Genomic DNA, 72,089 nt, shown 5'->3' with positions numbered 1-72,089 from the left:
AGGTCAAACTTCAGCATTTCCATCACGGGAACAATCTTCTCCAGTCAGTTCTGCTCTTCATCAGTTTTATCACCAACCCAAAATCAGATAAGGGACCGATGGTTAAGAATGTCAGGTAAGAAAGAGTAAAAAAAACCACAGAGATATGTTTTGATAGCAAATGATCAAAGAGGGATTTAAAAATAGTTCAAAGGTCAAAACTCTGGATCCAAAGTGAGACACATTAGTGGTATAGAAGCTGGTTAAAACTACTCTTCTGGAAGTGGCTTCAGAATGACAGGTGAGGCCCATCAGTGCCCTTCCTCTGTCATAACAATAATATTACAGTGGTACCTCAGTTTTCAAACATAATCCGTTCCAGAAGACTATTTGAGTTCCGAAACTTTCAAAAACCGAAAACTCAGTATGGAAGCCACGTGGCATGTTTGACTACTTCTGAGGCGAGTTCGAAAACCGAAGCATTTACTTCCAGGTTTACGGTGTTCAAAAACCAAAAAGTTAATCAATGGTGACGTTCAAAAACCAAGGTACCACTGTATAAACACAATTGTATTTGGGACCCATGTGGGAATAGAGGTCGAAGAGTGTTTGTTTTAGGGCACTAGGGTGCTGACTGAAACCCCAGTTTCAGGCTGGTGTGGTGCGGCAGCTGCTTAGCAGCAATTGCACTTGTACAACCAAGAGTTTCAACTCCATCCTGCTGGAATGAAACGGTGCTCAGGACCTCTGGGCAGTGTGACTGATTTGGAAACTCCCCTTCTGGCGCTTTGGTGAAGCTAAGCAGGTACATATGTGGTCCTGGCCACTTCCTAGGCGAGAGATTTCTAAGAGCCCAATGGAGGATAGCTTTTGGCGGAGGCTATAATTTAGTGGTAGAATACACGTTTGGCATGCATAAGAGTCACTGAAAATGACCTCAAGTTACAGGGCCAGGAAAAAGAGTAGAGAAGAGATATGGTCTGTCTCCTCCCCACTGGTCTCCTCAAATGTAACAGCACAGATGGTTGCTTGAGGGATTTTGAGGGACAAAGGACTATATGGTAACAGTCCACTTTTAAAGAGTTCTAAATCAGGTGAGTCTTGACTAAGGGCGAACATTGCCCAGCCAGTCGCAAGGCAGTCATATAGTCAAGAGAATGCCCAGGGGCTAGGCAGACTATGGAAATCTTTGGTAATATGGCACCCCGAGTGAGCCCAGAATTTGTTGCCCACAAATGGATCTTCTCAGTTGTGGGTCTTCTCAATTTTGCACCCCCTCAGTCTTGGCACCCTGTGCAGGGGAACTGCCTGCATTGCCCTAAATTTGGTGCTGGGCTCAAACAGTCAATGTGCCAACAGGTTAGAGATGGGACATCCAGGTGGAAATAAGGCTGGAGATGGGCAACCAAGGTGCAGAATAGCAGCCTTTCCTCAGCTCTTGGACAAGACTCCTCCTTGTACAGATTATTAAGTATTAGAAAGAGAGAGCCTGAGAAATCTTAAGGGGCAGCTTGTGGAGAGGAGAACTGTGTCACAGTATAATGGAGGAGCTACCAGGAGGTTTCAGCTTTCTAGTTAATGTGAAAATATCCTAATTGTTTTAGGGTATACTTATACACACATGTGGAACAGGGGCAGAGGAAGCCCTTCCAGCACCCGGGGGCGGGACGGGGCGTCGCCATGCAGTGCGCATGTGCGACGTCACCACGCACGATGCATGCACGGTACACACATGTGAGCTGCGCAGCGCTGGCAAACCGCTCTAGTGCCTTGCGAGGACTGCGCAGGAGCCTCTGGTCACGGCTGCAGCTGCAAGCACAGGACCTTGGCACCATCCCCACATGGCGCTGGAGCAGTTTGCCAGCATGTGAGGGTGGTGGTGGAGGAGGAGACCATTGTTGAACCTTTTCAAACTCCAGCCCCCATGATGCCTTGCGTGCAGCGCCTGAGCACAGAACCTTGGCACCATCCCAGCATGGCGCTGGAGCGGCTTGCTGCCAGCAAACCGCTCCAGCGCCATGCGGAGACGGCACTGGGAGCCTCCAGTCATGGGGGCAGTCACGGGCACAGGACCTCGGCACCATCCCTGCACGGCACTGGAGTGGCACCGCTCGGCTTGGGAGTTGTGGGGGCTCCGAGTGTCACTCCCCTCCAGGGTGGCACCCGGGGCGGACCACCCCAATCGCCCCCGCTTGCTACGCCACTGGTGTGGAATTTTATGAATATTACTCCTATTACTTGCGAGACAGACGGATGCCAACCAACTTGTTCTATATGCAAGGGCAGGTTATATATTCAAGCTGAATAGAGTATGTTGATGCTAGGGACGGATCAATTTGTATATGTCAGTTTCTCTTAGCGTCTTATTTTTCCATTCTTGCATTCAGCGTGCTCCATTTCCACAGCAGTTTATGGTGTGTTTTTTTTAAAGCTCACATGAAAATGTGTGTGCATATTTGTGAGCATTTCTCCTAAATGCATATTATGCTCAACTTTGCCTAATATTTAGTAAGCTATTCCCCTAATAATATCATTTTCACAAAAATGTAGTATAAACACCTACAACTGGGAAACACTGGCCTGCGAGCGCTCCAGTTGGAGAACAGCCTTTACCAAAGGTGTCATGGGCTTTGAAGACACTCGAACTCAGGACGAAAGGGAGAAATGTGCTAAGAGGGGGGCACGCTTGGCACATCCACACCGTGATCAACTCCCGCCCAAAAACCAATGTCCCCACTGTGGAAGGGCATGTGGATCCAGAATTGGCCTCCACAGTCACTTACGGACTCATTGTTAAAACCATGTTTATGGAAGACAATCTTACTCAGCTACGAGTGATCATCAAAGAAGAAGCAGCAGCTAAATATTAGGAGGCTGCAGTACAGGGCAGGGCAGATTTCAGCAACTGAATGGTATACATTTATGAAATTATCAAGGGTAAGTATATTTCTTTGTCCCTAATAGTATCTTCTCACTGAAGATGTTTTCTTTGTGCTAATCTGCAAGGATAACTTTGCTGAGAATGCCCCAGACTCCCACGCTTCTTAAGAGATTTTATCAAGCCATTGAGAAAATATATTACATTGGGGAGCAAGTAAAGCAACAGGCTGTTTGCATTACCATAGGTCATGTGACTAAACCCTTATTGGGATGAGAGAGTAGCTTTCCTAAAATGTCTAGGGCTATTATTAACCATTGCCCTGACCTGTGGCTGTTTGATCTCAATGGTCTTATCTTTAGATGCAGTGTGCAGCTGCGAGAAAATGTCTCATATATGCATAAGAAATTATTAAAATAGGAAAAGAGCTTACAAAATAAGAACAACTAAAAAGAACTTGGCTTTGCAGAAATTCAGAAACTGTTGCAATATTTGGTTACCTGCTGAAGAATAGTCTATCTGTCTATGAATGTATCTGCCTTTCTGAAATGCATTTGCTCTGATCCAGAGCTCCTTATTGTGGGAATGTTCAGGGAGGCAGGAGAGGATATATTGTTTATTAATATCCTTCCTAACTTGCACTAGCAAGTTCCTTTACTTAGCAGAGTTTCACATTCCCCTTTTAAACACACAGCGGGTAGCTGGTTGCAGGCTTGTGTAAGCCTCTCACTAGTAGGTTCCTGATAAGTTCCCTTATATCCCTCTTAAAAGAATTAACACACCACAATCTTGTGTAAAGTATATAAAAGTAGTTTACTCGCATTCAGTTCACAGTGTGATCCCTGAAGGCAGACTTAGTTACAAAGTATATACATGTGGGGAGAGGGAGGGAGGGAGGGAGGGAGGGAGGGAGGGAGGGAGGGAGGGAGGGAGGGAGGGAGGGAGGGAGGGAGGGAGGGAGAGAGAGAGAGAGAGAGAGAGAGAGAGAGAGAGAGAGAGAGAGAGAGAGAGAGAGAGAGAGAGAGAGAGAGAGAGAGAGAGAGAGAGAGAGAGAGAGAGAGAGAGAGAGAGAGAGCTGCATGCCTTGTCCTTTTTGTTACCTGCACAGCTAAGGTCACGCCCACCTCTAGTCACATGCAAAGGAAGTATGCCCCAGCCAGGAGGAAACAGGAAGTTTTCAACTGGCTGGACCAAACATTCCCCCACATGTCCACTCTAGGAAAACAAGGAATGTTGTACTTGACTGCTCCTTACACTGATCCCACACTTATGTGCTGTGATGTGCTATGCAGCTTCATTTGGATGTTCAGGGTGTGTGTTACTGTTTTGTTTGTTATTGTGTTATGTATTTTGTGTTTTTATGCTGTGAACCGCCCTGTGATCCTTGGATATAGGGCGGTTAAATGGACAGAGACAGACAGATAAACAGTGGCAGCATACAAGAAACCTTTTGAACGTTTGGAGTTTCTAACTCAGGCATCCCCAAACTTCGGCCCTCCAGGTGTTTTGGACTACAGTTCCCATCATCCCTGACCACTGGTCCTGTTAGCTAGGGATCATGGGGGTTGTAGGCCAAAACATCTGGAGGGCCGCAGTTTGGGGATGCCTGTTCTAACTCCAATCAAGTGAATTGGGGAGTTCTTTCAGACAAAATATCGGTCTGTAGGGAATGCCACACCATATAAGATCTGAAAACAGCAAGAAACACTTATTCTAAGTTGTTCATTTCTGAACACAGGAGGTTGTCTTATATTGGATGGTAGCCCCATTGCTCCACGTAGCTGAGCACTGCCTGCTCCAATAAGTAGCAGCTCTTCAAGGTCTCGGGCCAAGGTCTTTCTGAGCCCTTCCTTCAGAGAGCCCTTCAGATGCCGATGCTAGGAACTAAATTTGAAGTTCTGCACATGCAAATCAATTCACTTTCAAAAGCTACAAGGGCACCTGGGAGCACCTAATTCTTTAGGTGAGGAGAAAGTGCAGGGAAGGAGTGTCAGCTGATTAATCACCTGCCGTTTAACTGTTGCGATCAATGAAAGAATTAATTAACATAATGCAAAAAGGAATCAATATTTGTGTCCTTCTGAGATATTGAAGGAGGCGTAAAACAGTTTCTGATTAAATAAGTAGAAGCTAATACTTCGTCGTTAAAAGGAAGACTATCTTTTCATACCCTCTGTAATATTAACAAAATATCCTGTAATATCTAAGGATGTTCCCTTAGGTTGAATATCTAAGGAGCCACATTGCCCCTGCTTATTAGCTAACTAAAACCTGAGTTGTCTAATCTACTAATTAGCCTTTCAGGTCTATTAAGAATGTATGGGATGGATCAGTGCCTGCATGGAAGACCACAAGACCTGGGGGGAATACAATATATATGCAGTGGAACCTCAGTTTATGAACACCTTGGTTTACGAATTTTCGGTTTACGAACGCTGCGGACCCATCTGGAACGGATTAATTCCCTTTCCATTACTTTCAATGGGAAAGTTCGCTTCAGTTTATGAGCGCTTCAGTTTATGAACAGACTTCCGGAACCAATTACACCCATGCTTTGGGTTAAGTACGCTTCAGGTTGAGTACTCCGCAGACCCGTCTGGAACGGATTAATCCACTTTCCAATACTTTCAATGGGAAAGTTCGCTTCAGTTTATGAACGCTTCAGTTTAAGTACTCCGTGGACCATCTGGAACAGATTAATCCACTTTCCATTACTTTCAATGGGAAAGTTCGCTTCAGTTTATGAACGCTTCAGTTTATGAAGAGACTTCCGGAACCAATTGTTTTCATAAACTGAGGTACCACTGTAATAAGTTACTTTCATTATCTCCATATGTAATAAAAATGTAAGAATGTTATTGCAAACTCCATGAACTGCACCTTGGACTTTTGGAATGCCCAATATGTTATTAACTTTGCTCTCCTCCCATGGTAGATGCATCCAAACTGGTCATACCTGGGCCTGAAGAGGTTAGGGCCAGTAAGGATAGAATTGGTGGAAAACCAGCTCACATCTGAAGGGGGATGGAATCAGGGCAGGGCAATGCCCTGTGGCCAGATGCAGTTATTTCTTCTCACTGATTGTCATGCACAGTTAAATAGGCCCATATATGCATGGCAAAAGCACATATATTTTACGCTTAAAAAAAAAGCTCTTAAATCTTACTGCTTTGGGTAATTTAATACATGCATGAGTGTGTGTGTGTGTGTGTGTGTGTGTGTGTGTGTGCCTTTCAGATATTTTCCCCAAAATCTGAAATGGTTTCTCTGCCATTTAGAACCTTTAGAACCAAACTGTTACGTTTTTAACACAGGTACTAATTTAAGACTTCACACTTCATCTCCTTTCAACTCAAGCTTTCAATTAGCCGAAATAGCAGCTCAATCTCCATTTTCTGTTGCCTGGCGTTCCTGCTTATGAAGCTCAATGCACAACAACAGCATACAGCAGCTACCAAAGAGAAACATATGTGATATTGGCAAGTGTTCAAGATGCAGCCTTGAATGACCCCCCTATTATTCTGACAGAGCCGGGCTTCATAGATAGACTGACAGAGCATACATTTTAATTTAACACTACTTTGAATCCCCATTGCTCATTGCAAGGAACGATTTACAAGGCTGGTCTCTTCTCATGCAATGTCTTCGACTTGTTTCAAGTGTTCTACAATAGAGGGGATGTTCGCCGAAAGCTTAATGAAGAGCTCATGTCTGAAAAGCATTGAAGGTTTTGCAAAAAATATAGCTTGATTTCAGAAAGACAAAGGGACTGGGGACTTTCAATCTGCAGTCTGATAAGAGCTGATTATAAAGTAAAGGCTGGAATGGAAATGTTCTAGACAGTGGCGTTGCAAGGGGTGGGGGGCGGTTCACCCCGGGTGCCATGTCTGGGGGGGGGGTGACAAGAAGGCACCCTGCGGGGTGCTCGCCCTGCCGCCCCCAGCCGCAGCGGCGCAAGCAGCCATTGTGCTGCCACAGCCACATGTAGAGGATCCTCTGTTCATGGCTGCAGCTGCAAGCAGAGGATCCTGCCACTGTCCGTACAGTGTTCAAGTGGCACCGGCAGCAAACCATTACATACAACGCATGCGCAGTGCTGTATGCATGTGCTGTACGTAGCGACGTTGCACATGCGCTGTACATAGTGGTGTGCCACCAGCAGCACCCGAGCGCCGTACGGATGGCGGTGGGATCCCTCCGTCGCCACTACAGCTGCAAGCGGAAGATCCCACCACCGCCCGTACAGTGCTCGGGCACCGCCGATGGCAAACCGCCACGTACAATGCGTGCGCGGTGTCGCATGCATGCGCTGTATGTAGCGCCGCCGCACATGCGGCCTACGTAGCGATGCCACACATGCGTCGCATGTAGCGGCACAACGTGTGTGCAGCCAGCGGTTCCCCCCGCCCCGGGTGTTGGTTAGCCTTCGTTCACCCCTGGTTCTAGAGTAACTGTCCAGGGGTCCTTTACCTTTTACTCTCCTACTGTGCAGCTCCCTATGTTCCCTGAAGTTCTATCCAGCAATAATAATAATAAATAATAATAATAATAATAATAATAATAATAATAATAATAATTTTATTATTTATACCCCGCCCACCTGGCCGGGTCTCCCCAGCCACTCTGGGCGGCTTCCAACAGAAGAATAAAACACAATAATCTATTAAACATTAAAAGCCTCCCTGAACAGGGCTGCCTTCAGATGTCTTCTAAAATTCTGGTAGGTGTTTTCCTCTTTGACATCTGTTGGGAGGGCGTTCCACAGGGCAGGCGTCACCACCGAGAAGGCCCTCTGCCTAGTTCCCCGCAACTTGGCTTCTCGCAATGAGGGAACCGCCAGAAGGCCCTCGGTGCTGGACCTCAGTGTCCGGGCAGAATGATGGAGGTGGAGACGCTCCTTCAGGTATACTGGACAGAGGCCATTTAGGGCTTTAAAGGTCAGCACCGACACTTTGAATTGTGCTCGGAAACATGGCTTCTAGTCATTGGTAGAACGTCCCTTCACGAACTTGTCAAATCCCTTTAAAGTAGCATCATTATATCTATGGTATGTTATATCTTCTATAGCTATGGTATGTTCTTTGGAATCGTATGCCGCAAATACATGGGGCTTTTTTTAGAGGTACTGAGTATAAGCAGGATTTCCACAGATGGGATTAATCCTTTTTTAAAACCACCCAAACTGCTGGCAATCTCCCACATTTTGTGGCAGCCTATCCCAGAAGTTAATTACGCATTGTGCAAAGAAGTGTTTCCTTTTGTCAGTCCCGGGCCTATTGCCGCTCAGCTTCTTTGGGTGACCTTGTGTTCTAGGTATTATAAGAGAGGAAGAAAAATTCCCCTTGCTCCTCACACTGCTCATTCTTTCGCAGAAAAGCTGGTAGATTTACATAGCGTTTAATTAATGGTTTGGTATAATCTCCTTCCTTAATGGCTCAGTTCATTTGGCGAAGGAAGAATTCTCTCCTCGAGTGGATAGATGGAAACCTAATGGCATGGCGGTAATAAAAAAAATAAAAGAAGACCCTTGAACCTTTGAACTCCATGGACATTCTGAAAGACTAAACTGCTTTAGAAGAAACCCCCAGTGTTTTATTCAGGAGAATATATATCGCAGGATGACATCATGCTAAATTTGAAACCTCATCCTGAACCTTTTTGCAGGCAGCCACGGAGAGAGGGTGCACAATAGATTTCTTCTCTGTTGGGTGCTCAGGCAGAAAGGCCTTTCACCCTCCACCTCCTCATAAAAGCCTCCCCAGAAAGCAGTTGCTTCATTGCACACCAGTAGCATATAAATGAGTTGAGCTGGTGCATTTCTTATTTGGGGTAATAAAAGTCAGCCCGATCGCCCTTGCGGAGCATTTAAGAATGATAATGTCCAAGAGCAATTGTGATCGAAGTCTGGAATTAAATTTCCTCTTTTATACAGGTCTGAAAACTGCCGAGTTCAAACATCTGCCAATAAATACCAACTTCTCTCTCTTTTTAAAATCTTCCCTCTCACTTCTTGCCATTATTTTTTTATTATGGATGCACATTATGTATTCATATGCATATATATAGCCGAGTGGTTTTCAAAGCATGGTCTGAGGCACTCTGAGGCTCCTGTGGAAACTTTTTTGCTTTCCTCAGTGAAAAGATCAGTAATGGTCTATTGCAATTGCTTCTTTGGGTTCATGTCCATTTCTTGGCCCACTTCAAAATACTGGTTATTACTTTTAAAGGCCTAAACAGTTTAGGACCAGGATACATAGCTGCCAAGTACCCCGTATTTCCCAGGAAACCCCCGTTTTTCCTTACCGTTTCCCGGAGGTCTCCTGTTCCAGCTCCTCTCCCGTTAATTTCCCTTATTTTGGTTCTTGTCGGCAGCCATTTTTCTGGTGCCGCTTTGCCCATCTATGGGCACCAGAAAATGGCCGGCACCGACACCGGAAGTTGCGTTTATGCACTTCCGGACATGTGTAGACGTGACTTACGGCGCCGGCGCCGGCCATTTTCGGTGCCCATAGATGGGCAAAGCGACACCGGAAGTTGCATCTACGCAACTTCCGGTGTTGCGCGGCTGCCGATCCCGGATTTCTCCGTGAGAGACTTGGCAGGTATGCCAGGATATCTAAAGCAGTATTCTTCAGCCGTGAGTTCCCATATATTTCTGGACTACAACTCCCATCATCCCTCACCATTGACTAAGTGGCTGATGGGAGTTGTAGTCCAGCTACATCTGGGGATCCAAGGTTGAAGAACACTGATCTCCTATGTCAGCTTGTCCTTGCATTAGTCTGGAAATTTGTTCTAAGATCTGCTAGATTGGGTCTCCTCCTGTGGCCAACAGGGGTCTGCATGTTTCAATGGCAGCTGCCATGCCTCTTTCCCCTAAGCACCCTAGAGTGACACTGTGTCTGAATCATTTTTGAGATTAGGAATTGTGGTTGGGCCACCAAGGGTGGAGCTGTGCTGCTTGCAAAATCCAGTTAATAAATAGAAACAACCACCACTGGTAAGGCAATATGCTTCCTAGAGAGATCATTCAGGATCCCTCATTAATGGCCTTCCATAAATGAGTAATAACACCATCTTTTTTTCAGGAGGTGGTTTCTGATGGAATTGATGTGGTTTTAGCTGGCAACTTTGGATCTGTTACTGACTGTTTAAAACCTGGTTCTATTATTTCTATGTTTCTAAACTGGTGCCCCACTTTGGATACTGTCTACAGCCGTGATATACTTAACTAAAACGTAGCTTGCACCATCTGAAAGGGAGATTTTTCTGCATGAAAAACTGAAGTAATTCCTGACCTTAAAATTAATTTAAACAGCAAATGTGTTTCAATAAATTTTATTAACAGAACTCTGCAATATGTGCACTGACCTCGTGCCAGCATGATGACTTCTTACCAAAAGGGCTTTTCCTTGCCATGATAATTTTTCTTTTATGCTATGATGTCATCACTTTGGGTAGCTCTGCATGAGAATCTGATGCACATGAAAGCTCATACCAATAACCAACTTAGTTGGTCTCTAAGGTGCTACTGGAAGGATTTTTTTAAATTCTGATTCTCTTTGTTTTGCTAACATAGGAGCCATTCCCTTTCAATGGGTGGGCAAGAGAAGCAAAGGTAAGCATAGTTTGGATGGAGACTGACAATTTGGTGGCTTCCACGGGATTTGCACATTCATGAAATAATTCCCTGTCTCTCTTCTGACTGGGAAGATGCCACATAATGAACCAATTGATATACTGAGGGCTTGAATAGTTTGTCCATATTGTACAGGCGTGATTTGTGGTTCAGGAATAAGAGGCATTGGCAGATGTGTAGGAAAGACCACAATACCTGCCTTGGTCTTGATGGGCTCCTTTTTAGCTTTGGTAAAGGTAAAGGATGGTAAATTCCAGCCAAAGGTGACTATGGGGTTGCAGCGCTCATCTCGCTTTCAGGCCGAGGGAGCTGCCGTTTGTCCACAGACAGCTTTTCAGGTCATGTGGCCAGCATGACTAAACCGCTCCTTTTTTAAAAAAATAATTTTTATTAGTTTTATAACAAAAAGAAAAAAGGCACAAGCAAACAACACAATAGAACAATAAAGCACAATAACGTAACAATAAAAAAGAAACACAAAAATCCAAATACCCAGTCCTTTACTTTTAACATTATTTGAGGGGACTTCCTCAAGTTCCATCCATCTACGATTCATATCTCTTTTATCAATTAGCCATTTCCAATTCATTATTAAAAATTCCATAAAATTTCAAATCTCTTATGCATCTATTTACTTCACATAATTCCTAAATCCACAGTTTCTAAACACTTCTAAATCTAATCTTAATATACAATTTTGGCATATTTTTTAAGATAAATTTTAAAGTCTTTCCACTCTTCCTCAGTCGCTTCTTCTCCCCGGTCGCGGATTCTCCCGGTCATCTCAGCCAGTTCCATATACTCCATCATCTTCATTTGCCAATCATCCACTGTTGGTAATTCATGAGTCTTCCAGTTCTTAGCCAATAATACTCTTGCCGCCGTTGTGGCATACATAAAGAAATTAACATTTTTCTTGGGGATCTCTTTCCCAACTATACCCAATAGAAAGGATTCTGGTTTCTTAGTGAATGTATTTTTCAACACTCTCTTCAATTCATTATAAATCTTCTCCCAGAAATCCCTTACTAGTGGGCAAGTCCACCACATATGATAAAAAGATCCTTCCTCTTTCTTACATTTCCAACATTTGTTATCCCGATTATGATACATCTTAGCTATTTTTACTGGTGTAAGAGCATGACTAAACCGCTCCTGGTGCAATGGGACACCGTGACGTAAACCAGAGCGCATGGAAACCCCATTTACCTTCCCATCACAGTGGTACCTATTTATCTACTTGCGCTGGTGTGCTTTTGAACTGCTAGGTTGGCAGGAGCTGGGACAGAAACTGGAGCTCACTCCATCGTGGGGATTCAAACTGCCGACCTTCCGATCGGCAAGCCGAAGTGGTTTAGACCACAGCGCCACCTGACACCACAGTGTCAAAACCATATTGTTTTAGGTTTTCATTCCACACGACACCAGAAGACTCATGTATGCAAAATGGAGGCAACAGGAGAAACCCATTTATCAGCTAGTAGCATCAATAGAATAAAGCGAAAAAAATTATTTTCCTGGACTGAATTTTGTAATGCTCCCACACATTTGAATCTTTCTGCCACCACATAGAAAACTACCATGTTCAGATGGAAAAAAATCAGCCTAGATTTCTACCTCGCCTGATTTTCAGGAGTGATTTTCACCCAGGGGTGCTTTTAATTTTACAAGTTAACCAGCAGGAGATTGAAACTTACCAAAGACAAAAGGGCCTTCGAAAGATAAACACACATGCCCTTAATTAAAGCCCCATCAATTAAAATTGCCCCCAATGATTATTTAACTTAAGAATGATTGATTAATTCACCTATTAAACTAATTAAAAGTTGAAAGCTGATCTAAACATATAAAAGAGCTGTGCAAAAGAGGTTTGCTTTTAAAAAAAAGTGGCCCGCTGCTTATTTGTATATCGTCTAATAATTTTTGTAATGTTTACATCAGAAAGAACGTCATAGTTTGAGGCTCCAGCAGGTCATGGCTGCTGAAAGCTCTTTGTTTATGCATTTATTCCTGCCCCCCCATTCCTCTCACCCCCAATGCAATAACAATGTGGGGTCACAAAAACAAGAAGCGGTGCCACAACCCTTTTTTTCTTATGGTATTAGCTCAATTTCCAAGCTCAAGGGATAAAAAGGGACGACAAGGAAGGGGCCGGTTGTTGGGTTGGGGAGCTATTCACCCCTCTTTTCTTTCCCAAAGCCTTCATTCAACGTGCTGGTGAATGGTGGTGAAGCTGAGCAGATCAGACCACAACGCTGGGGGGGGGGGCCTTTGAATCCAACTCTGCCTCTTATGAAAAGGTTGCATTTTTGTGTGGGCAGCGATCGAGTGGCGAGGAAATGAGCCTCTCTCATTCTCTCAAGTGGGAGATCATTAGTCTCTCCGCGTTAGGGAGAAGGTGAAGCTGTGGTGACATACGACTTGTGGAGTCAGCAGCGAGCACGGAAAGGGGATGTTTGGAAAGGGCCACGGAAACAAATGAGCCTTGTGTTCATTGTTCCACGGCAAACAGTGGAATATGGCATTTTCTACTGGCCGGGGCTAAGGGAGCTGAATAATAACTGCCTTTCCAGGCAAGGAAATATCTTCAGCATTGTTACAAGGAGGGGAAAATGTGAGATTGGGTCATTTAAAGTTGGAGAAAGAGAATGATTTTTAAGAGAATTGGAAGGATGGAGGTATGGTATGGCTGTGAAATGGGGAAAGAACCCTGAACAGATGAATGAGTGTGTACACCACATGATTGCCAATATCTGAAACAAACATCCTATCATCTGCTTTCAGCCTAAAATGATCAGATTAATTAAATACATGCTAGAGCGTGGGAACTACTATTTAACTTTAAGAACCGGAGCCTGAGTTTGCTTTCCCCCCTCTTCCCTCCCTGTGCATTTTTTCTTGTGTGCCCTGCAGCCCGGGGCTTTCTTGTTTTAATTTATTGTATGTTAGCCACTCTGGGAGTCTTTTTAGCTGAAAAACAGGGTAGAGATGCCAGAAATAAATAAGGAAAGAAGGAATATCCTCATTCATAAGCAATTGCACATCATTTACAAGGCCAGAAATTCACATGAAACTTACCTAATACCTGATATGTGACTAATTTATTAAGTGTAATAAGTGTCACACCCACAACATACATTTAAAGCACTTTTATACCACTTATCATTGCCATTAATTGCATTTGTTAGTGGCTGAACCCAAAGCTCATCAGTCAGTAGAGCAAGAGATTCTTAATCTCAGGGCTGTGGGTTCAAATCCCAAATTCAGCAAAAGATAGCTGTGTTGCAGGGGGCTGGACTAGATGACCCTCGGGGGTACCTTCCAACTCTCCAATTCTATGATTCTATGACTTACAACTTTAACAGTAATGGCTTCCTCAAAAGAATTCTAGGAACTGTAGTTTGTTAATTGTAGCTCTGTGAGCACCCTTAGCAAACTGCACTTCTCAGGATTCTTCATGGAAAGCCATGACTGTTAAATTGGTATAAGAGTACTTTAATTGTATGGTAAATAAGTGTTCCCTGTGTCTGTTTGCCAGCTTACTTTGTTTGTTTGTTTGTTTGTTTAATAATATCTCATGGCAGTTCACAGAATAAAATACAGGATAAAAGGTAAAGGTAAAGGACGCCTGACAGTTAAGTCCAGTTGCGAACGACTCTGCGCTTGCGGCGCTCATCTCGCTTTACTGGCCGAGGGAGCCGGTGTTTGTCTGCAGACAGTTTTTCTGGGTCATGTGGCCAGCACGACTAAGCCGCTCCTGGGGAAACCAAACCAGAGCAGCACACGGAAACGCTATTTACCTTCCTGCTGGAGCGGTACTATTTATCTACTTGCACTTTGACATGCTTTTGAACTGCTAGGTTGGCAGGAGAAAATACAGGATAAAAACAAGCAAATAGCTAAAAACAAAACAGCAAAACAATAAGAAGAAGAGTTTGGATTTGATATCCCACTTTATCACTACCCGAAGGAGTCTCAAAGCGGCTAACAATCTCCTTTCCCTTCCTCCCCACTTTAGACACCCTATGAGGTAGGTGGGGCTGAGAGACTTCAGAGAAGTGTGACTAGCCCAAGGTCACCCAGCAGCTGCATGTGGAGGAGCGGAGACGCCAACCCGGTCCCCCAGATTACGAGTCTACCGCTCTTAACCACTACACCACACTGGCTCTCTTTCCGCTCCCTTTTCACAAACTGCTCCCTTTCCACAAACACATTAAAAAGATTGTAGGATATTAACCAAAGGCCTCGTTGAAGAGGAACTTTTTTTGCCTGGTGTCTAAAAATATATAATGACATATGGGGACCCCCCCCTCCCCGGGACAGCATTCTACAAATGGGGAGCCATTTCAGAAAAGGGTTGTTCTCATGTTGCCGCCCTCCAGACCTCACCTGAAGGTCTTCGGATGGTGAGTGCAGAGTCCGGGGCAGTAAAGGCAAGTTCACTGAAGGGTAACCTATGCAATGAGGACCAAATGTGCCCTGCCAACACCCCCCCAAGCTTGCAGGGCAGTTTACCACAGACCACCCACATCTCACACCATAGAACCATAGCATTGTGGAGTTGGATGAGACCTGGAGGGTCATCTAGGCCAACCCCCTGCAATGTGGCCCCCCATCTAATCTGAAACCATACATCATATGGTTTTAGGTAAGGAGGGGTGTCCAATTTTGACATGCGAGTGCTCCTGACCATCTGTCAAAATAGACATGCCGAGCTCCGCTGAAGCCATGATGGGTAATGGCAAAAACCAGGGAAAAGAAAGACATGATGTCTTACAAGGACAGGAAGAAACACCACGGACAGAAATTGCCACACACTAGAAGAACAAGGATATAGTTTGAGTTCCTCACTTGTAGTTTTATAAATCTTTTAATGTGTCAAGACAAATAGAAGTTATTAATATTGCCATTGTTGTAGAAGGGATGTGTGAGGGACAGGAACTATAGACTGCCCCCTCCCATCGTGACAACGAGTTCCTCTCCGAGCACCAGCGGGAGCGGGGAAGGAGATGACTCTAGCGGGGAAACAGGAAGCAGAGGGCAGGGCTCTGACAGGGTCACAGAGCCTCTGCGCCGACCGGGAGAGGAAGGAAGGGAGAGGGAAAGAGGGAGGCAGAAAAACACAGCCAGGAGACCCCTCCCTCCAGTTCCGGAGTTGCGCGTGAAGAAAAGGGGGAGGAGATTGGGGATTCCCAGACTACCTTGTTGGAAAAAGACGCGGGAATCCCCATTCCGGGGTACTGGCCCAGACTGAGAACATGTACATTGTACAGCTGCTGCACTGTAAATAGTCTTCACATAATAAAAGCATGAAAAGGCAACGTGCCGGAGTCGTTACTCTAGAGTAGCCGCCAGCGACCCTGTGACAGGATGGTTATTATTATGACTGGAATGCAATGGAAATTAATACGTTCTTGGAACTCAGAAATAAAGCAAATAATCAAGACATCAATTCTAGCACACGGGGGGGGGGCACTTTATCTAAATTATATAGTTTTGTACTTGAATGATTGTATTACTGACAAGCTGGAACGTGTCCAGAAGAGGGCAACCAAAATGGTCAAAGGCCTGGAAAATGATGCCTTATGAGGAACGGTTTAGGGAGCTGGGTATGTTTAGCCTGGAGAAGAGAAGGTTAAGGGGTGATATGATAGCCATGTTCAAATATATAAAAGGATGTCATATAGAGGGATAAAGGTTGTTTTCTGCTGCTCCAGAGAAGCGGACATGGAGCAATGGATTCAAACTACAAGAAAGAAGATTCCACCTAAACATTAGGAAGAACTTCCTGACAGTAAGAGCTGTTCAGCAGTGGAATTTGCTGCCAAGGGGTGTGGTGGAGTCTCCTTCTTTGGAGGTTTTTAAGCAGAGGCTTGACAGGCACATGTCAAGAATGCTTTGATGGTGTTTCCTGCTTGGCAGGGGGTTGGACTGGATGGCCCTTGCGATCTCTTCCAACTCTATGATTCTATGATTCTAATTGTATTATAAGTTGGTATTGTTATAATGAGGTTATTATTGGATTGTAATTGAAAACACACACACACACACACACACACACACACACACACTATATATATATATATATATATATATATATATATATATATATATATATATACAGTATATATATATATATATACAGTATATATATATATATATATATATATATATATATATATATATATATATATATAATCTCCTGTTGGGTGGGGGTGTGTAGGGAAACAAAGGCATAAAGTTAGGGCATAAAGTTTCCCCGCCTCTAAACTAGACATTCCCTTGACCTAATACAACCATTTCCCAAAGGGCAAGTACAAACGGAAATACTTCCCCCTTCCCCAAACCATCCCCAGGAAAGTCTGGAAATGCACAGCATCTGTCAACTGCCCAATGTCATTCATCATGCATTCAACTCTTTCCAAATAAGGCATTTCTTTTCCTTTCCGCCTCAAATTCAGGATGGCCCATCCTCAAACCCAGCTACCCTGTGCTGCCAAGTTTCAAATCAATCCGTGAAACCATTTCCCAACTGGAAGTCAAGGATCCTACTCTCACCAACCCCATTTCTCCTTATAATGGCAGAATGTAAAAGGTAAAGGTACCCCTGACGGTTAGGTAAAGTCGTGGACGACTCTGGGGTTGCGACACTCATCTTGCTCTATAGGCCGAGGGAGCTGGTGTTTTTGTCTGCAGACAGCTTCCGGGTCATGCATGACAAAGCCGCTTCTGGCGAACCAGAGCAGCGCACGGAAACGCCGTTTACCTTCCCGCTGTAGCAGTACCTATTTATCTACTTGCACTTTGACGTGCTTTCGAACTGCTAGGTTGGCAGGAGCTGGGACCGAGCAACGGGAGCTCACCCCGTCACAGGGATTCAAACTGCCGACCTTCTGATCGGCAAGCCCTAGGCTCTGTGGTTTAGACCACAGCGCCACCCACACCCCAAATTCCAGAATGAGATGTGGTCAACTCACCGTTGACATAGGTGAGCCCCTAGTAAAACTGAGGCAGGGACATCCTTCCTTAATTTCTTACGAACTTGTAGATTTTAACTGAGGAAACTTTTAGAGGGTAAAGGGAAGAAATGCTAGACAGTATAGCTTTAACATGACAAATGCAATTACATACAAACTTAACGATTATCTGAGTGGACGACAGCCTATGACTCTCCAAAAAAAGTCCAGCTGCAGCAAGAACAGATGTTTGGCCTTGTGTGTGTCCCCCCCCCTCTTCCCCCCTGCTGTGTGTGCTATTTGAGTTTTCCAATGCAACAAGAAAAGACTATAAAAGTTGTTTGCTCCTCTCCCAGGGATCAAATCCTGTCGGAAGAGGGTTTTGTTTTTTAAGAGACAAAAATATCGAAACAGAAAGACCAGCAGATCCCCAAACTTAAAAAAATGTACACCTCCAGAATATTTACTCAGTGAACCTTCCCCTCTACCTTATGTGGTTGCTGTAAAGATTACTGAGACAAACACCGTGAAGAACTCTATGCTGACTTGCCACCATGACCAAGAGAGAGAAAGGGAAGGTAAAAGTGGGAGTGAGATCATGGCTCCTGGCCGTTCCTCAGATCCCTCTGGGTTCACAGAAAATGTGGAAAGTGATCCTATGGATTTGCAGCTGTAAGTGTATATGAGCCATGCCAAACTTTCTGCACAGGTCTGGAGCGGGACCCCTTTACAGACTCGGTATATTTGTTATTAAAGGGATGAGGGTGGCGCTGTGGTCTAAACCACGGAGCCTCTTGGGCTTGCCGATGGAAGGTTGGCGGTTCGAATCCCTGCGACGGGGTGAGCTCCCGCTGCTCTGTCCCAGCTCCTGCCAACCTAGCAGTGTGAAAGCACGCCAGTGCAGGTCGATAAATAGGTACCGCTGTGGTGGGAAGGTAAACGGCATTTCTGTGCACTCTGGCTTCTGTCATGGTTTCCGTTTCGCCGGAAGCAGTTTAGTCCTGCTGGCCACATGACCCGGAAAGCTGTCTGTGTACAAATGCCAGCTCCCTTGGCCTGAAGCAAGATGAGTGCCACAACCCCGTAGTCACCTTTGACCGGATGTAACCGTCCAGGGGTTCTTTGCCTTTTTTCTTTTAACCTTTTATTACAGGTATGAAAAGGGCTAAGGTGTACATACAAAGGAGGAATGCTGTATCCTGTACAAGTTAGCACTACACTCAATTTGATTGGAACCATGTTTACTCAGAAGTAAAGCTTCCAAGGTTCAATGGAACTTAGGTAAAGGTAAAGGGGCCCCTGACCATCAGGTCCAGTCGTGTCGACTCTGGGGTTGCGGCGCTCATCTCGCTCTATAGGCCAAGGGAGCCAGCGTTTGTCCGCAGACAGCTTCCAGGTCATGTGGCCAGCATGACAAAGCTGCTTCTGGCGAACCAGAGCAGCGCACGGAAACGCCATTTACCTTCCCGCCGGAGCGGTCCCTATTTATCTACTTGCACTTTGATGTGCTTTCGAACTGCTAGGTGGGCAGGAGCTGGGACCGAGCAACAGGAGCTCACCCCGTTGCAGGGATTCGAACCGCCGACCTTCTGATCAGCAAGCCCTAGACTCTGTAGTTTAACCCACAGCGCCACCTGGGTCCCTGGAACTTAGTCCCAGGCAAATGTGGATTAGGTCTCAGCCTAAAAAGCAGAGGGATCCCTTCCTCTCTACAGATTTTGGAGGAACTCACTCCATACATTAAATGCATTGAATTAATTTGCCTGGTATGTTTAATTTTCTATATCTTGAAGAAAAATTTTCTGTTAGAAGGCATTTCTTTTATGCACTTTTCATATATGAATTTTTTTTTGAACAACAAACCATCCACAGAAGAGTAGCCATGGGAACATTTCCCACCGTAAAGAAAACTGCATAATGGGGGGGGGGGGGAGAGCTTCTGTTGAGAGTGAAATGATCTCATACACAGTAAAAAGACATGATAAAGTTAGTAAGAATGTGAAGCTAAAGCGATATTTGAGATTTTAGGTGAAAAAGAATTCTGGGCGCGATCCAGCAAAAGCTAAGCATTTTAAGTTAGGTTGCAATGCCTAGTCAGTTTTATTGCAATCCTATGCTCAAAAGTAGGGGAAAGGTAAAGTTAAAGGACCCCTGGATGGTTAGGTCCAGTTAATGGTGACTATAGGGTTGCAGCACTCAACTCACTTTCAGGCCGCTAGGTTTTCGGGTCATGTGGCCAGCATGACTAAAATGGTTCTGGCGCAATGGAACACAGTGATGGAAACCAGAGTGCATGGAAACACTGTTTACCTTTCTGCCGCAGTGTGTCACGGTTCGGTCAGCGGGCGGTTGAAGCCCTGGCTGAGGACGTCAGGACCAGAGGCAAGATGGTGGTTTAGAAGCAGGAACAGGTGCCGGGCTGAGGGTCCAGCAGTAGGCAGTCGCAGGGTCAAGGAGCTAGGCAGAGGCGAAGGTCTGGGTGTCAAGGAGCAAGGCGTCGGCAAGGCAAGGGTCCAAGGAGCAAGAGGCCAGATGCAACAAGGCAGGGATAGCGTTGCTGTGGCAAAGAGCTGAAGGAAAATGCTGAGCTTTATATCCCTCCTAGCTCCTGCCACCAGGTGCAGTGAGTTATCAAGTGGCCTCACCTGAGTGGCCACTCCTTGCTTCTCCAGCACAAGTTGAGGCAGGCCCCAGTCCTGCAAAGCACTACAGGCCCCAGAGCCTGACTCCTGCCCATACTCCTGACACAGTGGTACCTCTTTACCTACTTGCACTGGTGTGCTTTTGAACTTCTAGGTTGGCAGGAGCTGGGACAGAGCAATGGGAGCTCACCCCGTCACACAGATTCAAACCCCAGACCTTCAGATCGGCAAGCCCAAGAGGCTCTGTGGTTTAGACCACAGCGACACCTGCCTCCCTCATGTTCAAAAGTACACCCCGCTGAGTTCAATAAGGCTTACTCCCAGATAAAAGGTAAAGGTAAAGGGACCCCTGACCATTAGGTCCAGTTGTGACCGACTCTGGGGTTGTGGCGCTCATTTCACATTATTGGCCGAGAGAGCCAGTGTACAGCTTCCAGGTCATATGGCCACTGGCCAGCACGACAAAGCCGCTTCTGGTGAACCAGAGCAGTGCACAGAAACTTACTCCCAGGTAAGTGGCTACAAAGTTGCAGGCTTAATCCATTTGAATTGGACCTTTAAAATAAATTCTCTGCATTAATTAATAAGGTACCCTCAATTAATAAGAGCTCCAGTTTGTTTGTTTTTTTAAAAAAAATGAGAGTACTTTCAGAACCCATCACTTTGGAAGAAACATTTTCTCTCCTCTCTCACACAAGAGGGAATTCCTCTTCTGAAATGGTAGATTCTGTAAAAATATGTGTGAATTATGGCACAAGACCAGCAGGTGACAGGTGCATTCTTAGAAGAAGCTTTCCCAAGTCTTTTCCATCTTGGTTCTGCCTAGGATAAAAAAACAAGATGGAAGAGACTTGGAGTAGGTGGCAGGTGATGAACAGCATGCAATATTTCTAGGGTAGTCTGAGGGTAGCCTGTCTTGTTATATTCCATTTTAAAAAGGCAAAACCTTCATTATCAGCTAGCTAGCTATGCTTTCTCACATACCTTCTAATCAGCAAGCCCAAGAGGCTCAGTGGCATAGCTGCCAAGTCTCCCGTATTCTCTGGGAAATCCCCGTTTTTCCAGCTGTTACTAGCGGAAAAAAATGGATTTTTTTTGTTTTCCCCGGTTTATTCTGGCACGGCGGCCATTTTGGAACTGGGCGGAGCATGCTCAGAAGCGACTTTTGATGCTGCTCTGCCCAGTTCCAAAATGGCTGCAGTGCGACTTCTGGCGCAGTGGCCATTTTGGAACTGGGCAAAGCAGCACCAAAAGTCACTTCTGAGCATGCTCCGCCCAGTTCCAAAATGGCGGCAGTGCTACTTCCGGTCTGCTACTTCCGGCCCGGTCCCTTATTTCTCGGACAGCAACTTGGTAGGTATGCTCAGTGGTTTAGACCATAGCGCCACCCACATTCAAATCCCCATGATGGCGTGAACTCCTGTTGCTCTGTCTCAGCTCCTGCCACTCAGGTAAACGGCATTTCCGTGCGCTCTGGTTTCCATCACGGTGTCTCTTTTGCACCAGAAGCGGTTTAGCCATGCTGGCCATATGACCCGGAAAGCTGTCTGTGGACAAACACCAGCTCCCTCGGCTTGAAAGCAAGATGAGCGCCGCAACCCCATAGTCGCCTTGGACTGGACTTAACCATCCAGGGGTCCTTTACTGTTACCTCTCACATACAAATCTGTTTAAGACCACAGCATGCCATCAAATACTGTTGCTCTTGCGGACATTTCTACACAGAACACTCAAGGCCCGTCCTGTCATGCCATCTCCAAGGGAGCCTCAGATTGTGGCAATCTGATAAAACAGGGCTTCCCTGTGGTAGCTCCTTGTTTATGGAATGCTCTCCCCAGGGAGACCCGCCTGACACCAACTTTGCTTCGGCACCAGGCAAGGACACTTTTGCTCTTCTGGGCATTTGAACAGCTCCAGTGATGATATGTTTTTTTTTTAATTAAAAAACAACAACATTGTGCATTTTTATTTCTGCATTACTGTTCTGTGAGCCCCCCCCCCTCAATCTCTTGAGGACATTTGGTTGTGGGAAGTGATTCATAAATTCAATAAACCAACTAAGCTAACACACATGGCCGTAGGAGTCTGGTTGGCTGGAAGGTTCGTTTTAAAAATGACATGTGACGATGCAAACAAACTAGGGAAAGAGGCAGACCACCTAGTAAGTAAATCCAGCTGACTGGAAGGAATCTGGCAGTCAGCATTGCAACGTGGTACTACTCCTGATCTGATCCACATACTGGTTTGGGTGGTGCAGATTCCATTTCAGAATCTTAGCTGGATTCTACCCCCAACCACAATTCCATCCCATTACAGAGAAGGAGAGATTCCTCCCTCATGATGGCACCTGTACCCACTTCGGAACAATCGGTATCATTCTGTCTGGCTCCAGAGTGTTTAATGCTGTGCACTTTTCAAGCCCCCCCCCCCCCGGTTGAAGCCTTTGCCATTATTTTACTGTGAGCTATCCTCACATTCTGGCACTCCTGAGCAACAGAGGATGGAGAGCTGTGGCGTCTGCGAAGAGTACCAGTGCTGATAATGGAAAGAGATCCCTTTGCAGTGCATTTAGTCATTTAAGAACTTTTAAGGCTCTTAAAGACCTCACAGGGCAGTTTCCAGTATGTGAAAATACACTAATTAACACCAAAATGGAATCATAATCCATCATATGGGGGAAAGTACTGCTCATCCTTGCGTACTGTTTTCCCACTCAATATTTTTTCTCAGGTCCTTACTTTCTCCTGAGGGAAAGTCTCCAGTCTCTTATGCCCAGTGTGTGGAAAAGCTGCTTTGGACGTAGGGGACTTTTTGTGGCGAAACGGCAGCAGAGGAAATGGCTGAACACTCCCTCCCCTCTCCTGCTACTGCTCTTCCTTTCCCATATGCAGTCTCAAACCCTCCAACATTTCTCCGGTGAAAATAGAGATGCCCTATTCCACAACAATATTAATCATAGCAATTTTACTATTTGTACCCCACCCATCTGACTGGGTTGCCCCAACCGCTCTGGGCAGCTTTCAACACACACACACACACACACACACACACACACACACACACACACACACTAAAAATTAAAAAACAACAACCATTAAACATTTAAAAACTTCCCTATACAGGACTGCCTTCAGATGGCTCAGGGGTCGGATAATTCCACGCCCTCCAACATTTATCCGATGAAGATAGGGACATCCTAAGGAAAAGCGGGACATTCTGGGATCAAATCAGAAACCAGGATGGCTTCTGTAAATCTGGGACTGTCCATGGAAAATAGGGACACTTGGAGGGTCTGTAGCCTCCTAAAACTGTCTTTTTAGTAGTAGTCATAGCTGCCAAGTACCCCGTTTTCCCTGGGAAGCCCCCGTTTTTACTTACCTTTTCCTGGTGGTCCCCCGTATCACTTCGTCTCCCGTTTTTCTCCGTTATTGTCTCCTGCCGGCGGCCATTTTTTTTCTTTCCGATTTGCCCTTCTATGGACACTAAAAATGGCCACCGACGCCGGCTTCAAAAGTCGCATCTACGCATTTCCGGAAGTGCATAGACGTGACTTCCAGTGTCAGTGGCGGCCAATTTCGGTGGCCATAGATGGGCGGAGCGACACCAGAAGTTGCGCCGACGCACTTCCGGACATGCGTGCAAGCGACTTTCGAAGCCGGCGGTGGCCATTTTGGTGCCCATAGAAGGGCAAAGCGACACCGGAAGTTACGTCGACGCAACTTCCGGTGTCACACACCTGCCAGTCCCAGATTCTGCAGTACGGGACTTGGAAGGTAAGAGTAGTAGTAGTAGTAGTAGCAATAATAATAATAATAATAATAATAATAATAATAATAATAATAATAGATTCATGCATGGCAGCTCTTTAGTCCTAGATTTGCCCACTGCTTGGAGACAGGATCTCACCTGTCCTAGTGAACTACAGATTGCTGCCATGCTGACTAACAACCTGAATTATGCTTTGCTGTACAGCCTGATATAAATGTGAAAAAACACACTGTCAATTTTGGTAATCTTATCAAAGCTCTTCTAGTTACTCTGAAAATTCCTGAGATGGTCTCAGCTATGACTCAAGTTCCATTTTAAGATAAATTTCACAGAGACTCTGCTAAATCACCCTATGCAGAAGCAGATCTTCTCCATTACAGTGGACTTAGTGGAATTAAGCGTGCTTGCAATTCTGGAATATGTTGCATGTACCTCTGCAGTTGTGCGCCTAGTGGTATCCCTTCACAGAGAAACTGAATCAGACACCAGTTCTCTTTTGAAAGAGCAACCACTTGCTGCCATCTAGTGATCTTGTTTCAAAGTACTTCAGCAGACTTGTCAAACTGTCTACTATCCAATCTTCCAATTTTGTTTTTTGCAGTACTTCACTATGCATGCAAACATTTCCCGTAATGATAGAAAATATTTATATTCTACAGGCTGCAAAACTAGCATTGTTCAAAACAAACAAGCAAAGAAAGAAAACTTAATAACTATCTATGGATAAAATAAACAAGCATATACCATAAAGTGATACCTAGTTACCATTAAAAGAGAAAAATAAATTCCAGTTTGCCAAAAGCTCCGGCATAGATTCTGGGATTTAGAATTGTCTGTGAGAGTGAAGAAGTATATGCATAAATAGGATATATGAGTGATGTATGAAGAATGATTGCAGGAACAGTATTACCGGAACAATAAAGCAGTACTCTCTCTGGTGTCTGTGTGCAGTTGTTTCTCATGTAAATCTCTTCTCCAGAGCTAGCTTCAAGTACTCTGTCTCAATTCAGGGGTGCCAACAAAAATTCTGGGCCCACTCTTCCCAACTGCCGGCCCTAAACTCTGCAAAGAACTGAATTTTTGAGAGCTGTGAAGTTATGTTCCTGTAGGTCTTTCATCTAGTGATCTCAGGCTGGCAATATGGCATTCTATGCAGGAACAGGTGTGGGATTTCAGATGATAATAATAGTAGTAGTAGTAGTAGTAATAATAATAATAATAATAATAATAATAATAATAATATATTATTTATACCCCGCCCATCTGGCTGGGTTTCCCCAGCCACTCTGGGCATCTTCCAACAACAGAATATTAAAATACTCTATGAAACATTAAAAGCTTCCCTAAACAGGGCTGCCTTCAGATGTCTTCTAAAAGTCGGGTAGTTGTTTTTCTCTTTGACACCTGGTGGGAGGGTATTCCACAGGACGGGTGCCACTACCAAAAAGGCCCTCTGCCTGGTTCCCTGTGACTTGGCTTCTCGCAGCAAGGGAACCACCAGTAGGCCCTCGGCACTGGATCTCAGTGTCCGGGCAGAATGCTGGGGGTGAAGACGCTCCTTTAGATGGCAGGGTGGGGTGGCAAGGGTCAAAAGCTATTTAGGTTTTGCAGAAACCAAGGTCCAGGTGCTCATTTGGGGAAAAAAAGGAAAATAAAGTAAGAGTTAAAGGTAAAGGTAAAGGGACCCCTAATCATTAGATCCAGTCGTGACTGACTCTGGGGTTGCGGCGCTCATCTCGCATTATTGGCCAAGGGAGCCGGCGTACAGCTTCCAGGTCATGTGGCCAGCATGACTAAGCCGCTTCTGGCAAACCAGAAACGCTGTTTACCTTCCCGCTGTAGCGGTACCTATTTATCTACTTTTTTTTGAACTGCTGGGTTGACAGAAGCTGGGACCGAGCAATGGGAGCTCACCACATTGCGGGGATTCAAACCGTCGACCTTCTGATTGGCAAGCCCTAGGCTCTGTGGTTTAACCCACAGCGCCACCTGCGTCCTAAAAAGTAAGAGTTAAATAGTATTTAAAAAAGCAAGCAGTGAAATGAAAGAGTGTTTGTTGTGGTTATTCAAGTATACCTCATAATAATGACAACAATGTTATCTGCACAAGTCAAATAATTCCTCCAACTGCATTTCCCTTGTCTCTCTGCCCCCAATAGCAACAAACTAAAGGACTGCAAAACACTGACTGCATAGTGTACTACGTTAAAAGTTGAGGGGTTTATGTAGAGAAAAAGAAGGTACCTTTTACAATATGTGGTGGTCGTGTAAGGTAATAAAAGCATTCTGGGAAATGATATATAATGAACTGAAAAACATGTTCAAAATAACCTTTGTAAAACAAACAAACCAGAAGCTTCTTTATTAGGAATTGTAGACACCGACATCCCAAAGGACCAGAAAAGACTTTTTATGTACCGTAGGTAACAACAGCAGCACCGATGCTACTAGCCCAGAGATGGAAAGAAGGCAAAGCTCCTACCCGAGAGGAATGGCAAATCAAGCTGTTGGAATATGCCAAAATGGCAAAACTGACCGGAAAGCTCAGGAATGGAGGAGACAAAAACTTTAAGAAAGAATGGGAAAATTTATAACTAATCTAGGAGACCACTGTAAGCAGATGAAAACATTAGCAGGATTCTAATAACACTTGTTATGTAACAGACACCGGATAATATGGAGAGATAACAAAATATAGATTATAAAAGAATATGCAGTTGCAAATGTTGACAACAGGACCCACGGAGAGGAGGGTGGGAAGTCTGGAGATTCAGAGAAATCTCTATATATGGATATGTACTTGTTATTGTTACAATCTTACGCTTGTAAAATCAAATAAAAATTATTTCCAAAAAAAAAACAACAACCAAAAAGTTGAGGGGTTTCCTCCCCACAGAGGAATCCTGCCACTTCCTTATGTAGGTTTTGTCATACGCACCTCTATTTCTTTTAATTGCACGTTGCTTGTCTGGTCCTCTTTTTTTGGCTATCATGTGGGAAATACATTAGGTAAACAAATCCAGACGTACATAAAAGAATGGAACTTCTGAACTTTGTTCTCCCCCATGCGCAGAGATGTGGCATATAATAATAATAATAATTTATTATTTATACCCCGCCCATCTGGCCGGGTTCCCCCAGCCACTCTGGGCGGCTTCCAACAAAACACTAAAATACAGAAATCCATCAAACATTAAAAGCTTCCCTAAACAGGGCTGCCTTGAGATGTCTTCTAAAAGTCTGGTAGTTGTTTTCCTCTATGACATCTGTTGGGAGGGCGTTCCACAGGGCAGGCGCCACCACCGAGAAGGCCCTCTGCCTAGTTCCCTGCAACTTGGCATCTCGCAACGAGGGAACTGCCAGAAGGCCCTCAGTGCTGGACCTCAGTGTCCGGGCAGAATGATGGAGGTGGAGACACTCCTTCAGGTATATTGGACCGAGGCCATTTAGGGCTTTAAAGGTCAGCACCAGCACTTTGAATTGTGCTCAGAAACGTACTGGGAGCCAATGTAGATCTTTCAAGACTGGTGTTATGTGGTCTCGGCGGCCGCTCCCAGTCACCAGTCTAGCTGCCGCATTCTGGATTAGTTGTAGTTTCCGAGTCACCTTCAAAGGTAGCCCCACGTAGAGCGCATTGCAGTAGTCCAAGCGGGAGATAACTAGAGCATGCACCACTCTGGCTAGACAGTCTGCAGGCAGGTAGGGTCTCAGCCTGCGTACCAGATGGAGCTGATAGACAGCTGCCCTGGACACAGAATTGACCTGCGCCTCCATGGACAGCTGTGAGTCCAAAATGACTCCCAGGCTGCGCACCTGGTCCTTCAGGGGCACAGTTACCCCATTCAGAACCAGGGAATCCTCCACACCTGCCCGCCTCCTGTCCCCCACGAACAGTACTTCTGTCTTGTCAGGATTCAATCTCAATCTGTTAGCCACCATCCATCCTCCAACCGCCTCCAGACACTCACACAGGACCTTCACCGCCTTCACTGGTTCTGATTTAAAAGAGAGGTAGAGCTGGGTATCATCAGCATACTGATGGACACCCAGCCCAAACCCCCTGATGATCTCTCCCAGCGGCTGCATATAGATGTTAAAAAGCATGGGGGAGAGGACAGAACCCTGAGGCACCCCACAAGTGAGAGCCCAGGGGTCTGAACACTCATCCCCCACCACCACTTTCTGAACACGGCCCAGGAGGAAGGAGCGGAACCACTGTATGACAGTGCCCCCAGCTCCCAAGCCCTCTAGACGGTCCAGAAGGATGTTATGGTCGATGGTGTCAAAAGCCGCTGAGAGATCCAGCAGAACAAGGAAACAGCTCTCACCTTTGTCCCTAGCCCGCCGGAGATCATCGACCAGTGTGACCAAGGCAGTTTCAGTCCCATGATGAGGCCTGAACCCTGACTGGAGTTGCCTGGAGTTGTTCAGCAACCACTCGCTCAATCACCTTGCCCAAGAATGGAAGATTTGAGACTGGGCGATAGTTGGCCATATTGGCCAGATCTAAAGATGGTTTTTTAAGAAGCGGTTTAATAACCGCCTCTTTCAGCGGGTCTGGGAAGGCTTCCTCATAGAGAGAAGCATTTACCAACCCGCGAAGCCCATCGCCCAGCCGTTCCCGGCTAGCTTTTATAAGCCAGGATGGGCAAGGATATGGGAGGACTGGCCTAACTCAGATATGGGAGGACCGACACCACCACTAATCTTGTGGGGTCTGAAGCTTGGCTGTCTGAGTAGCTTGGCTGAAATTAAATCCCGTTGCAAACTCTATTCTTGCATTTGAGCCCCACCTTAAAAGAAAGAGATATAAATCAACCATGCTTCAAAACAATGCAGGCTCTTGTACTCCTTTTTGTGGGATGTGATCCATGAGAGGCAGTCAAGTACAACATTCCTTGTAATGCTAGAGAAGACATGCGAGGGAATGTTTGGTCCAGGCAGTTGAAACTTCCTGTTCCTCCTGGCTGGACAACCTTCCTTTTGCATGTGATAGAAGGTGGGTGTGACCTAACCTGTCCAGGTAACAAAAGGATGAGTCACGCAGCACACCTTTGTAACTAAGTCTGCCTTCAGGGATCCAGCTGTGAACTGATGTAAGTTCCCCTAAAAAGGGGGATGTAAACTCTGCTAAGGAACTTGCTAGCGCAAAATAAAAAAATTCCTGCTGTAGCACCTTAAAGACCAACTAAGTTTTTATTTTGGTATGAGCTTTCGTGTGCATGCACACTTCGTCAGATACAATGAAACAGAATCCACCAAACCCTTATGTATATTCAGAGGGTGGGGGGTGGGGGTGATGGAAATGGGTGATGGGCTGATGGGAGTGGTAAACCTGTAGATGGCTGTTAACGACTGCTGATGACTGCAATTGGTCCTGGGGGGGGGGAAGCAAGGGCTGAGGCGCTAAAGAAAGCTTGATCATGCATAATGAGATAAGAATCCAATGTCTTTATTCATCTCAGGTAGCTCCATGGTTTTAAGCTTGGTAATGAGTTCCAATTCAGCAACTTCTCTTTCCAGCCTGTTCCTGAAACTTTTCTGTAATAAAACAGCTGCTTTGAGATCTTATATAGAATGTCCTGGGAGATTGAAGTGTTCTCCTACTGGTTTCTCTATCTTGTGGTTCCTGATGTCAGATTTATGTCCATTTGTCCTTTGGCGTAGGGTTTGGCCTGTTTGTCCAATATAGAGAGCTGAAGGGCACTGTTGGCATTTGATGGCATACACAATGTTAGAAGATGAGCAATTAAATAGTCCTTGAGTCCTAGCGCAAGTTAGGAAGGATATTAATAAACAATATATCCTCTCTTGCCACCCTGAATATTCCTACACTTTCCTCCCTGATCAGCATTAATTTGTAGGCGGAAGGGGGTGCTATCGTCAAGTGCTGTCTTACCGTTCCTTCCACTTCTTTTTGATCACTGTTGCTTGGCAAACCATTTGCAAACAGCTAATGCACTTCATTAGAGGCTAATCTAGAAAACTTTTTCCACTTTTCAAATGCATTCAGCTGGGACTTTCTGTTACATGAAGTTGGATTTGTGTGGCCAATTTGCTTCATCTCATTGTCTCTGTGGATTTATTTGCTCTTCCAGGACATAAGCGGACTTGATAAGTCAACTCGGTCATCATTTCAATATTTGATAGGTTTTGTGTTTGGTCCCCCCCCCCCTTCCAAACATTGTTCATGCAAAGGGTTGCCATACGTCCGGAACTTCCCAGTCATAGCTGGGATTCGGTCATCGGAAACAATGTCCAGGGAGAAATCGCTGAAATGTCCAGGAAAATCCAGACGTACAGCAACCCTTGTCGTAAGTGTAGATTTTGGTGGATTTCATTTAAAATAGCTTAAAAACTTTGCCAAGAAAGCTCAACAACTTTTGCGATCGGATTTTCACTTTTTGAAATATAGCAACCCTAGTTCATGCCGCTTCACACCTGCTAGTATTTTAGAGTTGACATGGAATAGTATGCAGCATTTGATACATTACATGCAATAGAGTTTGACAATATACAGCTAACAGTTCCTGAGCTGGCCTTGGTATCCAAGCCAAAAATTGTGGGTTGACAGGCTTTCGGCTGCCCCTTCCAGCTTTGGCTAATGCTCGGCACACGTGACTTGTTGTACTATACAAGATAATAAAGCTATAAAACCAGCCTAAAATTCAAAATGTCCTGTTGGCATCCATCTGTCTCAGGAGACAAATTACATCAAACACTGCTAGCAATGACCACTCCCCACATCAAACGGGGGGGCGACTTTTGCGCCGTCACGCGCAGCCCCCTGGATCCCAGAGCAGCCCCTGGAAGCTCGGTCTGGCGTCATCCTCCCCACGCTGGATACCTGGACCCAGGCTGGATACCTGGCCAATCCAACCTGGGGAGGTGTTGCCAGGGGATTGGCCAGGTATGGAGCGGGATCATGCAGCACACACAATAGAGGTGAATTTACCTGAGAACCAGCAGTCGGCTTCAGAGCTTCTCCCACCCTCCACACCCTCATTCAAGTCTTATTTTGTAGGTTAACCTCTCTTTTTCACAGGTACGCAGGTGCTGCTACGCCAGGGCTGCTGTTGAAGGGCCGGAAAGGAATTTCCCTGCATTGGCAGGTTTCGCCTTTCCCGAAGCAATACGTCACAACTTTGGCAGTTTCAGGCCTTGGGCAGAATGCAAGTATATCTTCCTAGATGTGGTGTGTGTGGAGCGGTGCCCACGCCCCCTTTACGATGGCGATACCAGGGTTCCCCCCATTAAAGGGATCTTGAGGGGAGGCATTGACCATACGCCAAAGGGTTGTCATTGCTCTCCCTTCCAGCAACAGCGAATGGCATAGCTGCCAAGTTTTCCCTTTTCTCGCGAGGAAGCCTATTCAGCATAAGGGAAAATCCGTTAAAAAAGGGATAACTTGGCAGCTATGGCGAATGGGGGGTGGGTTCTCTGCTTGAACATACGGTCTCCAGGGCCAGCCCAACCCCCACACATTCTGGATAACCCTGAAGTCTCCCAGATCCTCGGCTGGGGACTGGGAGGGAGAACGCCCAATGCCTGAGCCAAGGTCTCCCTACATCTGAATCTTAAAGTTGTGGCCAATTTTAATCCCATAGTGAGTTGTCATTGAGTCATTATTCTGCTCGAGGGTTGCCTGGGGTTTGGGGGACACCACCTGTCCACGCAAATGCAGAGTCAACAGCTGCTTGTCAGGAGTATGGGCAGGAGTCAGGCTCTGGGGCCTGTAGTGCTTTGCAGGACTGGGGCCTGCCTCAGCTTGTGCTGGAGAAGCAAGGAGTGGCTACTCAGGTGAGGCCACTTGATAACTCACTGCACCTGGTGGCAAGAGCTGGGAGGGATAAAAGCTCAGCATTTCCCTTCAGCTCTTTGCCGCAGCAACACAATCCCTGCCTTGTTGCATCTGGCCTCCTGTTCTTTGATCCTTCGCCTTGCTCCTTGGACCTTCGCCTTGCTCCTCAACCCTTGGACCTTCGCCTTGCCGACACCTTGCTCCTCGACTCCTCGACCTTCGCCTCCGCCTTGCTCCTTGACCCTCGGCCCTCGCCTCCGTGACGCCCTGCTTCCCAACCTTCGGTTCCTTGACCCTGTGACGGCCTGCTGCTGGACCCTCAGCCCTGCACCATCTGGACCCTGTTCCTGCTTCCACACCACCACTTTGCCCCCGGTCCTGACGTCCTCAGGCGGGCCTGCTACCTCCCGCTGACCAGATCGTGACACTGCTAAGGTCTGAAAATACCTGTAGAAAGGTGAATAAATAAAGGAACACATGAAACTGACTGGTCAGACCACTAGTTTGCACTAACTTACTGTGGCTCTCCAGGATTTCAGATAAGGGACATTCATAGTCCTTCCTGAAGATGCAAGGTAGAGGCTTTACCAATGAGCTGTGGCAACTGAAAACAAATAATAATGATTTATTACTACTATAATTTATTAAATTAGTATATCACCCTTCACCTGAAGACCACAGGGCAGGTCACAACATAAAAATACAAAACGAGAACACAAAATGCATAATAAGAACACAAACAAGAATATAAACCAGGCTTCCTCAACCTTGACCCTCCAGATGTTTTGGACTACAATTCCCATCATCCTTGACCACTGGTCCTGCTAGCTAGGGATCATGGGAGTTGTAGGCCAAAAACATCTGGAGGGCCGAGTTTGAGGAACTCTGATATAAACAAACCAATCCCCCTCCCCTGCCACAAAGGCATAATTAACCCGACTGAAAACAAACACTAGAACTGAACCAAATCTACTCATAGCTTTTTCACAACATTTTGGTCAGTGCTGAAGGTGCAATGTTTTGTTGATGATTCTCCAGGAGTCCTCGCAAAATTTGTCACTTCTTCTTTCATTGCCCTTATTCTCAGTTGCATTCAGTTTCCGACAGTGACACCAAATCTCTTTGCCTGCACAAAGGCAGGATGTCATCTCATGCAGTACTTGAATCCTGGCTGGCCGCGATCTCAGCTGTGATGAATGGAAGATGGCAGGATCTCGAAGGAGGAGCTCTATGGGGAGTTGGCTTCAGGCACCAGGCCTGTTTGCAGACCAACTCTGCATTACAAAGATGTCTGCAAACGAGACATGAAGGCTGGCAATGTGAACCCTGCCCTGTGGGAATCCCTTGCAGATGACCGCAGTGCTTGGAGACAGACAGGTTGTGTATCCATAGCAGTGACCACAGGAGGAATGACTGCTGTGTAGGAGCAGAGACAGAAGAAATGCCACAGGGCATCTCCAGCAGCACAACCAGACACCTTCCTCTGCCCCAGCTGCAACAAAACCTGTCTCTCCTGCATCTAATTCTACAGCCACAGCAGCCACTGTAACCTACCGGTAGTTTGACTTCACCCCCAAAGGCCCACTCCTCCATCTTCGCCCGAGACAGACAGATGTCAACACTATGCCAGATTCCTTCACATTCTCCCAGCAAAAGTTTAAAGTGAAATGCTGAACGTCACAGTTGCATAGCTGCCAAGTTTTCCCTTTTCTCGCGAGGAAGCCTATTCAGTATGAGGGAATGTCCCTTAAAAAAAGGGAGAACTTGGCAGCTATGGACAGTTGTACAAAATGAATGAAAAGAGACAAATGATTACGGTTACATTGTTTATAGGGAAGCAGTATTTTAAACATCTGGGCCCCTTCCTCCTACATAAACGGTAACAATCCTTCGATGAGGTCTTCTTAATTTAAAATAACACTAAACAGCAGAGGGCACTCTGAGCTCAATTTTGGGATTTGGGAGATTAAACCTTTTTTTGCAGCTTTCAATGACATATTCAATGCAAAAAGCCAGCCTAAATAATAATAATAAAATATATTCACTTTTCTATTGTCTGTTCGGGAAGAAAGGGTGGCCATCTCTGTTGTAAATGCAAAGTTATATGGCAGCAAACCTTTGCAGAAAGCTCTCAGTTTGAAGAATGGCTCTGAATGTCACTGAGCATTAGGTGCTCAAAAACTGACCTTTTGGGAAGAGAATCTTGGCTGTACAGACAGAGCAGCAGATTTTTTAAAGAGCCACCCAGATCTTTAAATCAAACCTGAGGTTATGGATCCGGGTGACAGTTTTATGCATGTCTGAGAGCTGGCCAAATATTGTGGCCCGTCTGAACCCCTGGGTACGATGGCAAGCTTTGGGGGAACAGGGAAGGGAGACAGACAGCATGCTGGGATCCATGGACTTGAAATGAATATTGGGAAATTGTTTGTGGGCACCGGAGGCAGCCACCCAGTACATCATTCAGAACCAGCGCCCCCAATCCCCTGGAAGTTTTGCAAAGGAAGGGGGGGGGCGACTGATGCTCTGTGTGATACTCTGAACTCCCCCCTCACCAGTTATCTCATGGAAATGATTGAGTTCTTCAGGATTATTCCAGAAACACAGAAAAGCCCCTCACCCCCGCAACCCGGAAGTGCATTTAGCTATATCTGTTCGGATTTTACATCATCATCACCATCATTTTATTTGTATGCTGCCTTTCCTTAGTTAGAACAATGCTCAAGGCGGCGTACAACATGATAAGATTTACATAATTACCATTCATTCATAAACTTTAGACAAAGGCCATGGCATCGTTCACAGGGGGAAACAAAAGGAAAAACAGCAATAACCATAAAAACATTTTTTTAAAATTAGCACCGGTGCAATAAACCATAGTCAAGTCTCCTAGAGATTATGTGTTGCATAAACTAGAATAGCAGGGAAATCTCAGGTAAAATATGCCAGTTTAAATGTCCGAATCCCCAGCGGCTGGACGAAGGTCATCCATGGAGCGTCATGACCGAGTTGAAATCTGAACCTTGTCTCCCTGGTCGTCATCTGATATTCTAACCACTGCACCACACTGCTTCTCATTACTCATATATTACACATGTAGGTGAATATATTAAATATTTTCAGGATAACCAGGGCTGCAATCCTGTTCCCATTTGCCTGTATAAACTCAGTGATATCTTCTTCTTCTTCTTCTTCTTCTTCTTCTTCTTCTTCTTCTTCTTCTTCTTCTTCTTCTTCTTCTTCTTCTTCTTCTTCTTGACAAAGTAATAATCATAAATAAATAAGAATAAAAATGTGCACCCAACCACTGAGACCATTCCATTGTAACTATTCAACCTCCCAAAATTTCAATACCTCTTGCAATGGTTTGACCCCTTTCTGTTTTAAAAGTACAAATTCTACAAACACCTACCATATCTCCTCAAAATCATTTCTCCTACATATTCCCCATCTTACCTTAATGCCACATGTTAATTTATCATTAATAGCTATATCCCACACCTCTGTATACCATTCTTCCATTTTATTTTCTGCTTGCCACTTCCACTTCCTAGCTATAATAACCTGTGCAGCTGTCAATAAATTTCTGAGCAAGTCCTTCACAGCCTGCGAACCCTTTCCACCCAATCGTAATTCAATAATAATGCTACCTCTGGACTTTCGGCCAACTTTAACCCATTGATTTCTGTTATCTCCTTAAACACCCTTTGCCAGAAAAATTGTACATATTTACACCCCCACCACGTGTGAACATAATTTCCTGTTTCCTAGCATCCCCTCCAACATAACACCGGATATTCCTTGTTTATTTGATTTAATCTGACTGGTGTTAAATACCATCTCCAAACTAGAGACTTACTTCTGATGAGAAATGTATGTGAAACCAACCACCACTGATAAAATGCTATCTGTGCACCATTCTTACAACATCATGGGGAATCAGTGGCTCCCTGAATGTTGCTGGTTTACAACGGCCATTGTCACTGACCATTGACCATGCTGCTTGTGGTTGTTGAGAGCTGAAGTCCAAACAACATCTGGAAGGCCACTGGTTCTCCCCCCCCCCTGCTGTACAAGGCGGTGGTAAAAAGAACGTAAAGGAAATTAACTATAAGGAAGTGCAATCCCAAAAATATCCAAGTTATGCCTAGGTTTTATTTTCAGTTGCTGGTGATATTCTCAACACTGAGGGTAGACATTCCATAGTGAATACACAGATTGCCAGATTCTCCTCTAATTTACCACAATAATTGGCAGTCTGGCAGCACTCTGGGAAACCAAATTGACTTACCTAATTCATGTTAATGTTGGCTCTTGGATCTAATATTTCTTGCTCCCCAAATGAAATAAATAAATAAATAAATAAATAAATAAATAATAATAATTTATTATTTATACCCCACCCATCTGGGTGGCTTCCAACCGAATATTAAAAACAATACAGCATCAAACATTAAAAACTTCCCTTCAGTTGTCTTCTAAAAGTAAAATAGTTGCTTATTGCCTTGACATCTGCTGGGAGAGCGTTCCACAGGGTGGGTGCCACTACTGAGAAGGCCCTCTGTCTGGTTCCCTGTAACCTCACTTCTCGCAATGAGGGAACCGCCAGAAGGCCCTCGGTGCTGGATCTCAGTGTCCGGGCTGAATGATGGGGGTGGAGACGCTCCTTCAGGAAAGGAAGGAAGGAAAGGAAGGAAGGAAGGAAGGAAAGGGAGGGAGGAAGAAAGTAAAGGAAAGGAGTGAGGGCTCTCAACCACTTCAAAGGGTTGTTTACTCAAAAGTATGTTCTACTGAGTTCAGTGAGGCTTACCCACTACTAAATGTGTTTGGGACTGCAAAGTTAGAAAACTGTTAGTCGATGAATAATCCAAATTAGGGGGGGAATCAGATTTGCAACAATATTTGCAATCCATTGAAAAGCACTACACAAGGTCATGTCAGGTGATATGAAAGTTTTGTCTGTGCTGCTAGATCTGCAATGGCCTGTTTACCTTTGCATATTAGCACTGGCTATTGAGACAGCTTATAGAAAGCACATTTTGTCTGTTTTGCTGGCAGTGACACAATGACACTCATGACGATATACAGCTTTCACGCATGTGGGTAGGAACACACCTCTCCTATGACATATCGTGTAATGATGTGGGTGCCATCATCATGATACACATCCATGGCCATCTGCACCAACTATAAGATGAAAAGTAGCATAGGAGCAGTTGCTGGGCACTAGCAGCCATGTTCCTGCCAGGTGTCACGGTCCTGCCTGGACCTGTACAGCACCACTGGATGTTTTCAAGTTCGATTGATGCTGCACCAATGACACTTTGTATCCCAGGCTGCAGCTCCCCTCATGCCAGCTGGATACTTGCTATTTCCCTTCTCAGATGACACAGACCAGGATATGATTTAAAAACAACAAGTTTAGTTTATTTATTGGTACATATGCGTGCGGTTACTGGATTGATAATATTGTACATGAACTTAAAACTGTTGCCTATACCGGCCTATACCTTCTAAGTTATACAACACAACTAGTTTTATATCACACTGCTATCCTGTCTGTCTGTTCCTTCCCCCCAATACTCCACCTAGCTCTCTGACTCTCACTACCCAACCAACTCTGACTTCACTAACTCACTCAACTTCAACTCCAACTGCAACTCAACTCCGAACTGCCACTCGGGAGGGATTTTTATCCCTTGGCTGAGCCCGCCCCTGAGGGTTCTAACTGTCCCAAGCTTAACCCCTTACATGCTGGGTCCTGACTCAGGGCGAATCGCCACACCAGGAATATATGAAGCAGGCCACAACAAGATGTGCTAAGATTCTACATTTGGATGGTCATGCAAGCTCTCACACCACAATACGAAAGCTTCTGGAATTGGAGATTTCAGTTTCTTGCTAACGCCATGGAAAAAACTGGTCCGCACTAGAGAGAACATCGTGCCATCCACACAGGGAGAGCTGGCAGGGAAGTTTCTGTTATAGGCACAAGCTCACTACACACCAGAAATGCATAGTGAGAAAACTGATGCTGTACCTGTTAAAAAGCTATTGTTGGGCAGTATGGATTGTAGCCTTGGGCGTTGTTCCAAGGGGATGTATGAAATTCACCGTAGTTCTATAAATCATTAGCATCCTGCACCAGTTGTTTTTAATGAGCCAAAATGAGAAGTCTTGTAAACTAATTTGAACAAATATGGAGTATTACTCGCAGCAGGAGACCACAGACATCAATCAGCGTGTGAAACTTGGGTTCTGAGATATTCTTGTATGAATCTTTCATCTAAAAAAAGATACTAAGAGCTCGACAATAAATCTTGACAAGATTCTCATGTGGGTGAATGCTCCAGAGAAAACTGACGCCTCATTTCACTGTGTTAAGGTAATAAAAATATTCCATTTTCCAAGGCCAAGACTAAAGAGAACCTACCTGCTCATTAAAGAATAATGCAACCTGACTGTTTTACATAATGTTTTGTAAATTAAGCTTGACTGTAGCTGCTTTTATTATCAAGTCTTTTCTAAACCCCCCTGAGAAAGACCAGCTTTGCTTTGAAAAACTGAGGATTTCACAAAGTTGCACGAGTTGGAAAGCCTTCTTCAGATGTATTCTATGATAGGAAAATTCCAAGCTACTATCAAATCTCTCTCTCTCTCTTTCTCCCTCCCTCTGCTTTAGGTTAAATCTGCCTGAAGCCACAGAGGAGGTCTCAGCACAGTGCTCAGTGACTCTCTGAAAAAGCATACAAATCAGAATTGGCACTTTCCTCCAAAGAAAACTTTGAAGAGTCGCTGTCCACTCGGAATGAATGAGCTGCCTTCAAATGCAAGAGGATGCTAGTGTTAGGCTACCTTCAAGGTTCAGAATACCCCGAAGCACTTCAGGGGGGAAAGAGTATTCGACAGCCTTAAACCATGGATGCGAAGAGCCTTTTAAAATCCAAAAAAGAATTTAAACTAGAAAAAAGACAACTAAGGAAGAGAAGCTTGGAGCAAAATGATCATTATTTGGTGAGAAGAATTCCTAACATATTGTATACGTTTTATGGTCTCGGTGGTGTTAATACTATTTGTTGGCTAAATTGAAATGCCCTTCATCCAAACTGTATTTACATGGCTTTTCTTTGCTGGAATGGGCAAGATCCTGCCAAAAGCACTTTTGAGTCCCATTTCTTTTAATCGGAAAGAATTACAGATGGGTTTAACTCTCTCGTTGAAATAAAGAGGACCGCAGTGTGCTTAGATCACACATGCTGGAAAGTTGGCCTGTTGTGCTTTCAGATTTAAGGCACAATTAAATGTCTGAACAGGAGGAAGTGTGAAAACAAGGACTCCTTGATGCAACATTGCATAACCTCCATGGAAACAAATCAGAGCAAATGCTCAATAAATAGTTGATGCTGTCTAACCACCCTGCAAGCTTTGTGCAAACAAATTTGGGTGAATGCTCAATAAACAGATCATCCATAGACTGTTTGGCAAAGCAACCTTCTGGCAGTCCTTTTTGCCGGTGGACCAGTTGCAACAAGCATACAAGAATAATGAGGAGGCGGTCACAGTGATTGATGGGTGTTAATTTTCTTTCTTTCCCATAATTGATGATATAAATATGTGTATATGTGTTCTCTTCAAGAACACTGTCCAACCATCTCGTCCTCTGTCGTCCCCTTCTCCTTCGAGGACAGTGTTCTCGAAGCTACGAACATGAGTTTGACCAAACTGTGGGAGGCAGTGGAAGACAGGAGTGCCTGGTGTGCTATGGTCCATGGGGTCACAAAGAGTCGGACACGACTAAACAACTCAACAACAACAACAACAACAACAACAACAACATGTGTGTTCTCTTAAGTAATGTATGTGGTGATCAAACCTCTGATGAGGTAATGTATGTGGTGATCAAATATTATTATTATTATTATTATTATTATTAATCAGATTATTATTTTCCATTTTGTAGTGCTTATTATTTGAGAGCCAGTGTGGTGTAGTGGTTAAGAGTGGTAGACTCATAATCTGGGGAACTGGGTTCGCGTCTCCACTCCTCCACATGCAGCTGCTGGGTGACCTTGGGCTAGTCACACTTCTCTGAAGTCTCTCAGCCCCACTCACCTCACAGAGTGTTTGTTGTGGGGGAGGAAGGGAAAGGAGAATGTTAGCCGCTTTGAGACTCCTTCGGGTAGTGATAAAGCGGGATATCAAATCCAAACTCTTCTTCTCCTTCTCTTCTAAGTCACTTTGAGATGCTTGTGTGAAGTGACCAACAAACTTAAATAATAGTAGTAATCTGTGCTATTTTTCTAGAAACAGAGATGCTGGAAATCACCATGAATGCCTCCCTTGTTCTCTTATAATGCTGCCTACCTGAGAGGTGCCAGAACTGAGTTCTGGCGAGTTCCGGCTGAAAAGGAAAAAGCTCTGGTAGTAATAACAAGCTATTAACACTGGTGGATAACAAAAACTGAGCAATCATTGAAATGTTGCACCTCTGTGAGAATCTAGCCAACAGTGCTGGATTTCTCCCAACCATGGGCAGCCACAGAAATTTTGAGTGGGTGGGTGTGTAAATACTGCAAATAAATGTGCATACTTACATATATACATAACTGGCAAGTTTCTCAGCAAACAAATACAGTGGTACCACAGGTTAAGAACTTAATTAGTTCTGGAGATCCTTTCTTAACCTGAAACTGTTTTTAACCTGAGGTACCACTTTAGCTAATGGGGCCTCCCGCTGCCGCCTCACCACCGCCGTGCGATTTCTGTTCTCATCCTGAAGCAAAGTTCTTAACCCGAGGTACTATTTCTGGGTTAGCGGAGTTTGTAACCTGAAGCGTCTGTAACCTGAAGCATCTGTAACCCGAGGTACCACTGTAAGTAGAACAGTGCCTGGACATTTTACCACCTATCTCTGGTGGTGGATGATAGCACCCCATTACTGAGTTGACCACTTAACCCTCCATCAAGGTTGGGGCTCATCCAGATTCCCGTTTGCCCTGCTGCTTCACCTCAGGAAAACCCACGATTTAGCACTGAATTGGAACATACAACATTTGGGTTTTCCATGAATTGCTGTTTATTCCAATTTAGTGCTAAAGAGAGGGTTTTCTAGGGAAAAGCTGTGGGGCAAAGGCACAAGCCCTGGGACCCATGCCTGCCAGATGTCAAGGAAATAAACAACTATCTGATTTTTAGAAGACACCTGAAGGCAGCGCTGTATAGGGAAGTTTTTAATGTTTGATGCTTTAATGTATTTTAATTTGTTGGAAGCTGCTCAGAGTGGCTGGGGCAACCCAGTCAGATGGGCAGCATAGAAAATAATAATAATAATAATAATAATAATAATAATAATAATAATAATGGAAAGCATGAGACAGGAGCATAGCTGCCAAGTCTCCCGTATTCCCCGGAAAAACCCTGTTTTTCCAGCTGTTCCCAGCTGAAAAAACGGATTTTTTTGTTTCCCCCCGGTTTATTCTGGCGCGGTGGCCATTTTGGAACTGGGCGGAGCATGCTCAGAAGCGACTTTTGATGCTGCTTTGCCCAGTTCCAAAATGGCTGCAGCGCGACTTCTGGTGTGGCGGCCATTTTGGAACAGGGCAGAGCAGCATCAAAAGTCACTTCTGAGCATGCTCCGCCCAGTTCCAAAATGGCGGCAGTGCTACTTCCGGTCTGCTACTTCCGGTCCAGTTTCTTATTTCTCAGGCCTGAACTTGGCAGGTATGGACAGGAGACAAGTGCAAAACTGCTCAGACCCATGTTTTTTGGTACAGGACAAGCAGATGTGTGGATGACCCTTAGAGTTATTAACATCAAAATTGGTTATACAGTCGTACCTTGGTTCTCGAACAGAATGCATTCTGGGAGTCTGTTTGACTCCTGGAACCGTTTGAAAACCAAGGGGCATCCTGCAGCCAATCAGAAGCCACAGAAGCCCTGCCACACGTTCAGCTTCCGGAAATCGTTAGAAAACCGGAACACTCACTTTCGGGTGTTGATTGTTCAGGAGCCGATTTGTTCGGTAGCCAAGGCATTTGAGATCCAAGGTACGGCGCTTCATGCATTTGTATTCCTATCATAGCTGCCAAGTTATCCCTTTTTTACAGGGATTTTCCCTTATGCTGAATAGGCTTCCTCGCGAGAAAAGGGAAAACTTGGCAGCTATGATTCCTATCAAAGGCAGCAATAGCAACAAACAATTACAGGATATTTAGACTTACTTTAGTAACCATTAATGCAATCCCATTACCCAGTTTGGGGGGCTTGTGCCACACCCATGTTAGACTCTTGCACCCACCTCTCCTTAAACAGAAAAGGTTGGATTTGCTCTCTAAGTTAGTGAAAGAAAACACCAGGGCAGTGTTGTTATTTGAGTGTTAATATCGGGTTGCAGTGAAGTAAGAGTCCATGTGTCTGTCTTTCTAATCAGGGGATTGCATGCAAAATAGCAATTTGTTAGTGGAAATTACAATGTATGTCCTCTTAAAGGAACCTGGAATTAGTTTACATCTACAATAGTGAGAAATGGAATTATTTCACATATGTATAGGGGTTTCCGTTTCATATTCCATCTGATTGACGTGTCCGAATTGGCCACCACCATGCTAGGTTTCTGTATTTATTAAGGAGAGAGAGAGAGAGAGAGAAGGGAAGAAGTTCTTATTTTCTATTATGATATTGTTCTCATAGTGCTATGAAACAACCCTTTCCTTTTTAAAATAAAGTAGCAGCAAGTCAGGGTATTAAATTAAAGTGGGGGAAAAAACTCTACCAAGTCACTTAAGCACATTCATTATTATGGCCCTTGCCACCTCAGGCCACTGGAGAACTTATAATTTAGTCTGCATTATGCAGTTTGAAGTGTTTTATGTTCTGCATGGGAGCAGGCTGCAATTCAAATATCATTGGCCATGAAAAATATGCACATACATTTAGCATGGAAAAATCTCCAAGGGCATGACAGAAGAGACGGGCACATGTTGCCTCAGCGTGATGGGGAATTTCTCTGAATTAATCATTTGGACATAGTTTATCACCATTTTAGAGTTTTGCCAGAGACATTTCCTCCCCATTTGTCGGAGAAGCTTATTATACATGCACATCTCCAGAAGATAATAAGGCCAGAGCCTTTGATGCTTAAAGGCAACTGGCTCTGTTAGATTCTGTTATGACACAGACAACTTCTCCACTGACAGAGCCGTTCAGATAACAGGAGTAATTGCTTATTTTATTGAGTTTAGGGAATTGTGTTCCATTCTCCCTCCTTGCCTATTACATCAGTTATTATGACCTGTCTTCTGTCATAATTTAGTGGGGAGAGCAGAATATGCATTCTGAAAGCATTTGCTGAAAGAAAAGAACGCTCCATTTAAATATTTCGCCCATATTCCCAAAGTGCATATAGTATAATTTTTATAGGCTTACCTGAAGCTCCATACTGCTATTCAGGATCGTGTTTGCCAACGTCAAAAAATGGCTTGTGTTTTCAGTGATTCGGCGGCACCCTTTGCGAAAATATTGGCCTGGTTGTTTATGTTACTCTCTCAGATGCAGTGATGAGTGAGTGATGAACACAGCTTGCCACCCAAACAATTGAAGGTTGTTGTTGTTTTTGAATAAAAAATGGCTTTCCTGTCACTGCAGAACCCCCCCCCCCAATTTTCTGTAAGCAAAAATGGAAACAAAAAAGATTCAGGTTAGAGGAGGGGTAAATCTCTACCTATTGCCATCCCCACTCCCTCAAGCTAACCCTTTTTTTAGAAACTTGCAGAAGATTTGGGTACTTGTAGGGAAAGGGAAGACTGTGGTACAACCCCCATTTTCAGTTAGACCCATCTAGCTCAAAGGAGCCTAATTAAAAATGGGCTCCAACTTGATAGCTTCACATTTTGAGCTTCATCCCCTTGAAGCAGTGGCAGACCTACATTTTTGGGTCTCTGAAGCTTGACCTGTCATGGGGGCCCCTTTGCAACCAGCAATGGTGTCTGCGTAAACACTGTTATCTTCTTCAATGGGGTTGTTCCACGACAGATCAGCACCCCTTTACAACATCTTTGCTACTGGCCCTCAAACTTTGGGATTGTTGAAATATATACAACAAAAAATAATCAATTTGAATCGTACAACTCAAATCAGGTCTACTAGATCCCAAAAAGTTAAGCAGTGCAAGGCTAGGGTTGTTTTTGCGGCCCCTCTGGGATTAGAAGCCATGAAGCTTAAACTTCATTAATTTCATAATTTCTGTCCTTGACTTAAATACTCAACACCAAATCTAGGTCTTGCGTCCTCAGCGACATCATCATGCAGAAAGATCTGATGGACGAGATAACATTGGAACATAATTTCATCTTTATGAAAGTCCTAATAGGCTGGGACCAATCTTCTGGACCATAAAGAAGGCTGATCACCGAAGAATTGATGCTTTTGAATTATGGTGCTGGAGGAGACTCTTGAGAGTCCCATGGACTGCAGGAAGATCAAACCTATCCATTCTTAAGGAAATCAGCCCTGAGTGCTCACTGGAAGGACAGATCCTGAAGCTGAGGCTCCAATACTTTGGCCACCTCATGAGAAGAGAAGAATCCTTGGAAAAGACCCTGATGTTGGGAAAGATGGAGGGCACTAGGAGAAGGGGACGATAGAGGACGAGATGGTTGGACAGTGTTCTCGAAGGTACGAACATGAGTTTGACCAAACTGCGGGAGGCAGTGCAAGACAGGAGTGCCTGGCGTGCTATGGTCCATGGGGTCACGAAGAGTCGGACACGACTAAATGACTAAACAACTAAACAACAACAACAACAATCTTCTGACCAATCTAAGAAGAAGAAGAAGAACTTGTCGATCATACCTAGTCTGAATCTAAAATATGATATATCATGTATTCGTTCATTTATTCATTATTTTGTTTGTATGCCACCTTTCCACAGTTAAAACAATGCTCAAGGCGGCTTACAATAGGAAAAGATTTACACAGCTACAAACATAGCAAAGTAGTCATAATAAAAATTAATAAAACACATTAAAAACTACATAACCAAATCGAACAATTTCCACATAAAGATACAAAGAGTTAATATCAGTATATGTATATGTACAACCAAACAGTGGGACTGCTTTTTCCTGGATATCCAATGCATGGAGAACAGTGTTAAAACAGACAACAAAGAACCCATTTCATACTGAGAAAGTATCGCTGGGCATTCACAATTTCCTCTGAAGCTATGGTGCTCATTCACACACACATACTGGAGACCCAGACACAGAAGTGATTCCATGTAATCCTCTGCAAACTCAAAGAGGTAGTATAGTCAAGTTATTGGCTTGGATCTAAGGAAGCCCTTCCACTTCAGTCATGGAAAGCATGTTGTACATTTCATGGTAAAAAGTGTAGGAAAACAGACCCCCAATGCAAATACGATTGTCCACTTATACAAGAGCTTGACCCCAAAACTTCCGTATACAGAAGCATGGAAACATCTAGAACTCAGTATGCCTCCTGCGACGAACCCCCTCGCCGACGTTGCCAATAGATTATGAGACAAAAGGGTACAGGGGTAAAGCAATCCCCACTCAATTCCTTACGCCTTAAAATAAACTCCTGAAGTCTGGGCTTCTCAGTAAAGAGAGTCTAATTCCAGCTTTTGTGGCCTGATCTCACAAACACTCAGGGCTATTTGAATGAACAACCCCTTGCCTACAGAACAGGGACTCCCTCAACTCAGATCTCCACTGTATCAGTCTGCCATATCACCCTGGCAAACTTGTGGCGCTCTAGGTTTTCACCATACTGCCCTTCCTGTGTGACTCTAGAACACAAACTATCCCCTTTTCCTTAGGTAAGCATAGCTGCCAAGTACCCCATTTTCCTTGGGAAACCCCCGTTTTTACTTACCTTTTCCCGGTGGTCCCCCGTATCACTTTGTCTCCCGTTTTTCTCCGTTATTTTCTCCTGCCAGCGGCCATTTTTTTCTGATTTGCCCTTCTATGGGCACCAAAAATGGCCGCCGCCGGCTTCAAAAGTAGCTTCTACGCATGACCGGAAGTGCATTGACGCGACTTCTGGTGTCGGCGGCGGCCATTTTTGGTGCCCAGAGAAGGGCAAAATGACACCGGAAGTTATGTTGGCCGCACTTCCGGTCATGCGTAGAAGCTACTTTTGAAGCCGGCGGCGGCCATTTTTGGTGCCCATAGAAGGGCAAAGCGACACCGGAAGTTACGTCGACGCAACTTCCGGTGTCACACGGCTGCCGGTCCCGGATTCTGCAGTCCAGGACTTGGAAGGTAAGTTTTGCCCTTTTCTGAGTCTCCACCTCTGTGAGTTTTAATACGCTGCTGGAATAACCAAGACGATACTCTTTGGCACAAAAAGAAGATGAATTTTATTTTCTTGAGAACATAGGTTTTTCTTTTCTTAACGATGCATAAGTTTACAAGCTTAGTTACAGTTCTACATTAACTCTGTCAGACTTTAACTTCAAGTTATCCTAAGCCTAACCTAAACCACCACTATCCTGGACACACCCCCTTCTTTCTTCTTCCCTCTTCGTCACCAACCTCCCCCTCTTCCAACTGCCAAAACAGTTATTCCCTCCTTTTTAAACCGGGCACCTTCCCGCCTCCTAAAGATGCACTGTCAGTTAAGCTGGAGGTGGATTAACTCTTTCTAGTCCAGGGTGTAATAAATCTTCCATCCTGGGGCTAATCCGTTACACCTCCTTTTTTGTAAGAGTAATCTGAAGTAAGTTGGCTCCACAGTGGAGTCACTGTGCTATACAGCTAAATGGAAATGTGTGATTCTCTTGATGAAAATCCCAATGCATGCAAACAGACTGACCCTGCAATCCTACACAGGCATACTCAGAAGTAAGTATTGCTTAGTTCAGTCCCCAATAAATCTATATAAAGGAATTCTGTTAGCAGGACTGGAAGGACATCTGCAGAAGGCACTGGAAAGCTTGCTATCAGAGATTGGTCAGACAGTGCAGTGCTAATGGACAAGTGTCTGATTCAAAGCAAGACAACTTTGTATGCTCAGGTCACATCCTGATTTGACCCTGCCCATATGTACATACATTCTACTTAAGATGGCTCATGCTGGTTCCTGTCCTGACTCCAGCATTTCCGAGGGCTGGTAGTGGGGATCTCATTAATGGCTTCGGCCCAGTATACCTGAAGGAGCATCTCCACCCCCATTGCCGAGGGGTCCAGCGCTGAGGGCCTTCTGGCGGTTCCCTCATTGCGAGAAGCAAGGTTACAGGGAACCAGGCAGAGGGCCTTCTCTGTGGTGGCGCTCGCCCTGTGGAACGCCCTCCCATCAGATGTCAAGGGAAATATACAACTATTTGACGTTTAGAAGACATCTGAAGGCAGCCCGGTAGCAGGAATTTTTAAATGTCTAATGTTTTACATTTTTTTATGCGCTGTAAGCCGCCCAGAGTGTAGGGTATCCTGTATTTTTTTGGTCCATAAGATGCACTGGACCATAAGATGCACCTATTTTTTTAAAGGAGGAAAACAAGGGGAAAAAATATTCTGGCTCAAACCTGGCGGTGGCGGCTACAAAAGAGGAGAAAGCAGCTTGCGGGCTGAATGTTCCTCTTCCGTACCTGCAGCCGCCAGCAGCAAAGGGGCAGGGGGGAACGTTCCTTCTTCCTCCCCCGCCCCTTTAAAGCCAGGTGAGGAGAAGGGGAGGATGCTATGGTCTGTCTCTTCTCCCCAGCTGGCTTCAAAGCAAGGGGGGAGAACCGCTAGCGCCGTGCAAAGCGCCACGGCAGCTCTCCCCTTTTGGGCCGCTGGTTCCGCCCCCCCGCCTCTTGCTGCGTTCAGTGAGAGACGGGCGGCGGTGGGCAGGTTTGTTTTTGTGAACGGAGGTTGCGGGGAAGAACCAACAGCACCTCCTCAACCCCACCCCCCGCTTCTCGCTGCTTGCTTGACAGGGAGCCTTCGCTCCATAAGACACACCAACATTCCCCCTTGCTTTTAAGGAGGGGGAAAGTACGTCTTATGGAGCGAAAAAATACGGTAAATAATAACATTATTATTATTAGTACTTGTCCACATTTCTACTTGTCCCGGCTTAGAAAGCCACAGGTCAGAGTGGTTTTCTGCTTGAGCCGCACTTTCTAGGCATGGGTCCAAGTGGTTTTCCCTTTGCATGGGGGAAAACCCACTCTTCAGCTCTAAATCGGAGTAAACATCAATCTGGACAAAACCCAAGTTGATATTTGCTCCAACTGAGCGCAAAAGAGTGGTTTTCTCTGGTGGGTGGGTGGAAAGCAGCCGGACTAAAGGAAGCCATTAGAAGCCTATTTTGGCATTAACTGTATACATACACTGAGGGGACTGATTGGGCCTGCTGCAACTTTCCTGCCTGGCAGGTTTATAGAATCATAGAGTTGGAAGGGACCGCGAGGGTCATCTAGTGTAATGCCCCTACAAGGCATGAATCTCAAATGAAGAATCCCTAACAGATGACCATCCAACCTCTGCTTCGGGGAAGGAGTCAGCTCCATAGTCTAACACAGTGTTTCCCAACCTTGTGCCTCCAGCTGTTTTCGGACTACAATTCCCATCATTCCTGACCACTGGTCTTGCTAGCTAGGGATGATGGGAGTTGTAGTCCCAAAACATCTGGAGGCACAAGGTTGGGAAACACTGGTCTAACAGCTCTTACTGTCAGAAGGTTCTTCCTGATGCTCAGTCGGATTCTCCTTTTTTGTAACTTGAAGCCATTGGTTCAGATCCTACCCTCCAGAACAGGTGAAAACAAGCTTGCTCCATCTTCCAGGGGACAGCCCCTGAGATATTTGAAGATGGCTATCATCTCTCTTTTCAGTCTTCTCTTTAGCAGGCTAAACATACCCAGCTCCCTCAACCGTTGAGGAATCACAAGCTCACAGCCTTCCTTAGTCTCTTTTTCTCTCAGTCTCCCTCTCGCTCCTGTACCTGTTTATGAAGCTGGACCCAATTTGAAGATTCCGTTTTAAACAGTAAATGTTAGACCAGGAGAGAACATTTTAATGAGTTTGCGTAAAGTTTCCTATTCAGGCGAAGGCATTTAAACAGGTTCCCCTAGCAGAGCTAAGGTGAAATCATTTAAACAAGGGCACAAACTGTACCGAAACGTAGAGCTCAAGTGAAGGCTTTTAAAGGGGTGTTTGCTGAAGTTACTGATTTCTGTTTTTAAGGACCTGCATCACAAGACACGGAACAGTGAATTATAAGCTAATGGATGTTCTACTGCACTCCAGTGGAAGGAACAACTTTTGGAAACTTACTAAGTGGGCACTGATATTTTTTTAAAAAATAGTTGTCTGCCTGCTGTTCAGGTCCTCTAAAGATGTTAGCCTTGGACTACTTCCACTTTCATCTAAGCTAGGGAACACGGTGGACAACTCCTTGCTGACACATCTCTGACACAGCTGAACAGCTAAAAACATAGGGGCGGGAGAAATCACTAGGGTTGCCATATTTCAAAAAGTAAAATTCCTGACATCCACAAATTTGTGGAGCTTTTGTTTTTGGGAACAAACCTAAATTGTTGAGCTTTCTGGGCAAACTTCCCTCCAAAATGGTGACTTTTAAAAAAGCTTTTGGAGCTCTTTCCACTGTTTTTTCCATCACAAAATTCCCTCCTAACACCGTTTTAACACCTGAAAACCAGGACATGTCAGGAGTTTTTCTGACGTATTGCAAGCCTACCTTTTACACTTAGACTCTGAAGCCTCCTTGACACCATATAATTTGGAGGTGGTGTTTCCACACATGGAAGAGGCAGTAGGGTTTGTATTGATCACCTCTCCCATGATGTAAGGCATCTTCCCCACTCACAATGTGTAGACGTTGAGCACAGATGTCTGCAAAAGGGAAGCCTACACATGTAGACCTCTATGGGTTCAGGAACCCTGATTGTGCATGGTTGCTGATCCTGTGGAAGCCTAGCCACATGGAGGTGTAGACACGTAGGGTTCTCCTTAGCAACATGGCCACATTCAGCATGTGGATGGTTGGACAGGAAATATGCATTATGTTGAAGGTGGCACAGTTGCATCAACCCACCGCACTGCTTCTTCACTGCATGGATGTGCAGTTACACATTAGCAGCATGTAAGGAGGACCCAGGTGGCGCTGTGGGTTAAACCACAGAGTCTAGGGCTTGCTGATCAGAAGGTCGGCGGTTCGAATCCCTGCAACGGGGTGAGCTCCTGTTGTTCGGTCCCAGCTCCTGCCCACCTAGCAGTTTGAAAGCACATCAAAGTGCAAATAGATAAATAAGTACTGCTACAGCGGGAAGGTAAATGGCGTTTCCGTGTGCTGCTCTGGTTCTCCAGAAGCAGCTTTGTCATGCTGGCCACATGACCCGGAAGCTTTCTGTGGACAAACGCCTGCTCCCTCGGTCTATAGAGCGAGATGAGCGCCACAACCCCAGAGTCGGACACGACTGGACCTGATGGTCAGGGCCCCCTTTACCTTTACCTTTAAGGAGGACATAAGAGTGTTCCATTTTTAGGCAACCCTGCTTATACAAAAAGCAAAAAAAAAAAAAAAAAAAAGAGGGGGGGCGCATAATAAAAAAATGTACATAGATATTTGTAGTTTTTACAAGAGGCAGACATTTCCAGAAAGTGTTATAAGCTTTCATTTCATTATCCCCCCCCCCCCGCGCTTTTACTATTGAGATTAGTGGGCACAATTTAGTTAAGGCCACACACACACACACACACACACACACACACTATTGAAATCAATGGATTAAGCAGTTTACCCCTGAGTAATTTATTTTAGTGGGTCTCAGGTGCAGTTAAGTTTCTCTGGATCATTTCCCAAATGTGTTCATATTCAAATTACATTTCTGATACTCTTCATATGCTACTTTGTTTAATACACAAAGATCAAACAGGGTTTATCTTGCATTTTCATGGATATTATCAGATTAGATTGCATATTGACACAATTGCTAATCACAAGAAAACTGATCAATGATTATTCCTTTGGATGCAAATAAGGCATTTGGGTTTAGCCTGCCTTTTTTAAATTTAGAAAGACTTAATTTTTTTCAGCTTTCAACATTAGCTGGTTTAGGCTGCTACTAGGATGTGTTTCTCTTCTTTTCACCTACACATAGAGGAACTCACCAAAAATGTCCTCTATTTCTTCTTTTGTTTAATCAAACACTACAATTATCATATTTTGTTATTAGAAGCAGTCCTGAAATAACTGCAATGTGTTACAAAGAGCGCACAATAAAACAGTATGCTAATTGTTAAAGAACAGTCACACATTTACATAGCATTTTTTAAAAAATGTTCCAACCGGTTATGCATTTGGACATTACAGTTATACCCAATGGCCCAGTCATTGGTGACCCTCTGGCTTGTTTGGTCTTAAGTCACCCACTAATTAGAGCCACACGCAGGTGGCGCTGTGGGTTAAACCACAGAGCCTAGGGCTTGCTGATCAGAAGGTCGGCGGTTCGAATCCCTGCGACGAGGTGAGCTCCCATTGCTCGGTCCCAGCTCCTGCCAACCTAGCAGTTCAAAAGCACGGCAAAGTGCAAGTAGATAAATAGGGACCGCTGCAGCGGGAAGGTAAACGGCGTTTCCATGTGCTGCTCTGGTTTGCCAGAAGCGGTTTTGTCATGCTGGCCACATGACCTGGAAGCTGTACGCCGGCTCCCTTGGCCAATAATGCGAGATGAGCGCACAACCCCAGAGTCGGTCACGACTGGACCTAATGGTCAGAGGTCCCTTTACCTTTACCTTTAATTGGAGCCACAGGGGCAGAGGTTCTTCAGTTCTACATTTTCCTCAGCAGATGTAGTGGATGAATCTGTGTCTTCTACATGGGCAACTGAATCTCAATCCTTCTTCCTGGAGTTCTTCCGTTGAACCTCATACAGTCCAAAAAACAAAGGCCTTATAGAGCCTCAAGCAAGGCGCAGCTCTCACTAGGCCTTCCCATGTCCCTGTTTACCCCAAACTCACATGTGGGGATCTTTAATTTGTAGATCCATGTCCTGGTGGCTATTCCACCATACCGACAGACTCTTTACTTTAAATTTATTGGGAGAATTAGTTGAAGACTGCTGCGTCTCAGCCCAGATGAGAGTAAATTCGAAGAAAATATAATTTGTTTGTTTGTTGTCAAAATGGCAGGCAGTGAGTAAAAGGTCTCTGTGGCTTGAAGCATCAAATGAGAAGTCAGTCAGCCTGAGCCAATAAATTACTTCCTCCGTTACTTTGGCAAAAGGTTCACACTCATTTCCCGCCCCGCCCCCACAAGGTAAAGTAGCAAGCTAAAGCTTTGGGACATGTGTAGAGTTCCAGCTGAAAGAAGCTTCTTGGGAACGCAGCACATCCCTTTATGCATGTCCACTAGGCTTTTCACATGTCACGAAAATTCCTGACATGTCCTGGTTTTCAGGTGTAAAAAAATGGGGTTGGGGGGAATTTTGTCGAAGCGGCAAAATGTCAGGGAAAACCCGGGTGTATGGCAACGCAATGGAAAAAGCAACAGAATCAGTTCAAAAAACTTAAAATCACTATTATTATTATTTTGGGGGAGTAGGTGACCAAAGCTCAACAATTTGGGTTTCTTTCCAAAAGAAGCTCAAGAACTTTGTGGGTTTCAGGAATTTTACTTTTCAAAATATGGCAACCCTAGTGATCCCGTCCCCTATGTTTTTAGCTGTTCAGCTGTGAGATGCTTCTTATTCTGGTTTGAATGCTTGACTATGATCTATTTGTTATCTTCCTGTCTATAAAAATACCACAGGACTCATGTCTTTTGGTTAAACTAGACTCCATCTTAGCATTTTCATTGGTGAGTTGGCTGTCCCTCTAATTTTCTCTCTCCCTTTCCCTTGTTTTTAATGTTTACTTCCCATTAGGAAAATGTAAACCTATATAGGTTGGGCTTGTTATTTCCTCTCTCTTGTTTGACAGCACCTAGTTCTTAGGGGCATGTTGTTGTAGTCATGGTGTGTAGTTTGTAGACACATTACTTCTCACAATCTCTGAGTTTTAAACCAGCAGACTTTCCAATCCTTGCTGTCTGCCACGATTCCCCAAGGTAGATTCTGCCCATGCCATCCACCTTTGAATATATTTTATATGTTTACACAATGCTCTCTTGATCAGAGGAAATTTTATTTGAAGCGAGTGTTCTTTAAAGCTATTGATGCATATAGATATGTCCAAAACTTGGCTCCAGTTTAACTATTTGACTGGCTCTGAAAAGATGCCTTGTTGCAATGATTTTTAAAGACTTTCCCAGAGTAAATCTAATCCCATTCTTGCAAAGGTGGTAGCCAATAGGTTAACTATAAACAGAGAAACATGTCAATTTTTTGTATTGTGAGGTCATTTTCACATGAAGAACAGAGTCTTCTAATGAAGATGTGTTATCTGCCATTCAGAAATCAATGCTCCTATAGCAACTGGTATCGTTGAGAAATGAGAAAACATTGGCTTTTAAAACTCTTTATACTCATGGCTCACCTGCTTGGGTATTTCAAAGGTGATAAAGTAGTATTAGAGGTTATAACTGGTGAACAGCACAATACCATGTGTCCTTTTTTTAAAAAGGGTTGGTAGACCATTTGGGCTGGCATGCTTACCCAGTTGTAGAATTACAGAATTGCAGAGTTGGAATGGACCGTGAGGGTCATCTAGTTCAACTGCATGCAATGCAGGGATCATTTTGCCCAACATGGGGCTCAAACCCATGACCCTCAGATTAAGAGTCCAGTGCTCTACTGACCGAGCTAATCCTGATATAACTAAGAGGCTATGCATAACTGTGTCTTCTTTCATCTTCGAAGCCATACACTAAACAAATTGCTTCTGTCTTTCTGTCTGCCAAAGAATTTGCATCTATTTCCTTATTGAATCTATTATCTAAGTGCCTTTTAGCGGCCATATGCTTCTGGTCCCTCAGTTGCTCCCATGCCAATCACTCTAAAGGTTTGCATCCCTAAGGCACGAGCTGTCCCATGTCACAGGAGTAGTAATTTACATGAACCGTAGCACTTAGATATTCCCTGAACAATGTTGGTGCAAAACCAAGAGTGGCCAGCAGCTATGCCTTGTATGTGTGTGTGAGTCTATTGCTGCAACACAGATGTTGTTATTGGACTACAACCCGCAACATCTGCAGTCCACTTAGCCGATGATCGTGGATGATGGGAGCTGCGGTCCAACAAAATCTGAGCAGCCAAGATTGAAGAATGCTGCAGCTACAGCGCCTTTGTTTCCTAAACATGTATCTTAATCTGGGGTCAAAGGAATATTTGCTGGGCAGAAACAGGATGGCTCAGAAAGCTGGTCTGTTCTAGAGAAAGTTTCATTCGGATGCAATGGCTGTCAAAAGGACATTTTTCAAAAGTACTAGGTTCAAAAGAACTTTTTGAAGAGAAGACATGAACGAAGCAATGATGCCTATATACAACTGCAGGGCATGAATAAGGTGAGGCAAGTGCAAGGCAACATAGAAGAAGAAGGAGAAGAAGGAGGAGGAGGAGAAGAAGAAATAGAAGTGTGGCCACATAACCTCTTTGCTTAATGAATAACAACTCTGCTTTCTTAGCTTTTTGGGCAAGGTGTACTACTAAAAGCGAAGAACGAAATGAAGGCTTAGCGTACATCCAGCAGAATCGCCAAATAAAGAAATTTCCATGTAAAACTGAATGTTTCTCCATTTTGGGGTGAATATTTTAGTACCTTCTTTAAATATTTTAGGGAAAAGGAAAGATGATTGCACACTTTTTGCCATTTGCTTCCCCCGCCCCTTAAGCATTCTCCACTCGCTCGTTTCCAGAAGGTCATCTTTGAGATGTACAAGCCAGCCCCCTTCATTTAGGTCTCCTCTTAACATTCATATTTAACTTTCCTTTCATTCCGTGGCCTTTATTAGCCGAGCTCCTGGAGCTTGTAGCACATTTTAAACAGCAACACTGGGAGGATGTAAATGCAGAATAATGTATCAGGACTCAAATTTGCATGGTCAAATGTCAAAAAAATTAGGTCTTCCCCAGAACCATGTCAAGAGAAATAACATAAGTGGCCGGCTCAACAGCAGGCCTGCCATTTTCAGTTAGTTCAAGCTGTCATCTCTGCCTAGGAGTGGAAGCAGTGGTCATTAGCTTTAACTCTGCAGGGGGAGGTTGCAATTCTTTTTTTATTGTATAATATATATAGGTCCTATTTTTAACACTGCATGACAGTTTTTCACAGAGCACCCACAATGTTATGGCGCCTCTTTGACACGGAGGTGGTGTTTGGGGCAGTGAGGAAAAAAACCTGAGAGAGACAAGGAAGAACCTTCCCATCATATATTGTCAGCCGGAGCGTGCAAGAACCAAGTTGCCGATTGGATAAATACTCATTTAGAGTAATCACTTTATTTCAGGCCTGTAATGACATTAACAAGCTTGGAATACAGGGAATTACATGAGCCAGAACAAATAATTGAATATTCCGCTACTACAGAACGTGGCGCAGAGTCTGACTTAATGTCATGCCATTTTGGAAGCCAGCAGAAGCATGCAATTAGATAATAAGCTTAAAAAGCATAAAATTGACACAGTGAGTCCAAAAAAAGAGGACTATTAATAGCAAAGTGATCAGCTTATAAATTCCGCAAAACAGGAAAATATTGTTTGCATGTTTGTTTGTTTTTTTCATCAGAACGATTAGCTGAAACGTTGGCGGTGTAGAAATAAAACCTAGCATGGAAGTGCTGATTCATAACTAGTATTTTGGCTGTAATCCTATACACAGTTACTTGGGAGTAAGCTCCATTGGACTCCATAGACTGTACTGATATCGATTGCCCGGAAAGGGGGGGGGGGTTGTGTGTGCATATCCTCAGATTGTTCCCCTAGGGCCCATGCAAAAACACTGAAAAACTCAAACTACTTTGTAACAGTTTTATGTTATATTTTCTTTTTATATACCTATTCTGTTGGAAGCCGCCTAGAGTGGTTGGGGCAACCCAGTCAGGGTAAATATTATTTAACAAGATTTTTGATGAATAAAGAACAAGCTATTTTGAATATCTCTCTGTCTCTCTAAGCATTTAGGGGGTCAAACATTATTCCTTCAACTACATGTATTATATATTTTGAACCATTTCCGCCCCCCCCCCCCAGAGTTCAACGTCAGTAACAAAGATTTAAGAAAAGTTTTTCAATAAAAACAGAATACATACATACCTACCTGGCTGTTACCCCACTCCTTGGAAAGAAAGTCCAGCCTCATTGTTTGATGGATTTCTCTAGGAAGGAGGTTCATCAAAAAGTGTCTGTGTTGCTTCAATTCGGAAGATGGATGCTACGTTCAAAAAAAGTGATTTTGTGCACATTCATATGGGAACAGCAGACAGGGATAGCTTGTGGTGTGTAAAACTCACACTTTCAATAGGTGAAAATTATTACTGCTGCCCTCTGGCCCTCAAATTCTAGGACAAAACACCAAATCTAATACGAGTGTCTCCTCCTGCATATATGAATCCATATTCATTCCCATCATACCCTCTTCCATCAACACTTTTGGGTTTTGTTGACGTAATCAGTGTTTCCAGTTCACCCCTGTGTCCTGTTGTTAAGAACAGAGGTGGATAACACTTTTCTTATGAAGGGCTGTTGACCCACGGGAAAATCAATTGGGGTCACAGTGGATGGCGGACTGATCCAGAGCCAAACAGGGACAGAGTTTGCAGCACCGCAGGAATGCACAGCTATCTCCTGGGCACACACAATCATATCCTCCCCCCCAACAAAGTGGAAGACAAAGTAATTCTCAGTAGGGTGGTCTTGAGCAGCAAGAGTGGCAATATGAAACTGGAGGCTTACCACCTCAGGTTTAGATGCTGTGCCATGCTTTCCCCATTTAGAAGCCCCTTTTCATGTTCCACTTGTGGAATGGCATTCTTCTTGTATATCTGGGCTAATCTGAGAAGCCATGGGCAATGTGGGAAGAAAACAAGGTGCGGCTCCTCTCCATGACAGTTCCTGGGGAGGCAATTCAAGTGAGGGCTCCTCCTACAAGGACAGGGTCTTTTGCGTTAACCCCCGCCCCGCCCCCCATGTCACTGGGCCAGCTCCTGTCTCCACCATAGCCCACGCTGAGGCCGCCAGGCTCCACTGATGGCAGCCACGATTTCCATAGCAACGAGCTTCCTCGCTGAACTTTGGCAAGTTCTGTTTGCTAACTTCAGCAAACCAGCTTCCATTTGATCTCCTTTAAACTCAATTTTTATTTTTTTATTTTTTGCAAAACTGTTCCTATTAACCATTCCTTTCACCCAATCCTTCTTTGTGCTGTGTGATTGGCCACCTAAATTGTATAGCATTGTCTCTGCTCCCCGACTGGAACTTCTGAAACAGAATAACAGAGCACATGATGAATAATGAATAACAGATAGTCTTGTTCACACATGAATAGTTTGGCTTGCATGAAAATGTGGATATTCACATCATTTTTCAGCAAGCTGCAGCATTTAGAAATTCCTCCTGGAAGAAACTGAAAATAAGGACTGTGGGTACAATAGCTTGAGTATTCAGATCACCAGCTCCCCTCGCCATAATTCCTCTCACTAGCCTTGAAAATGTTAATGGGCTCAACTCTTGAAAACATGTTGTTGGTCTCCCTTGGATCATTCACACACTTTTTTATTTATCATTCAGACTTGGAATCTTCCTCATCTGAGGAGCTCAGGAAATACTATAGCAACAGAAACCTGGAAAAGGTATTTTGCACGGCATTAATTTTGTCATTCATTCAATATTGTAATTTTTCAATGTTCAAAGTGCTTTCTGAACATTGTCTGGCTAATCCTTACAACAACCATACAAGGTAAGCCAGCATTATTATCCCCATTTTGCAGAAGCGGCAGCTTGCCTAAGACCACCTAGTGAACTCATGGTGCAGGCAAGGTTGGAACCAGGGCATTTCCAGTTCACAGCTCTGTCTTGCAGCTGCTATGTTACACTCATTCTTTATGTATTGTGTTTGTGTCTTGCCAGTCTCCAAGGAGCTCGGGGTAGCACTCTCTTGTTTTATCTCCCATCGGGGCAAGTGGAAGGTGCATGCTCACTTGTGAAGGCATGAGCAGTAACAGCCCTGGGTGGAATTCAAAACAGCACTAAGGAGATTGCTCTGCCAGTGTGAGCAGTTCGGCTTGCCTCCCCTCTTTTCCTGCTTCCACTGTTCTAGGGGTTCTCCTCCCTGCACCTCTGAGCAGATTTGGAGGGGGGATGCAGAAATGTGTGTGTGGGGGGGGGGAGAATGTGGAAAAACCTGTTTTGCTGGGGGACTCATTCCGCTGGCTCCCACTAGCATACCTACCAAGTTCCTGTGGGAAAAATAAGGGACCGGACCGGAAGTAGCAGACCGGAAGTAGCGCTGTCGCCAGAAGTTGCACTGCAGCCATTTTGGAACTGGGCAGAGCTGCATCAAAAGTCACTTTTGAGCATGCTCCGCCCAGTTCCAAAATGGCCGCCGCGCCAGAATAAACCGGGGAAAAACAAAAAAATCCGTTTTTTCAGCTGAGAACAGCTAGAAAAATGGGGGTTTCCCGGGGAATACGGGAGACTTGGCAGCTATGCACTAGCGCAACTATTCAGTTGAATCTAGGCCCCTGTGGTGCTCAGCTGAAATTGTTTAATTTTGGACTCTTTTCAAATTGGGCCACTCTCTATTTTTTATGGGAGATTTGCCCTCCAGTATAAATATCTTCTAAGAGGAGCCATAAAGCCCTCCACTTTGGATTGGGCCCATGGCATGGAGGGAGGGCTCCACGCCTTCCCCCCAAATTGCCCTGAACCCAGTAAACAGCTCCAGGGTGTGTATGAAATGGAGCTCCTTGCAGAACAGTAGGAAGGAGTTAGACCCTTTTGCTCATGCCTTGGCCTCAATTTGAATGACCCCCATCCATTGCTTTTAGAAGAAAATTACACCACAAAGTCCATTCATGAATCCACTATATAATGTTAAGACAGGCCCCTTGCCTCTCGGCTGCAGCCTCACACCATGAGTCCTCCCTGAAACAGCCCCTCTTTCCTATATTCAGCAAGGGAGCCCATGGTTGGGAGGGTCCAGAGTATCCAGTGACCACTAGCTTAAGGCTTCTGCAACACCACACATGCTTAGTAGTGTCCAGGTCTTGACCCTGAAGCATATGGTTGCGGTGCTTAAGGATGGGCTAATCTGTCCTCTACGGTTTCTCTGTTTTTCATTTCCCGCTCTTCAGTTCAGCTCTCCGTATTTCCACATCAGTTTGCATAACGACGACAAGAAAGTCTTCACGAAAATTCACCAGCCTTTTAATGCAAATTTCTCCAGATACAGTTATTTGGATGAAATTTTGCCTCCAAGGTGGCACTTCTTCTATTTGGATGATTCCAAAATGTTCTCTGTACCAAAAAGCAATCTTCTCACAATTTTCTCCCATTGAGGAGTATCCCTGGCTATTAAGAACACTTCCATTCAACCCAAAGTGAGAACCATAATTGCTTCAAGGCAAATCCACAGGGACAGTCCATAATGGTAGAGTTTGCCTTTCCCTTGTTCCTCTGTACTCTTTCCAGAGAAGTTCCCTACTTGTGCCCAAGTTCTGTTCCTATCGAAAGCTAAATGAATATACTGTATTCTAAATTGGCATTGGTTTGATCTTTCCAGTACAGCAACAACAAAAATGTGAAATCTTCCCTACAGGTGGGAATCCCTAGAGGTAACTATTGAGGCAACCCTGATTGAAGATGAACCATGTTGCTTGTTGGAAAACAGTTTATTTCAAAGCAATGAGGTATAACAGAATTCATTCCTCTGGCACTTGGGAAATTTGTGGCTGTTGGGGGATGGCAGGGGAATATGTTTGATGTTACACATTATATGCATTGGTGTATCCATATTGCTAAATAAGGTTTGTAATTATTTCAGCATGAATAGGGAGCCATCAACTATCAAACATCACAGGGTTTTACCATCATGCGACCTCCCATCTTTGAATGCCTGTCAAATTCTTGGCCTGTTCACCTCACCCACCTACCTCCCTCTCTCTCTCTCTCTCTCTCACACACACACACACACTAAGTATAGTGTATCTATATTTCATATGCAAATTCTCCAATGAGTGATTTGCCTGTTTTGTAAGCTAGACTGCACCTGTAACATGTGGGATTGAGTTAAAAATGACAAGCAGACAAGCACAAAGCACATTATCTTGACAAACCCAGCCTCTGAAAATTAGCCTGTGACTGAATTATTAAAATAACAAGGAATATTTCACTCAGCTATGCAGAAATGTTCCTAATTGTCCACTTTAGCCAACTTCTTTCAGACTTCACAATCGGTCAATTTGCAGCCGGGGCTTGCAAATTCCTGAACTCCCATTAGAGGATAGTTCAACAGCGGTTCAGCCACCCTCATTTATTTTAATAACCTGCCAAGCAGACATGAAAACGGGGAAGCGGAAGGTGACAACATGACAGGAACCTGACTTGTCAGAGCTACATTATAATCCAGTTAAACTACTCTCTGCCTTTCATTTCTTTCCTGGTAAGTGGTGAACTAATTGTCAAATTACTAATTTTGTTGGCATTAATATCAGCACCAAGGCAAGGAAAACCAAAATAGGTAACCCTCCTTCTGTTTTCTTCCTGGTAGCTGGTATAAAAAGTAGTCCTCAAATCACAGAATGGAATCTAGGAAACTTCACAAGTTATGTGTTGTGGGGGTAGAAACTTGCTGTTTTCAGACACAAATGCATGGTGGAACTTTGAAACCAGTCTTCAGACTCCAACCAGCCAATGCTTAAGGCTTGAGACGGAAGATTAATAAATACATCTTTCTTTCAGCCATTGCACTGCTTTTGTCTAATCTATGGAAGTTTACCAATAATTTTTGAAAACCTGGAGTTGGCAGAGTGTTGGACTTGAAGAGGAGAGGTTTGTGTTCAGATCCCCATTCAGCCACGATGCTGCTGCTCAGTCACTTTCAGACTAATTCACCTTAAAGGATTGCTGTGGGTGTAAAATGTTTTCAGTTTAAGGAAGAACGCTAAGCTTGTGTGAAGGAGCATCTTTCGTCTCAGGCTCTCTTCTCCCAATTCCCCCTTCTTTTGCACATGTAATGGCTCTGTGTAAAACCATCTTTTAAAAAATACACTGCTTATATTAAGTTGTAGCAGCTCATCGCATCTCTGAGACAATTGCACAGCAGCTTTCGATGGAAAGCAGCCCCAAAATTCCCTGCGTGTCCCAGCGAGAAGTTGTTGTCCAAGTTTTGTCACTGGCCTAGGAAATGGGGTGGGGTGGGGGAGCCTTTGCACTTAAATAATATTTTCCATTTTAGGAAGGAGGTTTGCTGCTGGTGGTGAGGGAGGGAGGCAGCTGTGGCTATTTCGCTTGCCATGAGCATGTCTGCTCTCTGTTTCAAACATTTAAAAGCTTCTGTTTTAAATTAAGATAAATGCGTCCTCCAGCAGCTGAACAGCGCATGACACAGAACAATTGAGGAAGGATCAAAGTGCCTGACAGATAAAACTGTGCTGGATGTGGTAAAATAAACAGGACTTAATCCCTTTATAACTTGGGTAAATAAATACAGCTTTAATTCAGATACAGTTTTGCCTCCAGGTTACTCTGTTCTGTTAACACCTATCTGTCAGCAGTAATACCATGTAAATGAGCCACTCTGAGCTTTCCCCCTTGCATCTCGTCTAATCCTCTTCCATTCTTCTAATCATCCTACACACAGAGGCCGGTATCTATTTTCATCTGGCAAGATAAGATCTCCTAAGGAATTAAAGGGGGCTTCCACTTAGCTTGGCAGCAGGCCCAGGCTTGGCTGTGATCTAGGGCTTTAGGGATTTCTCATTATGCGCCGGTGCACGCTGGATCGAAGACTTGCATTCCTGGCTACTGGATTTTTAATCCTCCTGCGACCAATGTTCGGAGCTCCACTTATTTGAGATCTTTGATTACGCAGAGCTTGGCCCTTTGATTGAGTGAACTTCTGAAGACAGCATGTGACTGTTGATTTCCAAGTTAGGGGTTTTAAGGAACTACTGGAAAAAACAGATAGGAGAAACCTAAGATTAAGCTTTTCAGTCTCTCTCTCTTTTTAAAAATTGACTTTCTGAAGCTTAAGCATATGTACACAAATGCAAAATCTCCCCATCCAGATAAGTAATCATTTTAATGAAGAACTGAAACAGTTCAGGTCTCTCCTCTGTTTGCTTTACACAGGGACTTGAACACATATTGCAAAGGTGAAAGATTTACTGCTTGCCTTTGGGAATGGAAAGGAGTTAGGACTACAGAAGTTTGTGTGGTTTTCATACTTTTTGCTACATGGAAGGAAAATCTCAGAGCAAGCAGCTCTGAGTAGCCTTTGAACCATATCAGCCTACCATCAATGGCCACCATCAATGGCCTCCCATAGCAGAAAAAAGGGAGATGAGGGGCAATGATCCAGTGGGGGCTGCTCCATGAGGGCAAATGGGGGCACTGCCCCACCAACTTCAGCCTGCCCTCACTTGCCTGCCTTCTTATTTCCAACCAGTCCAGGGAGGGGCCTTGCCTGTCAGCTGTCAGGAGTATGGGCAGGAGTCAGGCTCTGGGGCCTGTAGTGCTTTGCAGGACTGGGGCCTGTCTCAGCTTGTGCTGGAGAAGCAAGGAGTGGCCACTCAGGTGAGACCTCAGCTTGTGCTGGAGAAGCAAGGAGTGGCCACTCAGGTGAGACCTCAGCTTGTGCTGGAGAGGTAAGGAGTGACCACTCAGGTGAGACCACTTGATATCTCTTTGCCACAGCAACGCTATCCCTGCCTGGTTGCATCTGGCCTCTTGCTCCTTGCTCCTTGGACCCTCGCCTTTGCCCACGCCTTGATCCTCGACCCTTGGACCTCTGCCTTGCCGATGCCTTGATCCTCAACCCTTGGACCTTTGCCTTGCCGACGCCTTGCTCCTTGACTCCCAGACCTTCGCCTCTGCCTTGCTCCTTGACCCTGCGCCTGCCTGCTGCTGGACCCTCAACCCTGCACCTGTTCCTGCTTCTACACCACCATCTTGCCTCTGGTCCTGATGTCCTCAGCAGGGGCTTCAACCGCCCGCCGACCGGACCGTGACATCAGCTTCCTGCTCTTTCATCTCAGAGTTGCCTCTTGTAGCAGGGAGGAGAATGAGGACAAAACTAGAATGGTGGGAAAGCCCCCAGAGCCTTCAGGATTCCATATGATTCCATAAACCTCAACAGGCAGCCCATACAAATGGGTCTCCCACCCCTGCAGAGTGGAGTAGCTACACTGAACCCAAAGCTCACCAGGCAGTGATTCGCCCATGACAATGGTCTCACAATAAGCTCTCCACCTCCAATCAACAGAGTTTTCCTCAGTGACAAGGATCAGCTCGAGGATATGTTCAGACATGAAGGCTAGGTCAATGAGTATGCTCATACCATGAAGTCCCAAAGTTGGCCCACTGCAGGAAGCCTTGCTACCAGTATTGGAGTTCCCCAACTCCACCGTGAAGAGGTTCTCCAACACCACATCCAAGACAATGTCTGCCAGCTCAGTTTAAAAAGTCTGTAGTGCGGCAGGGTGGGTGGCACACTAACAAAACCCCTCCTCTGTTCCTCTAGGCCAACAACATGAACCAACATTTGAACTCAGACACAATGGAGGTTGATATCCTGAAGAGGAGGAATTGTTGATGGACAATCACAACTCCTGCCCCACCCCCCGCTCTGACCTGAAATGGTGCTTGGCTGAGTGGAAACAACTGGATTCACCTAAGGCCACCCAGATCACCTGTGCATGTCTCAGGTATACACACCAGATTGACTCCCCTGTCTGTGATCAAACAACACCACAACCAGACCAGTGGATGAGTGGATTGGCTCCAAATTCTGACACATTGGAGGAGAAAGAGAGAGGACTTTGATGTAATGAGTCCCCCCCCCAAACACCTTTGTACCATTCCAGAGATGGCAGCCTCACCTCTTCCTTCCCCCACCTGTCACACAATTCTGTTAACCATTTCTAGTCTCAGCAATGGAAAGCAAAGATTAAAAGGGTTCAGTCTAATGAAACTCAGCTAGACCCCTCACCTCTATTCTAGGGCAACAAAGTCACTTGTCTCTTACCAAGGGAGATTCTCCTCCACTCCCACCCCAGGACAGGCTCTCACCTAGAGAGGGTCAGGTGGCTTTGTCCTCCACACACAACCCATCTCTCACCCAAACAGACACACATTCACATCACAGGACAACAAATATCCAAGCAAACCCTCTTGACAAGAACCCCCAAACAGTAGGGGTGATACCGTTGCCCCCCCCCCCGATCAAAAGAATGACTCCCTTTGAGGCTGACCCATAACTGGCAGCCCACCACACCAAGATGAACAAGCTGAAGCCAGATGTTGCAGACTTACCTCTGCTGGAACAGGTTTCAGCTGCCAGCTCCTCCATTACCGAGGGCTGCTGGGAGCCAAGGGAGCAGATGTGAATCAAAAGTCCCCCCAGTCCTCTCTCTAACGCAGTGAGAGACAACTACCAGGTCAGCTAGAAACATAGGGAATAGGTGATATGAAACATTTCGACCTGAGACCAGGGACAGCCACTGCTATTCAGAGCAGGCAATTCTGAGCTAGATGGGTAGTTTTCTATGTTCTCATGCATATGCAAACTGTATGCACGGGTTTGTCCGCAGAATGATGGGGACACTGCTTTAAAAAATACAGCTCCTAAGTTATCCATGCAGAAGTTATGAGGCAGATGTCCAACCTGCTTCCCGAGACATTCTTTAGCTGGAGATAGGAGGGTCTGAACCTGGGCCCCTTGGCAAGGAAAGGAAAGCAACAGCCTCTTCCTGCAGCCTCATTTGATGCATATACTTGTCCTCTAGCACCATCTATGTACGTGTTCTTTACTGGTTTGATGGATCCCCTCTCCCGAGGGGCTTTGCAATCTAAAAATAGACGCAGGAGAAACAACTGAAGAAGAAGAAGGGTGTGTGGAATTGAGGCCAAGGGAAATGGGGAAGAATATGCGGTTGTTTCAGCTGTGGAGGAATGAATGGGAAGAAACTGCAAATAGGTCTATTCTTCATCAGAAGATATATACTCAATGAATCCTTGGGCGTGAGGAGGAGAAAAGCATTGGATAGATAGCACAGTATATATATATATATATATATATACACAACCCCCAACCTCAGCCCAATTTTGGTCTGGGTTCCAACCAATTAAATGCAAGCATGCAAATCACATTAGGTTGTAATGGAAGAAGGGAATTGCTTGAGCTGATGGCAGACTCCTGCCATTGCAATGAATGCACTCTTTTGTACACAGCAGGTGCATGAAGCAGATAAATGTGGGAGGGCAGAATGAGGTAGTGGTAAAACAAGCTTGCATAATAAATAATAATTTGCATAATAAGTAGCCATCACAGCTCATCCACTTCCGAGCCAAGTTATGGTCTACAAGGCAGAGAGAGAGAGAGAGAGAGAATTAAATGAGACCCAGATTGATTAAGCTCCTGGACAACAACTGGAAAGGAATAAGATGGTCATTTGTGTTTTTTTTATCCCCCACCAAGAAAGTTGGGAGGGTGACTCGTTTTCATGTAGGGTTTCTGAGTACCAAGGGGTTGCCTGTTCATTGATCAGGGAGATAACATTCGGAACGGAAGTATATGAGAAGTGGATGCAATAACAAAACATTGCAATGCATTATCATCTCCTAATAAGGTACCATCTATCCAGCCATGCCTGCTTTCATCAGGCCATTCTCTCTCCCCCTTGTTTTCTGTTTCCCCCCTTCAATACTGATGATCAGTGTTCCATGCCTACTGTGCACGCAGGTATCCAACAAAGCAAAATAACTTCTGTTTGTGCAAGATAACTCCCCCACCTCCTCCTCTTCATGCCCCTGCAATGCCCCATCTGCTCTGGGGGGGTTCCCCTAGCTCCCCCACCCCCACCCCGAGCAGAGGGGCATTCCACTTAGTTGGATTCAACCCTACATTCTTCACTCAAGTGCTTCTCAGGGCGTGCACCCACCCATTTGTGGTTTTTTTATTTTAAAAAACACCTTTTGGATACTTGTGCAAACCTCAGGATCCCCCCCACCTAGCCTGATGTTTCCTATTCAAGTTGCAATCCTGTCAACACTCACAACCTGAGGTCACTTTGAGAAGGAGTGATAATCTGGAGACTTAGTAAAACCAGGCTCAAATAGGCTCAAAACCAAAGTCAAATAGCATCGACTTGAAGCTCTTTAAGGTTCCTTCTTTCTAAAGGTAAAGGGACCCCTGACCATTAGGTCCAGTCGTGACCGACTCTGGGGTTGTGCACTCATCTCGCATTATTGGCCGAGGGAGCCGGCGTATAGCTTCCAGGTCATGTGGCCAGCATGACAAAGCCGCTTCTGGCAAACCAGAGCAGCACATGGAAACGCCGTTTACCTTCCTGCTGTAGCAGTTCCTATTTATCTACTTGCATTTTGAGGTGCTTTCAAACTGCTAGGTTGGCAGGAGCTGGGACCAAGCAACGGGAGCTCACCCCGTCACAGGGATTCAAACCGCCGACCTTCTGATCAGCAAGCCCTAGGCTCTGTGGTTTAACCCGCAAATAAATCTACTGGCTCTATTCCAAATTTCAAACATTTCCCCTTTTGCCATAACCTGAGCTTCAGGTGAGAGGTGCCTTTGTTTTGTAGACACCAACCATTCAAGCTCATTGAATCAGCATCTTCTTGCCGTGAAAAATAATTGAACAAACATCCCTTGCTGGTGCCTCTGGAAATGTCAGCTGACCATCACTGGCAACTGGCCAAGAGATGCGTTTGACACCATACAATTGCCTCCTCGTTATATCTGCACTGAACGTATTCGGCATTATGTTACAGCTTGGAACTTCAACTGTGCCCAAAATGCCACCTGCCGCCCCCACTTCTGGGACCCTTTTCACAGACTGCAAAAGAGGAGCAGAAGTTTTGGAGAAGTTCTGGAGGCTGGAGAAGTTCTTTAAAAATGGCACCTCAGAGAGAGCTTACCTTGACAAGCACAGTGGCTCTTGTGTGTGCATTCTCCCCAGTGGATGCCACTGTCTGTTCTTGCTGCTAATGTTCTTGCATTTATATCTCAAATTTCTTTCACCCTGGAACCCAAGGTCATGTCCTTCCCAGGTGGTCTCCTATCCAGGCAGTGACCTGCGTGGCTTCAGGAATGTACCTTCAGAACATTCTCTGGGACCTTTTTTTAACCACAATGCATCTGCAATGACACTACACCTAGATGCAACGGCCTTACACAGTCATTATGGAGGAATAGGATTAGGATAGCCTTCTGCAAGCACTGGTGAAGCAATGTGTAAAATACGCATCTACACACAGGAGTCACTCTGCCCCTTACCTTCCAAGTCCCGGACTGCAGAATCCGGGACCAGCAGCCGTGTGACACCGGAAGTTGCGTCAACATAACTTCCGATGTCGCTTTGCCCTTCTATGGGTACCAAAAATGGCCGCCGCCGGCTTCGAAAGTCACTTGTACGCATGTCAGGAAGTGTGTCGACGCAACTTCCGGTGTCGCTCCGCCCATCTATGGGCACAAAAAATGGCCGTCGCCGACACCGGAAGTCGCGTCTATGCACTTCTGGACATGCATAGATGCGACTTTTGAAGCCGGCGGCGGCCATTTTTGGTGTCCATAGAAGGGCAAATCGGAAAGAAAAAAAATGGCCACCGGCAGGAGAAAATAACGGAGAAAAACGGGAGACGAAGTAATACGGGGGACCACCGGGAAAAGGTAAGTAAAAACGGGGGTTTCCTGGGGAAAACGGGGTACTTGGCAGCTATGCTCTGCCCTCACTTCTACCTATCAGCGTATGCCCCTCTAGGTACCAGTGTTTGTTAGCTTTTCAAAATTTCTTCTGCCTACTGAATGTCGCTTGATTCTTCAACTCTTCTTGCCACCCTCTCTTCCCTTTTTCCCAATTAAGAAATGCTGCACTGAAAAATTTGGCCCAGCTTGACGTATAACTGAGTTGGAAGGTCCATAACATGATAAAGTGTATAAAACCATAACATTCCCTTTTCAAAACTTGGATTCAAACCATATGCAGAATAATAGATGACCGAGACCTCCTGCCAATTTGCTTGATCAGTTGCCATCAGGTAATGAAGATCTCATATATTTAGATCTGCTTACAGCGGGGTGCTTGGCAAAATCTGCTGCTGCTCATACCAGTGCAACTTGGCATTGCCTATGGTGCTCAATTGGGCTACTTGGGTGGCGGCCAGCTTTGACTCTGATCAAATGCTAGCAAATACTTGCCACGAGGGCTGGTAATCCTTTTAATGCCAGGTTCCCACTTCACCTATGCAGGCCTATCACTTGCTTTCTCTACACATACACACTTGATGACTTGGAGCTGAATATCTGAACTAGAGTCATAGAATTGTACAGTTGGGAGGGACCCTAGCCCAACCTCTTCCAATGCAGGAATCTCAACGAATGCATCCCTTGACAGCTGGCCATCCAACCTCTGCTTAAAAACCTCCAAGGAAGGAGATTCCATGGGAAATCATTGTGGGGGAGGTTACACAAGATAAAACTGAAGTTTCTGAGGTTGACAGAGTATGTGATGGTCTATATACACATGCAGGCTGACCTGTGAAACGATCTGTCATGTTGTCACCCCTTCAGCTATATGGTTCTCTGGCACCACTCTCAGATAGCATTCAGCCTGGACACTGAGGTCCAGCTCCGAGGGCCTTCTTGCGGTTCCCTCCCTGCGAGAAGTGAGGGTACAGGGAACCGGGCAGAGGGCCTTCTTGGTAGTGGTGCCCGCCCTGTGGAATGCCCTCCCATCAGCTGTCAAGGAAATAAATCTGACTTTTAGAAGACATCTGAAGGCAGCCCTGTTTAGGGAAGTTTTAAATGTTTGACATTTTACTATGTTTTTATGTGCACTGTAGGTCATAGAATCATAGAGTTGGAAGAGACCACAAGGGCCATCCAGTTCAACCCCCTGCCAAGCAGGAAACACCACCAAAGCATTCTTTGTCGTCCAGGGTGGCAGGTCGTAAATATAAGACGGTGTCTTATTTTCGGAGAAACAGGGCATTTATTTTTCCTCAAAAAAACACACTACGGCTCATTTTCAGGGGATGTCTTATTTTTTTCCTCCTCCTCCTGCCATGGCCGGCATTGCTGCTGTGCCTATCACTATGCCTTATTTTCGGGGTATGGCTTATATTCCTTGAATGCTTAAAAATCCTGCTATGGCTTATTTTATGGCTACGTCTTATTTTCGGAGAAACAGGGTAATTAAGCGTAAGGCAGAAAAAAAGGAAAACATGTCTCCTCTCGCTGAGAGAAGTCCAAAGAAAAAAACAAACAAACAAACAGAAACAGAATATAGCAAACACCCGCTCCCGTAATTCCAACAAACTTTGCTGGAATGCATAACACAGGCATGTGACCTGCACAATGAGAGGAACAGAAACCTAACAACCCTACCACTACCCAAACACATCCAACTCTAAACTCTCTCACCAATATTCAAACTCCCTTGCATGCCAAGGCTCTGGGCCCCACAGTTCCCTTTCATAATAAACACACAGACATGAGTATTTAGGTTTACGGGATAAAATACGGTAGGCCACAACTTTAGTGATTACAGATGTAAGCTGTTTTGCTTAGGCATTGGGTGAAACCAGGCTATATCTTCACTCCCACCCGTCTGCAGGGAGTCGAACTATTGGCCTGGCTTGGGATACATGCTAGAAAAGAACCTGGTCTTCTCCATTTGCCTGGCCAACAGAGCAGGACCATTGTATGTGACTGCAAGTGAGAGGTTGCATACCCTGGACCTGAGCTACTCACAGCCCAAGCTGACATTGACAGATGGATGATTTAACAAGATCAGGGGTGGGCAGAAATCTCTTTCAGCTGCGTTCCTCTCTGGGCAACTTTCTAGAGAAGAAAAATCCTGTGGCCCAGATAGAGGGGCTTATAGGGGCCCGCTAGTCCGAGGTTCCCCACCTCTGAGTTAGATGGCCTTTTGTTCCCTTATTGTATATGGATTCAAATGAATTCATTTCAGGCACACTGCTGTGTCCGGATACTTGACCTAATAGTTGTTCAGAAAAGGCTCAAAAGTTTTGTGTTTTGAATTCTGCGCTTATAGGCAGAAGAAGGAATGCTCTGAAGAAATGTGTAATGTCATCTCATGGTGCACAATATATAGTTAACTTTGTAAAAAAGCAAAACAACTATATTTTATTCCCCTCTCCAAAATGCAGGTGAGAGTGACAGGTTATTTATAAAAACACATCGGGAGGCGAGTAATTCAAACTTCAAGTCTTTATATTCCTTTAAATGTCATTTCCCCCCCAAAGGCTGTTATCAAAATAATCTAAATCACTTTCTTTATATTAATCAAAGAATTACAGCACTTAAATTTGTAGTTGTCACTCACACAGAGTGTGCCTAAAGCATTTTGGAATTGTTTTGTGCAGTCTTTTCAATCATTTTGGGTAGTTTTTTCTCAAGACATTGTCAACAAGCACCGAAAAATGGAGAGAAAAGTGATAAGAGGTAAGAATGTTATTCCTTGTGGACTTTTAACCTGTGATGCATTCTGATCTCTACCTGTGGCAACTTAATAAATCCCATATACTAATACAGTAGTGGGCTCATTCTCCAAGTGCTTATCTGTATGCAGCTAACGTCAAGGATTTTTTGAATAGTCAAGTTACTTTAGAGCCGGTCTAATGTAAATAATGTCTGTTTAAGAGAAACAGGTGCCGGTGTTTCTGTTAGTTGCTCACAGGCGTGGGCTCTGCTTCTTGTATATAAGGCTCTGCCAGAAAGCCTTCTGTATCTCTTAGTTAGATCTTTCAGTTTGATTCATCTCTTAGTAGATCACTCTCTCAGTTGTTCTCAGTTTAAGAGATTCCTTAGTTGAATCTTAGCATGAGAGTTGCTTAGTTATAATGCTAGTTTGCTGTTAATTCTTGGGTAGTTTAATGAGAGTTATGTGGGAGTTTGTGGGAGGTTTGGAATGGTTTGAAGGATGGAATGTGGGTAAAGTTGCTAAGAAAGAAAGCATTTATCTTTAGTTTAAAGTCTCTTTAGAGTCAGTTTGTTTTTCAGTTAAAGAAACCCAACCGTTTGTATTTTCATCTGCATACTTTTACAAGTGTGCAGCTAGTAAGGGGTTTCATATAAGGGAGATAATACCCTACGCTCTTGGTGGTGTTTTCTTAGCCAGGTCAACTTCTGACTGCGTATACTCTGTGTGAAGCGTACTTTAAAGGGCCGCTGGAAACTGGGATATATGATTTAGGTTAAGCAAGTTTCAATATCCAGTTTTCTCCAATATTATTCTTATCATATATATTATTTTCCAATAATCACTGCCTCCTTTGGGAGCAAATGCTGTAACTTAAGGATGCACTGTGTGAACAACTGCTTTCTTTGGCTGTCCTGAAGGTTCCAGCATTCAGCCTCGTGGAATGTCCATGAGTTCTAGAGTTAGGAGAAATATTCTTTTATAAAAAGTTTGTTATCTTGATTTCTTATTATTCATGTAAGTTTCACCATTTCTGCATATATCGTGAGTTTTTAAATGAGTATCCATTCTTCCTTTGCTGGGACTTCTTCTTCTTCGGCAAGTAACATTCTCGCCGCTGCAGTCGCATACATGAATAAATTTCTATACAATTTAGGTAGTTCTATTCCTATAATTCCCAAGAGAAAGGCCTCTGGGTTTTCTTTTTTACAAATGTTATTTTAAACATCTTTTTTTCATTTCATTGTATATCATTTCCCAGTAAACTTTAACCTTACTACAAAACCACCCCATATGATAAAAAGGACCTTCTTTCTCTTTACATTTCCAACACTTACCAGTATTTGATTTAGTTTTATACATTTTTGCCAGTTTACTTGGTGTTAGATACCATTGATATATCATTTTCATATATCTTAAACCATAGCATGCTGTAAATTTTATATCCCTATTCCACAATTGTTATTTCAATCCACTTTCTCCATATCATGTAAAATTTTATACATTTCCTCATAGGGGAGTTGCTTTATGCCCTTGATTGTCCTTTAGTGAAACAGTAGAAATACATTTCGGTAATACCTAGGTATATATGTACAGTGGTGCCTCGCTAGACGAATTTAATTCGTTCCACGGGTCTTTTCTTATAGCAAAAAATTCGTCTAGCGAATCCCATAGGAATGCGTTGATTTTTTTTCTGCCCTTAGGAACGCATTAATTGAATTTCAATGCATTCCTATGGGAAACCGCGATTCGCTAGACGAATTTTTCATAAAATGAATTTGTCTAGCGAGGCAACCTCCGCTCAAAAAATCATTTCGTTAAGCGGAAATTTCGTTAAGCAGGGCATTCGT

Source organism: Zootoca vivipara, chromosome 8 (genome assembly GCF_963506605.1).
Source record: "Zootoca vivipara chromosome 8, rZooViv1.1, whole genome shotgun sequence".
Lineage (NCBI taxonomy): Eukaryota > Metazoa > Chordata > Lepidosauria > Squamata > Lacertidae > Zootoca > Zootoca vivipara.
The sequence above is the reverse complement of the archived record's forward strand: the minus strand, read 5'-3'. Positions refer to the sequence as shown.